General features: G+C 40.1%; 1 long non-coding RNA gene across 3 annotated transcripts; it reads left to right on the top strand.

Annotated features, from left to right (window-relative positions):
* The first annotated feature begins 16,188 nt into the window (after positions 1–16,188).
* LOC102547697 (uncharacterized) lies at positions 16,189–32,700 on the top strand. 3 transcript variants are annotated; one of them, XR_001837746.3, is made up of 5 exons: positions 16,189–16,392; positions 17,855–17,941; positions 24,542–24,657; positions 26,380–26,467; positions 28,200–32,700. It is a non-coding gene; the product is annotated as an uncharacterized LOC102547697 (long non-coding RNA). The 3 variants fall into 3 exon arrangements; XR_592335.4 differs by lacking the exon at positions 24,542–24,657; XR_005504032.2 differs by lacking the exons at positions 17,855–17,941; positions 24,542–24,657 and having other exon boundaries at positions 16,191–16,392.
* Positions 32,701–72,089: the final 39,389 nt, after the last annotated feature.

The following is a 72,089-nucleotide window of genomic DNA, read 5'->3' as shown; positions in this document are numbered from 1 at the left end:
GGACATGCTTCAAAGAGAATGAAGATACCAAGGCATAATTAAAATTCACCTTATGTGTTATTAAAAAGAAAATGTAAAGTCTTGAGATATTAATGGGATAGGTAATATGAAGGATGAACTTGAAATCCCTCCTTGGCTTGCAGATAAAAAATGATCCTAAAAGAGATGTATTGGGAAGAAATGTAAGGCTAAAGGGAATAGCAACATAGTGACTATATTTAACTGATATATCTAAGAGGCCAGAAATAATGACAGGAATATTTGCTAGATGTCTTACTTGTGTTTATTCGTCAAAAAATTTTAAATTAAAATATTTTACTTTTTTTTTAGATTATCTTGTCCTATTTCTAGGTATTATATAGCCTAATTTTTAGAGGCCACGCTACTTTACTTTCTTCAAAGGGTACCTGTAAATTTTTCCGTTTTTGTCTAATTTACTGATTTTTTTTCTGCCGAGAGTTGGTTAATTTTATATCTTTAAGTTTCATAACATATTAATTCAATTTAAAGATATTCTCTGTGGTCTTTATGTTTTTTCTTTTGAAGTGTATAAATTTCTACTAAGAAGTTTATTAGTAGCATTCAGAGGTTTTATTCCATATGCATTCTATATCAATACAGATAAACAGACCTAAAAATAAAAATGAAACAAAATTATGGGAAAGATATGAATGAAAGTGACTAATTTTATATTCTCTTATTCCTACAATTTCACATTTTATCTTTAGTTTTTGATCCTTATCTTTACACTCCAGGCGTTATCTCCCTCCCTTTCTGCCCTTATATGTGTTTAAATCCTTCCTGGGAAAAGGGATTGTGTGCACTTGTCAGTGTGTCCTGCTGGTCTAGTCGTACTGTGTTGGTCGGATATTCTTTTCAGTTATTCAGTTGTCTGTGTGTGCTTTTAAATAAGAACTGGCTAAGTATCCCACACTATGTAATTTACTATATAGCCCAGGCTAGTCTTCACCTCCTGCTGCAGCCTCCCGAATACTGAGATCACCTGTATGCTCTGATATCCAGCTCGATTCAAAATTCTTAGTACCTCATTCTCCCAATCTGCAAGATGGGTACAAGTGTGCTGTGTTTGTAAAGGTGTGCAGAGCTTTTGGGGCCGCCTTGTAGGAACTTGGCAGGAATGCGACATTGGGCTAGGATTCGGATGGGGAATGGGTTCTTTGTATCTTGATGGGTCTCATTAAGACCCTGAAGACAGTAATCGTGGAGCCTTCTGTCAATGCCTAGTTTGTTCCTTACCCACCCTGTCTATGCATTGTTCCTTAGCTACTCCGTTTATGACTTAAGACTGACCATATATTCTTTGCATATACCCAGAATGATATAAAAGCAGACTAGAAAAAAATAAACCCACTCCAGCATCAGTACTGCTGGAGTTATGTTCTAGTATTGTCCAATTGTCTTTTTCATTTCAATCCTCACTCTCTCCCTTGTGACCCAGTTGACAGTCTGAGCTGGCTTGGTCATAAATGTCTAATTTTTTGTCACATTTGAGTGGCCATCTATTTTTTTTTGTTCAAAGGAGAACAATGGGAAAAGTACTAAGGACTAAATGGATATCTTCAATCAAGATTTAATTTAAGAAATTATTCTTCATTTGGTGGTAATGGAATTTTTAATTTCCTACCCGGTAAATTGAGCTTATTAAACTTATTTCAGAAGGTTAACTGGAGGGGGACTCACTGATGTAGTTTTCAGATGGCTATCTTTCTATAAGTCCTATGAGGTGATGTGCCTCCTTAATCAGTGTAGCTCAGGCAGGAGTACAGGGCACCATGACAGTAGCCGATGGGCCATAGAATATATTGAAATACCTGAGAGTAGAAGTGTGAAACTTGATTGTGCGGAGGCTATGGGTGACAGCACATGCATCTAGGCTCAGCCGTGTGCCTTGTGATAACTAGGTCACATAACAGAGCCTTTACGATAGGGAACAAACATTTAGTAGCCTGTTCTATATTTATTTCAGACTTACCTTTATGGGATACAGGAGAGGCTGGGATCGTGGCTCTGGCTCGGTATTTTTTGAGGATAAAAGGGAACAAATGATAGAAACCATGAGATCTTTTCATGCTGTATTTGATCTGCTTAACATTTTTTTTAAAGCAACCATTTTCTCCTGAATCTCAAGACTGGTTGGTAATTAAAAATTGTGTTGGTTCTTAATAGCTCTCCTGAGATTCGGGAACTTGCAGAAAGAGCAGAATGATGAAGAGGGAGTAAATGGTTCAGGAATGTACTGTCCTAAAACATCTACCTCACCAAATGCCTCACATCAGTGTGGGTGACAACCACTCATAATCTGCAGCCAACCTTTCACCTAATTACCCGTACACACCATGAGACCGTATTTTGGGGTTAACAATTTTCCTGTAAATAACTGTCGAGGTAAAAAAAAATAATGATGATCGTTTGCAATCAGTTCTGGTGAGCCAGATCTGTTCACTGTGGCTGCAACTCTGCCATGCCCTCCACAAGCCCCTCTCCCCCAGCTGTCTCCCTTTTGGCCACCCTCTCTGGAGTGGTCCCCACCACCACCACACACACCTCATTCTGAGGGCCCTTGTGCATTCTCAGTCCTCGAAAGCAACAGAATTAGATCTGAACACTCCAACTGCCTCTCAGCCATTTCTTTCACACAATGTCCTCTTTAGCCCAGTAGAATCAAAGTTCCAAACACATGTGATTTCACAACTATATTTACATGTTAAATTCCCAGTCCACAATACATCATAGAATAAATTCGCTGCCAATTAATAAAGATAGAAACCACCCACTGAGACAAGATAAAATTGACCTAGACCAACTGGATCAAAATCTTCCTCCTCCTCTGTCTCTCCGATCTGAGGATCCCACACATGCTCATATCTCCTCTAGGTGATTTCAGCCACAGGGGTTGATTTCCTAACTTTATCCCCACCTCTGCATGCTTTTGGATATTTGAGTAAATTAAATTTGGTATCATTTGCTTCCTGTAGAAACAAATTCCCTCAGTTCCACCCAGAATAATTGACATTAATTCTCTGTAATGGTAGTCCCAACATTTAACTTGCTCTCATGAAAACAGGGAATGGCCATTCAGAGCCTGCCCCACATGTGGCAAAACTAGATAAGATGGATGAAGCTAAAAAAAATGCATGCTAAAAGGGACCGGATATAGATGTCTCCTGAGAGACACATCCAGAGCATGTCCAATACAGAGGTCAATGCTAGCAGCAAACCACTGAACTGAGTACAGGACCCCCTTGGGAGGAATTAGAGAAAGGATTGAAAGAGTTGAAGGAGCTTGCAACTCCGTAAGAACAATGCCAACCAACCAGAGCTTCCAGGGACTAAACCACTACCGAAAGACTATACATGGATTGACCCAGGGCTCCAACTGCATATGTAGCAGAGAACAGCCTTGTTGGGGCACCAGTGGAAGGGGAAGCCCTTGGTCCTGCCAAGGTTGGATGCCCAGTACAGAGGAATATGGAGGGGAGGCAGTAAGGGTGATGGATGGGGGGAATACCTGTATAGGGGAGGGGATCAGGGCTTATGGAAACTTTGAAATATAAGTAAAGAAATATATCTTTAAAAAAATAACTATTACAAAAAAAAAAGAAAGAAAGAAAACAGGATTCCAGTAGGCTCAAAGGGGTCAGAGAGACTGTATGGGTGTGACCTAGGTCCTCTGCCTTGCAGTCTGCAGTCCTACTAATCCATCAATGGGCAGCTGTGAATGTCAGGTTCAAGACTGAGCCTTGCTCAGTCCCACAAGGCTAGTTGTTTTATTATTCTGTGCAAACTGAAATCCTATTCAATTTCCTGACCCTCTGTACATCTCCCCTGTCTCCTTCCACACCTGATCCTGCCCCACCTAATTTTCCTCTCCCCCTTCTCTCTCCCTCCTAAGTCCCTCCCACCCTCTACCTCATCATTGAACAGAGGTGTGTAGCAATGGGGTATGGGAAACTGGGGTTAGCCACCAGAAAGTCTCAGATGCCAGGAAAGCAGGAGGCTCCCAGTATCCACCGGGGCTGACATTAGCTGAAATACCCAACAAAGGGGAGAGAGAACCTGTGGAGACCATATCCAGAGGTTAGGCATGACCCTTGGTTGAGGGATGGGGCCACCTACCCTTCTCAAAATTTTAAACCCAGAATTGCTCCTGTCCAGAGGAAATACAGGAACAAAGATTAGAGCAGACTGAAGGAAAGGCCATCCAGAGACTGCCCCACCTGGGGATCCATCCCATCTGCAGACAGCTAACCCAGTCTCTATTGCTGATGCCAAGAAGTGATTGCTGACAGGAACCTGATATGGATGTCTCCTGAGAGCCTCTGGCAGAGCCTGACCCATACAGATGCAGATGTACATAGGACTGAGTGCAGGGTCCCTAGTGGAGGAGTTGGGGGAAGGACTGAAGGAGCTGAAGAGGTTTGCAACCCCATAGGAAGAACAACAGTATCAACCAACCAGATCCCCAGAGCTCCCAGGGACTAAACCACCAACCCAAGAGTATACATGGAGGGACCCATGGCTCCAGCTGCATATGAAGCAGAGAATGGCCTTATCTGACATCAATGGGAGGGGAGGCCCTTGGTCCTGGGAAGGTTTGATGCCTCAGAGTAGGGGAATGCTAGGGCAGTGAGGCAGGGATGGGTGTGTGGGTGGGAGAGGAAGTTGGGAATAAGGAGTTTGCAGAGGGGAACTGGGAAGGAGGATAACATTTGAAATGAAAATAAATAAAATAACCAAAAAACAAATAAAAGTAAAAAAACAAAAACAACAACAACAACAAAACTGGAATCCTGAAGAAGTAGTTTCCAACAGATGTGCTGGCAAGTAAGTGCAAGCAGGTGAAGAAGAGTGAAGCTTCCTTCTTCCAATGTCCTTATGTAGGATTCCAGCAGAAGGTGTGGCCCAGATTAAAGGTGTGCACCACCACACCTGGATTTGGAACTTGCTCAGTTCCAGGCTGGCCTTGAACTCGGAGATCTCCTTGCCTCAATCTCCTGGGATTAACGGTTTGTACTACCTTGCCTGGGCCTAAGCTTTTTATGGCCCACTATGCCTCAAGATTTGGATCAAAATCCTGTCAAGATCCTGGTCAGAAGCCTGTGTCTTCCAGACTCACTATCTGGATAAGGGTGTGTCCTCCATTTTTGGATTGTAATTCATTCCACATATAGTCAAGTTGACAACCAGGAACAGCCACCACAGTTGCGCAGGTCAGTGTATTTGCTGCATTCTTAACAGGGTGAGCGGGGCTATCTCTGACTCTTTTTACTTTGGGAGCCCTTTCCTCCTACAGGGTTTCCTTGCCCAACCTTAGTGTGAGAACGTGTGCCTGGTTTTATTGTAGCTTGATATGCCACGTTTGGTTGTTGTCTCTGGAAGGCCTGCCCTTTTCTGAGGTGATGTGGAGGATGTGAGGGAAGAGGAGGTACAGGGGAGAGACTAGGGATCTGGGAAAGAGGGGAAACTGCAGTCAGAATGTAACAAATATATGAAAGAAGAATAATTAATGAAGAAAACAATCAAACAAGCAAACAAAAACCCTCCAGTCCTGCAGACTTGTTCCTACATGAAGTAACATTTAAATTTTATTAGTTTCTTCTTTGCACACCGTGGCTTGGTGTTCAATATGGGAAAGCATGAAAGCACTAAACATTTTTTTTTGATCACTTGGACTCTTTCTGCGGCTTTCTTCATATTTGTACAGGCCCCTGAGTACCAGTCTTTCCTCCTGCCTTGTGTAACATACCTGTTAAGTTGCCTCAGGGGCCCTGGGTTCTACATTCTACTGTGTACTCTTTTGCTTTTGTAAACATTATATTTTGGTTTAAAACTCTCTTACATTCTGTTAAACACCAGACTTCTCCAGATAAAATGGTTTTCCTAAGAATTACTTTGGGCATTTTTCTGTCCTATATAAGCAGTTCTCTCTTGTTTGTTTAATTTCTCTCATTTCAAGTAAGTTTGATTTTTTTTCCTTACTTTGAAGATCTTGATGTAAACCATGGGAAAATCAAATATTACTCTATTGCAAGACTAAAAATCCTTCTATAATTTGATGTTAGGATGTCTTGGCTCATTGGTTGCTGTAGTAAATACCAGATGATAGATTTTTAAGCCACTGAAAATGATTATTCATAGCTGTAGATCATCTAACATCCAAGCTCAATCCATTAGCTCTCTGTGGACATCTCAATCAACTTTTTATACACAGATCTTTTTGTCTTAAATTTATTCAGTAGAGGGGCTGGAGAGATGGCTCAGTGGTTAAGAGCACTGACTATTCTTCCATAGGTCCTGAGTTCAATTCCCAGCACCCACATGGTGACTCACAGCCGTCTATAATGGGATCTGATGCCCTATTCTGATGTGTCTGAACAGTGTACTCACACACGTTAAATAAATAAATCTCTTTAAAAAATTTATTTAGTAAAAAGAGTAAGTAAGATCCACAGGCCTCTTTTATGGGCACATCAGTCCGTTTCAGGAAGTTCTACCTCCAGGATCTATTTACTCCCAGCCCCAAGGACTATCCCAGTAGCATCATGTTTCCCCGCAAACTTAGCGAGGGACCACTGTGTGGCACTGTCCCTGTGTAGAAGTGAACAAAAATTACTCATTCCAGAAGGTAAGTGACCACAATCCAAAGAAACAGAGCCACCAAAGTCCAACTTGCGGAGTCCGTGAGCTTTGGGGGTGCAGGAAGAGGGAAGATGCAAAGACAGCCTTAGTACTGAGAGACCATCCATCCTTCCATGGGCGAACACTCACGAAACCGGAACTCAAGAGCTCTGCCCCCGAGTGACCGAGTGACCGCTGGCTGAAGGTACTGGGGAGTCTTATTTAGACAGTTTGCCTCGTCGGAGTCCCCTCAGCGCTCCTTACTGCTTATGTGACACCAGGCACACGGGGTTCATTAGGTGAGTTTCAGAGACTTCTTGGGTTTAAGGAATTGTTACTTCCCTAGATTTGAGAAACTTCCTTTAAAACTTTCTGGACTCTCCTCGAGCCTCTCCTTAGTACTTCCTGACTCCCGGGGAACTTCTGTTCGTGACAGAAAGTTCCAACATAGAACAAACTCTCAGAGAAAAAACCATGGACAAAGACAGTGAGTCCTTGTCAGGGACCATGCTGTGCTCACAAATGCACTTTCAAGGGTTTTTGCATATTAACTACTCGACTGGTTATCAAAATGCGTGCCGGGTTTTTACTGGATTCTTCCAGGATACATTGGCTTTTTAATCACTAAGAAGATGAGACATCTATTGTTTTTCTCTGTACTACCATCTTCACAGCTGAGACCTAAAAGAAAAGTAGCCATTCAATACAACTTGCTCTCCCCAAAGTTTATCTGCTTCTTCTCCGCCATCTTTTTTCCTACAATTTCAGAGAAAATTAAGATGTACAACAAAGAAAGCACTGTGGAATTAGAACTGACATAAGTGATTTTTGCCAGAAAATCATCAGAACAGCAGGCAAGTTTCATCTCCACAAACTCACGGTGCTGCCTGGCTTCCTGCAATGCTGAAATATCTACGCCATTTGAGTAAAGGTCCTGTTCTATATGCATGAAGCTCTTTCTTTTGTGGGACTTTTTTTTTCCGGAGCTGGGGACCGAACCCAGGGCCTTGTGCTTGCTAGGGAAGCGCTCTACCACTGAGCTAAATCCCCAACCCCATAAAGCTCTTTCTTAATTACAACTTCACGGCGAAAATAGAGTGGTGAGTGCAGCCTATGTATGTACACCCGTCCATCTCACTGGACTTGTTTAGAGCTACAAAGCTGTTTTCTAAAGGTTGTGGCATACATGTGACAAACATTTTTTTAATTATTCAGATCATAGGCATTGTCCTTGACAGCCTTCCTTGTTGTATCACAAGGTTCTCCATCTCACTCTTCTGTCTCCTTCTTTATGTTTTACCACATCTGCTTGCCTAATTATAAGGGCATTTCTATTCACTAAACGTTTTTTAGTGTTTTTTAAAGATTTATTTTATTTTATTTTATTTTATTATTTTATTTTACTTCATGAAAGTAAACTGTACTTACATACACCGCCATTGCCTTCAGACACACCAGAAGAGGGCATTGGATCCCAGCATAGATGGCTGTGAGCCACCATGTGGATGCTGGGAATTGAACTCAGGACCTCTGGAAGAGCAGTCAGTGCTCTTAACCACTGAGCTATCTCTCTAGACCTATTTTAGTGTTTGGTTTTTTGTTTGTTTGTTTGTTTGTTTGTTTGATTTTTGGTTTTTGGTTTTTTTTTTAATTCCAACATAGATAAATTCTGGGAAAAATCAGAATAATGTGTGACTCCACTGTCTGTATGGTGAACACTTCATTATTTAATTTATGTGGTTAGCACCTCATTGTTTATCTTATCTTTGAGATATTTTCCTTTAAAAGAAAGACTTAATTTCTCAATTTGCAAGCATGTTTCCAATGTTTCAAATCATTCTTTGGGTGACCTTTAGTCTTTCATGTTTCTTTGTACTGTTCTCATGGGATAAAGGCATAATCTCTTATGTTCTGTTACTTCCAGCATTTGCATTATAAAGTCCATGTAGCAGTTTTTCATTTCATTGTTTCCCTAAATGGATAGGATTTAGATTTAAATATTTGGAGATAAAGTCTCTCTCTCTCTCTCTCTCTCTCTCTCTCTCTCTCTCTCTCTCTCTCTGTGTGTGTGTGTGTGTGTGTGTGTGTGTGTGTGTGTGTGTATGTGTGTCTGTTGGTTTGTATATGCTTGGCCCAGGGAGTAGTACTACTGGGATAGGTGGCCTTGTTGGAATAGATGTGTCACTGTGAGCCTGGGCTTAAGACCTTTACCCTAGCTACCTGGAAGTCAGTCTTCAACCAGCAGTCTTCCAATGAAGATGTAGAACCCTCAGCTCTGCTTGCCCCATGCCTGCCTGGATGCTGCCATGTTCCTGCCTTGATTGATAATGGACTGAACCTCTGAACCTGTAAGCCAGCCCCAATTAAATGTTGCCCTTTATACGACTTGCCTTGGTCATGGTGTCTGTTCACAACAGTAAAAGTGTGTATATGGTGTGCGTGTTAATGTGTGCATGCATGCATTTGCATGTGTGCATGTGTACATACTTGTGTGTGTTAGTATGTATATATTGTGGGTACTCATGCACACCTGGGTATTGTTACCTATGCATGTATGTGCGGAGTCCAGTGTTTGGTGTCTTCCTCTATCGCTTACCACACTCTTGAGCTTTCTGTAAAGCTTCTCTTCGTTGAAGTAGCAGCTTGGCACGTCATCTTGACTAATGCATCCGCAAACCTCCAGCGTCTGTCAGCACCTCCCTAGCCTGAGCCAAGGCTACAGATGCATGGCCACACCATACTTTGCTCTTACATGGCCTCCAGGATTCAAACTCATATCCTCATACTTACTTGGCCACTTTATCATCTGACCCATCTCTCCATTTTTATGCCTTCCCTTTTATATTTACCTAGTTATTTGATGGGATTATTGGGTCGAACTTCAAATAGCAAAAAATAAAGAAACACTGAGGAAATGTTCATTGTTGAGCGATACTGAGCACTATTTTCACCAATACTGAGTAGTTAAAGCGTATTAATTATTCACAGGTGATAAGGCAGTATCTGAGACTATCGTTAACTCATGTCTGCCCATGTGATAGCAAGTTTTAAAGTGAAATGAAGCCCATCATCTGAAGAAACTTTTCACAACAAACTGATAAAGAAGGAGTCAGAGAAAGTAGTGAATGTCCTCATTCTTCTTCCAATTTCATACCTTCATTTTGTCCAGAAGCTGCACACTGCAGATAAAGGAGAGTTGGAAACGTGAGATTAGTAAATCGTTGCATGGGTCTATGTATAGTGAGTGCACAACCCGAGCGTGTCAGATAAACTGAAGGGTCCGCTTTAAGATGTCCACCGTCCACTCCACTAAGAAATGCAGGTTTCACAGGCTTTAAGGAGTTTCTACCGGTCAAGTATTACTGGAAGGGACTAGGATGAGATCATCCAGCACGCAAGGGAGAAAAGGTATAAATCTTTCTCAAACAGGGAGTGGATAAAAATGGGGAGAGATTAATAGTGCTTATTGAAACCGAAGAGAATGGATGGAAGGCATAGTGGAGCAAAAAGACTCAGTGGAAGAAAGTTGTAAACGTAGAATTTTAGGAAGGTTTGCGTTCCACATCAAAGGACTAAATGCTCTGCATTATTGAAAAGCACAGTCAGACTGAAAAGACCACACCCAATTCTGCCTGCAGATTCATATTTAAAACATAGACTCTACGGGGGGAATATGAGACAGGGAGACTCAGCTTCCTCCTGGAGTGCAGTCCTCGATGGAGAACCTGTACATGTACTGTACATGGATCTACACACATGTGCACATCGGCAGCCTCAGGGACTCAGTTGGGTTTTAAATATAACAGTGAAGTTTCGAGAGATGAGTGGGGGAGTCTAGGGGAGTAGTTGGAGGGGAAGGATGAGGATGGGTTATGTCAGAGCTCACTATGCGCGTTGGAATTCTCAGACAAATATTTTAAATGGCTATATATCATGGAACTAGCAAGAATGTCATGAAAATTGTGTTTTAAAATAAATGTGGAAGCTACATCAACACGTCAGATGAAAGCCAAGGCTCACATTTCTGGTGGCCATTTTTTCCCCAGCCACTTTGGGAAATAGGTTGGCATTATTAAGTACAAAGGCAGTTATGAATGGCCCCCTGCCCCAGCAATTACATTGTAAGTATATACAATGCTAAAACTCATCGCATTTAGGTCTGGGGTCATTCTCAAGAGTTCCAGCAGCGCTGTGCTAGAAATCTGAACAGCTCAGATACCCATCAACATTAGAACGGAAAATGAATAATGGAGTCTGAATGAGATAGGATATTAAACAACTAATATGAAAAGCCATAGCTTCAAACACATGTTTTACAAACACAAGGTAAGAGGGGGGAAGGGACATAAAGCACGAGGTGCAGTAAGCTGTGGTTTGGTTTATTTAAATAATCAAAAGAAATTGAAACAGCAAAATGACAGCAAGTACAGCTTGGAGGGTCAAATCTGGCCGGCAGCCTGCTCTGTCAATCATTTTAGTGGGGCACAGACACACTCATTCTTCTATACATTGTCTAATGTTTTCTACCAGTGATCTAGTTCAGTAAGTGCAACAAACCCTACGGGTTGCAGAGATTAAAATATTTGAAAATTGATCTTTGCAGAGAATTTTTGTCAACTCCTGAAGTAAGGTGCTATTGGGGATGAACATATGTTCTAAAACTTCAAGAAAATACCAGTACTAGACTGAAGTTCATTTTTTATTCCTGTTGTTGTGGGGAGTGAATACATAGAGGATAATGTAGATTTTCCCTGTGGCAAGATTCCGTTTTAAGATGTGTGTGTGTGTGTGTGTGTGTGTGTGTGTGTGTGTGTGCGCGCGCGCGCGTTCACAAGTATAAAATAGGAGCAGGTGCCAGGAGAGGCCAGAAGACGGTGTCATAACCCGGGACCTGTAGTTACAAGGGATTGAAAGTCGTCAGATGTGGATGGTGGGGACCTAACACAGGTCAATGGAAAGATCAGTACACGTTCTAACTGCGAGAAAACCTTCCAACCTCACAGTGTTCTTCTTATTTTATGTTGAAGACCGTAATAGACAAACATCATTTCTGCATTGTGATGCTTCCTTGCGTAGCTGCTGTATACATATTTATGCACAGAGAACGGTGTGTCGGAAAGGATGGATGGACAGCTTGAGTCATACACGGAAGGTCGCCCACAGGTCTCAGCAGTTGCATCTCAACAAAAGTTTATAGATATTCAGCACATGACATTGTTTAACCTTTAGAACAGCGTGGCTACCTGCAGCAGCTCTCTGATGTCTTACACAAGCTCATGAGAGAGAGTTCTTCCCATGATCCTTCAGCTCCAGACCACGTGCTTCCCAGAGTTTTCCCGCTGGCCTTGACCACCATTTTGTACTGATTAGGAACAGTTATTTTGCTTTTGTTTTTCGTGTTGTTTCTCATGTTTTCTTTACTTTTTATATGTCAGAAGGAAGAACTTCGTTGACATCCTCACTGCATCCTGGAGGCAAACCTAGATAAAATTTTAAGAAATCGATAATTCTGTGATTCTATTATTTAAATTCCAATTATAAAGGTAGACTCGATTAGGTAGAGAAATGTCATTTCCTGCTCAGGGCTACATAAGGAGTCCATGTGCTGGGTAGTCCCTGTTCTGCCCCAGGTCATACTCCTCTCCACCTCATTCTTTTACTGACCTACCTCAGCTCTTCCACATATTTAAATAATGCATATATTAAAAGGGTAACCACTTCTACTGTAGAATTTCATTTTCCACATCTTATAAATCAGATTACTCCTCCTAGTCTCCTAAGTGATAGGGAATTCTTCAGATCGCAATACAGCAAGTTCAATGTCATTGGAAATGTTCCTTACTATAAAAGCAGGTGCACCAGTGTGAATTCGTAGCTGTTTCACACCGCAGAGCCAAGCATCTCACAGTGAGGCTCTGCACTCAGAAATAAACAGCCATATGGCAGACAAACTTACTTTTTACTGCTTCGCTCTATTTGTTTCAAAATAGTGCAATGCCACAAATCCTGAATATTAACAGTGCCCCATCTGGAGACATACAAGTTTTGGGATCTACACGTGCATGCTAGGTTTCCCAGCAACTTCTGAACTTCAGACTCTGAATAACTTGCAACCAGCTTCAGAGCCAGTGCAGCATGGCTTCACGGTGATGTCTGAGTGGCCCAGTTAACAGTGGTAATAAAAAGAGAACATGTATAATTGCAGAAAAATTTAAAAGCTACTTTTCCTTGCCTACAATCCTTGGTTTCATCACATACGATTTTAACAGACTATTAAGATGTTGACTAACACACAGTTTTATGACTCAGTTGGTTTTGCTTATTTAGTCTGCAAATGTGGGCATTGGCCATGTGGAGGTTTGCTTGGTTGTATCCACTAGGCTTACTCAGAGATCCATCTACCAAGAGACCAATTCTCTGAAAGCCTAACTCACTGAGAGACCTCTGTTTAAAGAGACCAATCACTGACCAAAAGACTGACAGACCCATCTGCATCGAAAGTTGATCAAAGGAAAAGAGGGAAAAAAGTTGATCAAAAATTGATCTACCACCTTATTATCACAAACCACTGGTGGCTGTCTGTGAATAGCCAGACATGGGATTCAGGATTCTAAGAAGTCAAATGGTTGCTATAATTGCTCTAGGCAGAAAGATTGTTAGCATTTCGTTGTTGATAGAACAATGAATTTTTAGTACATTTTTTTTTGCCTCCAGAGTAAGGCAAATAAGTAGATACATTGCAGAGAAGAATTTCTATCTGGGAAGCTATAGAAATAGACAATTTTAATGTTTTCTTTATGGATTGGAGTCAATGAATATTATTTAACTATCAATAATATCATGGTCACTATTGTCAGTAAGGCGCTTTTTGCATCAAAAAGGGAGAATTTGAATTTGATTTCTTATAGTGAAGACACACAAAATTGAGTTTTAACTCAAGCACGCGCACACACACACACACACACACACACACACACACACACAGTGATTGGAACAAATACATGCATTTTATTGGTTTCTTTTATTGTTAGCATCCTTTTCAGCCTCAACTCTGACTTGTATTCCTCATCACTGAATTAATTCTCCTTCATGAAAAGCATTGGCCTGTTGTTATCCAGGACACCTTCTCTAGAAACAGAATATTCTTTAACTTTCTCCCAGAAATATTTGTCAAGGGACATATTTTCAATTCTCAACTTTATTAACTCTCTGTTTTTTCTTCCCTGCACATCTCTAAGGTTCTCCATGCCTCATTAGTGGTTTGAATTTTAAAATTAGATACGAGCAAAACTTGTTTCTATATTTTTGATAATGACAGTCAACATTTCTAAGGAGAGAAAGCTGGCTCCTGGCCTCTGTGCAAGGTTAAGTGATGTCTCTGGATTTCTGCTGATAAAACTTTACAGCATCACTTTGGAAAATAACACTGAGAAAAGCTCTTTCAGGAAGGCTTAAAGTGCAAATGTGTGGGCTTTCTCAGATTTAGCAGGTTAATTCTAGAGTTAGTGCTCCCTTGTGGTATCTTAGCATTTTAGCATGTTAAAGATAAAACACATTTAATGATCACAGGAGAGAACGCAATTACCAAAGCAAGCTCATTTGCTCTCTCCTCGGTCTGTGCTTTAGCTGGAAAACTGGGGTAAACATCTGTGTGCATGGTACAATCAGAAGGGCATAAAAAATGGTTCTTTTAGGTGACATGATTCTGGTTCCAACTAGGTAGTCACAAACAGCATGGAGACATCATTTCCACTCCTGAATACTTCTGTCCTGTGTCTCCTGGATCATCTGAATAAAATCCGAAATGACTAATCCAATTTAATTTTATCATAAAAGATACAAGATTTCAGATGAATCATCTTCGCTACAGAATCCTACATAAACACATTTGAGATACATTGACATAGGCCAATGTCACGGTGGTAGCTACACGATAGCATTGTTCAGTAGAACTTCAAAACTGTACATACGTCAAAAAAGGCATGGAACTGGATGTTCTCAAATTACAACATTCTATCTCTTCACAACATTAAAATAAACTTCTTTTTGTAACCTCGAATGCTGTAGGAGAACTTATCTGGAAAGATGCTCTTACTCAAGAAAAACAAATCAACCGATCATGGCCAGGGAAGAGCAAATAACAAATATCTGAGCTGCCTGTGCTTAGAAGACAGACGGGAATTATTTTAGGAATGGGAGGGGGAGTTATGGCTCAGTGAGGGAAGAGTTGGCCTTGCAATATTAATAGCCTAAGTTTGATCTTCAGAGCCCAAGTAAACTCACTTGTGTAGTATCAAACTCTGGGGTTGTCCCATGACTCCACATATGTGCAATATAGCAAGTGCACACCATGCATAGCAAGGGTATGTCCATACTCACACAAAATACCAAAGAACACACCCATGCAAAACACAAACACAGAGAGAGAGAGAGAGAGAGAGAGAGAGAGAGAGAGAGAGAGAGAGAGAGAGAGGGAGGAGAGAGTTTTAAAAGTATAGTTTACATAAGCCAAATGACAGTCAACCACCACAGTATTGATGGGGGGGTAGTTTCCAGCAGTTAAGTTTCTATGAGAATCAGAATGATTCTTTGTGTTTAATTAATAGACCAGTGTATGGGCATTGTGTGTACAGTGTGTGACTTTAAGCTAGAAAACAGTTCGACAGATCGTTTTCATCCTTGATTTACAGTTGGAAACTCACTCTTGCCTTATAGTCGTGATCTCAGTGATTCCTAAAGACCTGTCTGTGTGGTGGTTTGGAAAGAAGTATTTCATGGTATTTTTAAAATCGAGGAAGTTAAAATTCTGACAGAGCTGGTAGAACCCCCCGTGATTTAATTAATGTTCATTATTTGGAAAATGCTTACTTAATATGAGTTCTGACAGAACAGAGAAACTGGCTTAAAATAATGATCTTATGTTCTTTAAATAAACAACTTCTGGGCAGTGTTTATTAGGTAATACAGTTAGCATGGTTGGAACGTATTTACTGTAAACAATTCCAAGGGGGGGTGACCTAAAACAGTAAGTGGGAGGAAAAAAATGAACATAAGACAAGCAAGATTTGTTCACTGTTCCTTAATCACAAAGGACACTACAAATTTGTCCCTAGCAAATATTCCCATCCAACACACATCCACATTTCCAAGCACTTCTTGATGTATAGCCAAGGACTAAGGCATTCATAAATGTTATATTAGAAGTCTTTTGCTTTATAATGCAAACCATGCCTGTGACCCAAAGGAAGAATATACAACAGTCTTCTGTTGGATAGTCAGTCCCTTTCATTCCTTTGATGCTCTTTCTCACTTTCAGGGAAGGAGCAAAGGGACTTGGGGTTTGTGGCCCACTCCCCCGTTGTCCTTCATTCCACAGTCACTGAAGACTCTGGGAAACCTCCACAGCTCAGTGGAGCAGGCATACACTACCCACTGGCTTTCATCAGCAACTTCTCAGCTCTAGGAAAGTTTCTAACAGAGAACTATGTGCCTTATTATACAGTCCACCCGCTCCATTCACCGTGGCCTGGCATGAAACAAGGACTAGCAGACAGCCCCACAAAGGGTTCTCTGTCTGTGAGACCCTCAAATGAGTTTTTTGTTCTTTGCTGTGTTGAGGGACTGGGGAACTGAGCATGTCTCGGTGGATCAGGAGAACGGGTGGATCAGAGAGTTTCTGTGGCCCTGACAACCTCCTTCATTATTTTCCTCACCCATGTGAACTCCTGTGCAATTGAGTCAGCATCTCCCTCGGTAAGCTACCTGGACCTTTATTCTGGGCATTAGATGATGTATCAAGACTTGTGGGAAATGAATTACATTGGTATTTCTTTTTGCCCACTGTGTTTTATTTTCCTTTTCTGTTTTAAATATATTACATGTATTTATAGTTTATCATATATGTAATTTGTGTGTGTGTGTGTGTGCACGTGTGCGTGTGTATGTGTTTGTATAAAGCTTTTCCTCGTGCTCTTAAAGACACATTTGGGAATATAACAGTATTAGAATTGCAGCAATGTCTCGTGTAAGTATAAGACCTAAGAAAAAGCAAATCAATGAAACAATACGCAAGCAAGACCTGAAGAATTTGCTCAGAGTTTAAGGGCACTTGTTGCTACTGCAGAGGACAAGTGTGCTCTCCCCTCCTTGCGCATGGATGCCCACACCCCCCTGCAACTCAGTTTCAGGGTACTGATGTTTGCTTTTGACCTTTGCAGCACCAGACACATACATAAGAAGATAAACACACATGTAAATCAATGAAACCATCGTTCAACCAATCAACCAACAAGGAAACAAATAGAACTTCAACACAGTTATGACAAAGCATAAACACAATGGTCTTGAGAGAAACATATGATTACCCTGTCATATGAGAAACATATGTCTTACCCTGGGTGGGGATCACTCCTACTAATTGACTGAAAGTGTTAGGTGTCCTAGAAAAGATTCACATTTCATGGAGCAGAAATGAACAGGAATATATGTCAGATGCTTTTGTGTTAAGAATTTGAAGTTCAGAAACACTAATAACCAAAGCATAGGCATCCACAGCTGGGACTTCATTCAGAAATCTTCATCCTGGTAGCTATAGGCTTTTAATGTATAGATATCATATGGTTATTAATATATAATGTTATATATAAAATATATATAATATATATTTATTTAATAATTAATAAATACCATGTGCTCTGTAATGAGGACACAGAATGAAAAGGGAACCCAAACAGGCTCCTTAAACCTAAGACTTAAAACAAAGAAACAAAACAAGCAAAACCAAAACAACAAGAAGAAAACCTTCCATTCTTCAGACCTGAAAATTGCAAGGAGATCGAAAATCAGTGAATGAACTGAGAAATCATTTCATGGAAAGCATGCATTATGAGACGGACAGTAAGGACAGTTGAAAGGTGGGAGACACGGGCTAATTAAATCCCTGTGTAAAGACAGAACCACAAGAGGTTACGATGTAAGGTATAAAGGTGTTCTGGGAAGAGGTCATGGGCAAAGTGAGTGTCAAGGGATAGGTAAGAGGCCATGGATAACAGGAGTGTCAAGAGGCAGGGTCCCAGGCCATACTCCTTCTCGAGATATGGTCAGAAACCTTCTGAAATAGCCAGGCACTTCTAAAGGGTTGCTCAGGGGGGTGTAAAGGGTGCAGTGTGATAATTGACCATAGAGGTCAATGGCTGTCTTCTGTGTTGCCTTCTAGGTGATCAGGAGTCATTGTGTGGCTGCCGGGATGTCCAATCACATATGAACTTCTGCAGGAACTAGGCGGGGCACACACCCTCATTAGGTGAGAGACAGCTGCAGAGCCATCTGGAGGGTGCTAATCACTGAGGGAGATGAGGCTGATGAGATTATTACACTTAAGAAACAATTAGTGGACAGTATTATTGTTTTATTGAAGAGAAGTGAAAAGCAGAACTTAAGTCATGACAAAGGAATAGACCAATTCAGAGTCTCTGAGAAACAACACTTCTGTTTCTACCCTTGATGAGAAACACAGCACTTCCTGCGTGCATGTTCTTAACGTCTTATGTTCTAACAATTAGCAATCTACATTTTTGTCTCTTTGGGTTTATATATTACAATTATTTTACTCTACAATGATATAGGTGACCTATGATCTCTGTTCATACATAATAATGCTGATGATGTTAACCCATGTTACAGGATGTACTATTCTGCCATTCTAAAATTACTTATTTAATGTATGTGAGTGCTTTGTCTATATGTATGTCTGTACACTCTGACTACTCCTGGTGTCCATAAAAACCAGAAGTGGAAGATGGGATCCCATGAAACTGGAATTACAGATAGTCATGAGCCAACATGTGGGTGCTGGGAATCAAACCTATGTCCTCTGGAAGACCATCAATGTTGGTAAACATTCAGTCATCTTTCAAGCCCCCAGTTTGTTATTTTTTAAAGACAATAATATTTGGTTATATGACTGTATTATCATGTGATTTTCATGTTATCAATATCATGTAGCTATTGTGAGATGTGGTACCATAAGTATGTGTTCATTTGTTTTTCTTTTTTTTCAATATTTGTGGAAGTGAAATATCTGGGTTCAATGGATCACTCCATGGGAACCTTTCAAACTGTTTTAATCAACTGTTGAAAATGTAAAATAATTTTACAACTATTTTTTGAAATATTGTTTCTTACTTCAATATATGATGTGCTTATAGGTTTTTGGCCTTTCTGTTAATATCATGAGGATTGTTTTCATTCATAGAGGTATTTCTTTTAGTTCTTTTAGTATTAAAGGACAGTTGACCTAAAATCATTGTCAAATTAATTCTAAAGTATATATTTTCTCCTTGTTGTTAGTTTGATGAATAGGTTATACTTCCTTGTTTCCTCAAAAATTTTGTAGTGTTTATTAAATAATAGATAATATTAATACCATATATAGTAACATGGAAAGTAGATTCTTCCAGTTCTTCATGCTTTCTTTGTGTTTATTGAAAAATCAGTTATTGTACACTCATGTGGGAAGGCTGAATAGCTTGAGGGGTATGTAACACTCATGGTCTAGAGATGGGGACTTAGTGGATTTCATTATCATATACAAAATAAACAAACAGCCAAGTGAGGTCACTCAAAAGAGAATGTACTTAGAATGCGGAACAGGTCTCATGAGAGTTAAGGACCTCCCTGCATTGGGAAGTAGGAGGAAAGCCAACACAGAGTGGAACCAGAAGCCACATTCAGGAAATAAGAAAGAGAGGGGATTTTCCAAGCTAGCGAGGGCTTAAGCATAGCACAGGCATTCAAGATGGGCATGGTGGTGTAACTAATGTGGCACGGTGGTAGGAGAAGAAACTCAGCTTTCTGGGTTCGAGAAAAGCAGACAACGCATAGACAGTAAGGAAAAATATTTATGGGAAATTTAAAAATATGAGAAAACAATGAATTTTTAAGAAATAATACACAAGAATTTTGTCATTGTAATTAATATTACTTTGAGTAGAGAAAGAAAGAAACTATGACTTGGGAAAGCATAAATTATTGCTGTATTTTGAACCAGTTAAATACCAGGGATTAGAAAATATACAAATATCCCAATAATTCTAACAGCTGTTGCTTGTTATAAATAATGTAAAATTATTCCTTTCAAAATATTTTCATATATAGAAATCTTAGGTTATCACAATTCCTTATATAAGATCATTTATATATTTGTAAATCATATATATATATAAAATTTTTGTCTACAAGTTCTTTAATTCTCACAATTAGTTTAATAACTATACAGCACTCATTTATAACAAAAATTTCTTAGTCATCTTTCCACTGAATCTTTGATTTACTTGTATTTTTTAATCTTGTACTTGTTACAATGATTATTCTTGTTTGTGTATGTGAAATATATATATATATACACATATACATACATATATATACATATATTTACTTGGACAAAAGATAGAATTAAAATTCAAGATTCTTAGAAACCATTGGATTTTTGTCATTGTCCAATACTATTGAATTTTGAGCTGAATGTATTTTTTATAAAATTAATTTGTAATAAATAGAATTAAGAATGAATGGGAAAGTTCTGTGTAGAAGGACAGTGAAGACCAATTTATGATCACAGTATGTTTTCCTTTCATGAATGAAAGGACCAGTGGAGCCAAACAGGATGAACAGAAATAGATTCAACTTAAGGGTTAAATAAAAAAAATTGAATCTGTGGGGGAAAGATGTTTAAAGAATCAGTGAAGGATAACGGAAAGGCTAACTCGCATTAAGATCAAATAGAATCTATTAGTCTTGGCGTTTACAATGAATAGTTTATATTTTTTTTCAGAAATCTAAGTTAAAAAGGAAAGAAACATGGTTACACAGAAACAGCTGATCAAAACAGTCCATGATTTGAAAAATCTTGTTCTCTAGGGATGATGTTGACGGAGCCTTGCTAAGAGTTTTCCTTCATAGTATCCGTCCATTAATGTTATCCTGAGCTCACAACGTCACAATTACAACTCAGGCTCTATGGTAGCAGTTGTACTGTATCCAAACTCAACTTGACTTCACTTCTGCATTATTGCTAAGACCTCTTCCAATACCCAGTGTAACTCAGCACAGTTAAACGTACATCAAATATACAACCATATGTTGCAAAATGAAGAAAGTATCTTCACACAATTCAATATGCAATTTTTGTTACTATTATAGATGCCTATTTATATTTTAATGAGATAGAGGGAAAGGTGGTATGGATTTGTGTAGCTGGGAAAGACAATCTAGAAGGAGATGGAGAGAGGGGAACTGTAATTAGAATACAGTGCATGGAAAAACAATCTATTGTAATGCATTTTTTGGCTAAAAAAAATTAAGGATTTGTTAAGACAAGCAATCCAATCCCTTTTAATGCTTCTGATAATTATTTGCAGAATACCTCCTGGGAATACTTTGTTATATATTCTCACTAATGTTCCATTTAAGGTTGAATTACCATCATCTTGAGTTGAACTTGTGGCTTAGTGGTAGAGTTCTGGTTAGTTTTGGTTTTATTCATCTATCTTCCTTCCTCCCTCTTTCCATCCCTCTCTCCCTTGTCTCCATCTCTCCCTTCCTTCCCACACCCCCCCTTTCTGAGTGTGTGTGCACCTCGTTAATAGTGATTTACATTTCTTTGTACAATGACTGTGAAGAACTTAGCTTCAATCTTGAAACTTTCCAGGCACAGAATCTTACTTTGCTTGGCCCTCTCTTCCTTTTGTAATAGTCCTCTTAGTCTAAGTGAAGGCTGCCTTGTCTATGACAACATACCTGAGGTAAACAACTTAAGATGAGAGAGTGTTTATTTTCATTCACGATTTTAGACGTTTCCATCCATGATTCTTTGGGCCCACTCCTTTGCCCCACGACTGCAGTTTTTCCTCACAGCCTGGCAGCATAGCAATTATTTCACAATGTGCAGAAAGATGTCAGGCTCGCAGTGCTCCTATCAAGTCACCTGCTCAGAGACCCTAGTTCTTTTTAATTAATTAACATCCCAAATGCTGCCCCCTTTCTAGTCTCCCCTCCCAAGTTTCTTTCCTTTCATTTCTGAGAGGGTGCCACCCTGGGTCCACCCCGCCAACGCTGGTGCATCAAGTCTCTGCAGGATTAGGTGCCTCCTCTCCCACTGAGGCCAAACAAAACAGCCCTCTGCTACTTATATGCCCTGAGCCTCAGATCAATCCTGTGTATGCTCTTTGGTTAGTAACTCAGTCTCTGGGAGCTCCCAGGATCCAAGTTAGTTGACACTGTTGGTCTTCCTGTGAGGTTGACATCCACTTCAGGTCCTTCAATCCTTCTTGCAACTCTTCCATAAGAGGCCCTGACCTCTTCCAATGTTTTTCTGTGGGTATCTACATCTGTCTCAGTCAGCTGTTGGGTGGAGCCTCTCAGAGGACAGCTGTGCTAGGCTCCCATCTACAAAGTACAACATAGAATCATTAATGGTGCGAGGGATTGGTGCCCACCCATGGGTGGGGTCTCAAGTTGAGTCAGATTCAGGTCAAAGCTCCTTCTCAGTCCCTGCATTTCTTTTAGACAGGTCCAATTTTGGAGACCCAAATCCTTTCCACTAGTGTACAATTCTAAAATGCCACCCTCTCCTAACAGTGCCACAGGCTGGCCTTCGGGTCTGTACCACAAGGTTTGGGAGGATATTTGAGACCTCAGGTATTGTGCAAACACACTCCTTCAACCTGGAACAACCCCATCTTAGTCAGGGTTTCTCTTCCTGAACAAACATCATGACCAAGAAGCAACTTCATTCAGCTTACACTTCCACATTGCTGTTTGTCACCAAAGGACGTCAGGACTGGAACTCAAGCAGGTCCGGAAGCAGGATCTGATGCAGAGGCTATGGAGGGATGTTACTTACTGGTTTGCTCTCCCTGGCTTGCTCAGCTTGCTTTCTTATAGAATCCAAGACCACCAGCCCAGGGACGGCAAAACTCACAGTGGGCCCTCCCACCCTAAACCACTCATTGAGAAAAGGCCTTACCGCTGGATCTCATTGAAGCATTTCTTCAAGGGAGGCTCCTTTCTCTGTGACAACTCCAGCTTATGTCAAGTTGACACACAAAGCCAGCCAGTACAAATTCCCTCTTGTTGGAGTAGTATATCATTTCTTCTTTGTTGTGTCCTTTGTAATGTTTGGTTTTCTTCTAAGCTGGGAGGAAAGAATACAGCCAGTTTTCCTAAGTCTGGCAATACTTCTCTTAGGATACATCTCATTGTAGATAGCCTCTAAAATGGTGGTAACAAAGATAGTTTATGAAGCCTCATTTATATTTTTCTAGTCACTTTAAATATGTTCTTTATGATTATATACATAAACACTCAGATATATGATAGTTTACACATATTTGAAAATTTGGGGTTATCTTGAATTACATAGCTTTATTTTTTTTTACATCAACATAGGTAATTGAGGAAAAATTCATTGTTCTGAACAATTGTAAAAATATGATATTCACCTTACATCAAATTCTCATAAAAGTGTGCTCCATTTCTGCCTGTGCTCATTTAGCGTTCCTGATTTGTTTAATAAATTACCAAATGACAAAGCTTCAGTTGGCGTACCTTTATGGTCCTTATTTTTCTTAAAGTCACTTTGAATTTTAAGGATACATTTATTTGACATATTAAATGATGGATGGGAAGTCAAGGTAAGAAGTTACTCACCGCACACACGGGAAGGAGCAGAAAGTGGTATGAGGGTCGTTGCTGGCTTGCTTACTTCTCGGGTTCAGGTATCTTTGTTCTCTGTACAGCTCCTGACCTCTCCTGGGACATTTTGCCTCTTCTTTTCTGGTTGGATCTTCTATCCTTAATACCAATCATTATAAGCCCCCCGAGACACACCCACAGGCCAACTTGATCAAGAGAGTTTCTAAATTCCCAGCTGACTCTGGGTTGGTTTTAGATTCTCAAGTCGACTGTTTAAGTTTCGATGGCTTTTCCTTGTAAGTTTTTGGATGTAGATTAAACTGCAGAGTTTTGATTTCCTTCCAGTAGCCGCTACATATTACCATTGACATTTTACCAGGTATCTTAGAACTTGAAACAATAATGTTTATCCCAAACATCCTGCCTAAAACGTGCAGTTCTTATGAAGAATTCATTACCTATCCCTGTGCTACTGCATGCGTTTCTCTAATTTATCTTTGCCTACATTTTCTAGTATATTGATTCTCTAGACATGAAAATATTTATGCTACACAATGAAAATTGCTATTGTGAATAAATTACGGTAGATTGATGAACACCAACCTCAACACTAATAACACATCAAAAAATTAAAATCCCTGCTCCTGTCACCAAATGAAATAAATTATGTCTGTCTTGGGGAAAAATAAAGCAATTTCAAAAACACAGCTGGAAACCCAGGATTTTTTTTCTCTAAATATCATGTGTCAGAAGAGAATCATTCAGGCAATGTCAATACTCAGGCCAATTTTCATAGTTATTAAAATGCACTGTATTCCTTGTTAGTCAGAAATGGTCTCCAATCATAAAAGTACTCAAAATTAAAAGCTCCTCCATGGTACTTTGATAAAAAAAAACCACAAAACAAAAAAACCCAAACAAACAAACAAAAAAGAAACCTGATTGACTCCTGAGCTGAAAGAAAACAGTTATCTTTGCCAGTATCCAGTGCAATAACAGATTTCTGAGTTTTATCCCAAAATGACCAGTTTCACTTAAGCTGTTTATCATATAAAGTCACCAATGCGTTAGATTTAAAAGGCAATGACCTACAATGGCATCCAACTGTTATGCTTACAATGGGTGGCAGAGAGCATGACGACCGTGTATTTAAACGCAGATATGAAAGATAAAAATTATAAATTCGTGCTTCCGTCACTCTCTCCCGCAGTACCCCTTCTGATGGAAAACAATAAAATCGGTAGTGGAGATGGACTCAAGGTGGTTGAAGCAGGACCTTAGGCTCTTTTCCCTAAAGAGACACGCAGACACGCTTCCGATTTAAAGGTACAACACTGCTATTGTATAAGTTTTAGGCATAAACATGTTTTTAGTATTGTGCAGATTAAATATACCTTAGCATTCTTTCTTACTCTCACGTATGTAGACACTTATAACCCGACACATACACAGCATGTTTTCTTCTTAGGCTACGTTGAGTATAAACTTAACCAATGTGATTTTAAAAGTCATTCATCATTTCATTGTTTTTTATAATGAAAAAGAAAACAGTGGGGGGAAAACATGCACGTGAATTCCTAGCAACTTAAGACAGGAAATGGTAGGAACTGAGAGGTGGAGACAAAGAAAACCAGGAAATGACACACACAGGGTCTCACTTCAGTACCTTCCGAATCTCAGAAAAGTGAAAGGATAGATTTGTATTTAAGAATTTTTTGGAACAAAGAACTGCATAACCGGATCTTGGTAGTCTTCATAGTCACTCTTTGACTCCTCAAAGATTCCAACTCAAAATGATAAAGTTACTCAGATATGGTTCCTCGCATTGTGCCTCCAAATGTTGACTATGTAAGGCTAGACTTATGGATAAAAACACACAACTTTCATTTTGAACATTTTTTTCTGGTAGGCTGTGAGTCATAACTCAACACTACTACAGAAGATTCTAGAGGCACTGTCAGTGATAGTGACAGTGACCTTGGTCTACATTCTCTCAAATGTTGGAGACTGCTTTCTTAAACGCTTCCACAAACTTCTGGGGACTGAATTGTCGCGTTTCCCATGGTTCTTTGTACCTAACCTCTGTCTTACATATACTGTTCTACATGAAGTTGTCAAAACGCTTGAACATGCGCCATGAAGTGGGCAGGAAGCTGAAGGTACTGTGTCTCTCTGAAGTACCTGTAACAAACGTAGTGTGTCCTAGAACAGACTGTATTGATTTTATTTTCTTTTATTTGACTGATGATCTTCACATGGTCTGAGTGTTGTGCTGCAGTTTTTTCTTCCCATGGAACAATTTCTTTGAGCAATATTTTACAGTGTTGATTCTTTGTTTAAACATGATAATCTCTCTGGGTTCCTCTTCTACAGTTTGCTTTGTTTCCCATCACTCAGTTAGTTAACTGTGGTTCCAAATGGTTTTCTCGCTTCACATTTCAGTCTGACTTTAGCCAGGCAATTACTTTAAAATAATAGTTGAATCTCCCATTTTTATTCTTTAGTGGGATGGGAAACATAACCTCATTATCCCTTTTCCATTCCTCCCTTCAAACCACAGTTAAGCATCTGCTACACCTATTTCTGTATCTTTTCCACCTTTATTTAGTTCTGAGATGCAATTTCATTAAATAACTTCCAGATTGTCATTTTTCTCTTTAGCTCTGCTGGGCCTTTTATTTAATTGCATTTTAATTCAAATTTCTGTTGTGTAATTTAAGTAACCACGTACTTAATGTTTCTTACTCCTCTCAGCTGGCTCCTCTCCATAATAATTTTCTTGACTTTTGTCTTTCCTTATTATTTGTCTTTCCTTATTCTCAATTATACATTTTAAATACCAAGACCATTGTATGACAAGATCAAGCTACAGTTTTACTCCTGTTTTTTCCTGTCCTAGGCAAACTGTAAAAGTCCATGAATCATAGTAAAATATACACACGTGCCTCCGAGCTCAGTGATGCATCCTGAGATCACCTTTATGAGGGTAGACGCTTGCCTTTGGGGAAGGACACAATGCTTATAGTTTATTTTGTTATCATTTTACAGAACGTGCAGAATTTGCTGTTACAACGGATGCTGATCTAAGTCCTTTTACATCGTGAACATCTAGCGTGGGGATTCTAAAGGTATACGGGTAAGAACACCAAGTGTCCTGAGAATAAGGACAGTGGTTTTGTTTGTCGAGGAAAAACTTATTTTCATCATGCACACATTTTAGATTTCCAGCATGAAGTGTTGGCTCGTCCTTTTGCACAGGGTACTGTACTTTAAGACAGAAGATCTGGTGGCTACATCCACTCTAAACCCCTGGCTCATCTGGGCCCAGTCTTACCCAGGATCCCAGTCATACCCAATGACTTAGGTTAATCAACCTTCTTATAGGCACTCAGAGAACATTAGCCTCGGGCGATGCTCTTATTCTCCTCATGGGCTTGCAACAGTTTGGGCTCCTTACGTTTGTTTTTCTCTAGTTTCTGATGCCACATAGAAGTTAAAGTAAGAGAACCCTCTTATAGTGACATCATTATGTATGTAGCCTACTTTTATATTCACATTAGCCGTTGCTTGCTTGATTTACTTATATTTAAGTTACTAAGAGCATATAGAGGGTCCCAGAGCTTTACCGTGCATCCCTTTGACATTCACACACACACACACACACACACACACAGAGAGAGACAGAGAGAGAGAGAGAGACAGAGAGAGACAGAGAGAGAGAATTCTATGTCAAAGGTACTAGAGAACCAGAGAGAGAGAGAGAGAGAGAGAGAGAGAGAGAGACAGAGAGAGAGAATTCTATATCAAAGGTACTAGAGAACAACATTGCTGGTAGAAGGATATTTGATTACTTCAAGACACATAACACCATAGCTATCTTTTAAAAGTATTTCCACTGAATATATCCATGGTATCTTTTAACATTGCAATCGTCAAATGTAATGGCTTTGCCATTAACATATGTAATAATTCCCTTTCTGTTTCCTTCATAACGGATAAGTGTTTTAATTACCGCTCCGTGTTGTGGCTCATGTCTCCCCCCACTTCCGGAAGCTGGACTTTAGCTCTGCTCCATGTCTCGCTCCGTCAGATCTGTCCACTCATCTCAACAGTTCATAGGTGTTACACGCATGTCCTTGACACCGAGCTCTGCTGGGTTACGCTGCCACAGGTGTCTTTGCATGCTCCACGGTTTTACGTTGCTTCTGTCTGACTTGCTTATTGATGCACAATTTCCTACCTAGCAGTTAGGGTTGGTTTATCAGGTATTTTTACAACATAAAGCCGGCATATTCGAAGCCACACGACTCTGCTGAGATGCTTTTGAGAAGGTAAAGTTTCAGATAAACCAGTAATAATTTTTCATGACTTTCTCCATGGTTGGCATAAAAAAAATAAACACACCATACGTATCCTCTTTTAACTGTACTGTTCAAACAGTTCACTTTTTTTTCCCTTCCAAAGTGAGTTAATAACGCAGAGTTTGCCTGTGTGGGCTTGATGAAACAATCTGTCTCCATGGGAAGCTTCCTCAGAACTAGCACGATGTGCGAACCCCTGAAGACACTTCCTTTTCACAAAGCCTATAGTTAGCTTCAATGCTAGACCTACTTTGCTGGATCAATTCCAGCTTGAATAATACACAATGCTGCCTACCATTCTTCCTACAGTTGAAACTCAATGCAGGCTATTTCTTCACTCTTCATGAAAACATCGAATGATCTATTAAATTGTCATTTAGTCGCCAGGGCAGAAGCTTTTCAGTGTTACTTATTACTTTTCAAGGCATAGTCAAAACAGGTTTGTTGTATCAGAAATAAATGTGTGGCTCCAACACATTCTTATCTTTTTTTTCTTAACCCGTACAGATGCACTGTCATAAAGCCTTCAGATAATATTGCAGATATGACAACTGAGGCCGAGGAAAGCAAGATTACAGAGGAGTAAACACATCAATTTCAAAGGATTATGTCTGCAGTGGTGCCATTTATACGTTGAATGACCTGGACCTGAGCTTCCGCTTTATGCAGAGTCTAGAGATTTGAATATTCCAGGACCACACAGGTGGAAATGCATGCATCTGTCTCTAAGCTAGTGAAGTGCATCTCACTAAACCATCTACAGAAGAAAACATTATTGTTAAAATACTCACTAGACAGACTGTAAAGTACAATCCTGGGTTCCTATGTGGATTCTGTTTATATATTCAAAATCATGGGTTGAAAATGTTATTTAAGTCCAGTGTAAGAGTTGAAGTGGACGAACCACGTTCGTTTTCATCTTTCTTTCCCCCTGTTTTCTCCTCCCCTTCTTTCAGTACTTTTGTCCATCCTCCTTCACTTCCTCCGTCCACCCTTCTGCCTGACCTCTCCATCCTTCTCTCCTTCACTTCCTCCATCCATCCATCTTCTGCCTCGTCCCCTCCATCCCTCTCTTCTTCCCTTACATTTTTCTCTCCTTTAATGTGAGCCTAAGCAGTGCGTCTTCTCAGCTTTCTTACTTGGAGACTTTTTAAAGCAATTTAAAACTGAGGTTTAAACATTTTCTTACTTGTTGTGTTGGCTTCTCTTCCCACTCACTCCGTGTGAGCTACTCTGGGGATTGTGAGGGAAAGTGAAACAACAGAAATCAAGCGTGCACACTTAATCTTTACACCATCTACTATGCGAAGTATCGAGACAAAACAAAAGAAAAACAGTAACTCAACGTATTCGGTCAGCTCCTCAGTGAGTGCTTGCCAAGCAGATATGGTAAATTCAGTAAATAGTCTTCAACAAATAGTCTTCCTAGGAGACCACGAAGAAAAATTTCCTTGTAAAGAATACATTTTTTTAAGGATAATCTATAAGAACAATTAAAAATCTCAGGAGTAAATTGAGCTGAATTGGTAATTTAGAGAATTTTCTGACGGGACTGTTCAATGCTCTATTTTTTGAATAGTAATTAATAATGATAACCAGTTGTGGGATACCTACCTTTGGTCAGGTAGGTCAAATCTAGACGATGTAACATAGCTCACCTACTTCTCTACAACGATGTACACTTTCAATATAAGGACACCACTTTTAATCTCAAATATAAGAAGGCCATAAACTCAATCAACTATCCCCACTTTCGGGGAACGTGAAGGAACATCTTCCAACTCCACTTAGTAATCTCACTACAGCTGATGAACATATCAGAATGACAGTTGTGCACCCCATCCCTTAAGAAAGAGCGCATTAAGCAGTGCAGGGAAAGATAAACCTTAAAAAGGATTCACCTGTCCTAACGGCCCATCTGCTCTCCACTCCCCGCAGAGCACATCTCTTTTCAGGGGTCCCTCTCAGGTGTGCTCCTACCTTATGTAACACTCTTTATTATACGTTCATGCTGCGACCCTGTCAGAATTTCTGCAGCAGGGATGACCTCCGCAATGACCATCCACAGCCTGCCAAGCAAACTTGGTCAGTGTTAGCTGATTAAACTTTTAACAACATCCCCTGTGCGATAAAGGGCAAAATGACAACTTTGCCCATCGTCAAGGTGTCTGTATAATAAACTAATTAGTAAACCACACAGTCTGTGGAGCTTTTAATGAGTGCTATCGGCTGGCCTCTGTAATAAAAACCCAGTCTGCCCCCTTTTGGGATTCAATTAAGGCACAGACTGTCATATGCTTGGTCTAGCTGATCAATGAATCCATTCCGACCTTTGTCAGAGCTGTTTGCAAGGTCAGTGGCAGTAGTGGGAAAAGCTAGCTTGGTAAAGGAGATATACCCAGCAGCGATGGACAGGCTGCATGTCCAGTTGTTAATATCCTCGTGGTCATTTGACACCAGCAGAAGTTTCTCTCATTCAAAGGTTATCCGAAAGAGAAGGCAGAACTGGAAAAAAATATGTTGGTATTTTTTCCCAGAAAGGTCCTTCTGTTATTAAAAAAATGATCATTAGTGTGTTAACACCTACTCTTACCTCGTGGTCTCTTCCTCCCTTCGCCCAGTGGAATATGCTGTCCAACTTTTGTTCTTTCAAATATAGCTATTGATTTAGTTCTCCAGATGTGAAGGTAAATGTCACCTTTTTTGAGATGCACTCCTGTTGTTACGGTTCAAGATGTTGAGGTTTTAAAAAAGGAAATGATTGCAAAAGATGATTTTCCTCATTAAAAGTCCAAGATGTTACGAAATTGGTTTTTACAATTAAGTGATTTTTTTAAGAACTCTATGATTCTGACTATTGCAGATAAGGTACTCTGAGTCTACATTTCCAATATAGATGCTAAAGGAAATATTTGATGAATTCTGATACTTTTATAATAAAAACAAAACCACATTTGTCTGATATTTAAATGATGGCTTGAAAATACAATGAATACGGTCTTCTATTTTAACACTAATAAATTTAAAGGGACAAAGTATTTGTGAGAATTTTTGATGGTACATTAAAGACAAAAGGTTCAAAGGTTCTAACATACACATTAGTATAAGATGTAGACTGTAGTCAAAACTAGACAACCTGTTACATTAAGTAAGACTGGTGTAATCTCTAAATATTAAAGATGAAGATATCAGAATTAAAATTAAATAAAAATGAAGGTAACAGTATTAAAATCTAATTGATATTTCTGAATGTTAAGTATTGATTGTGGAACCATAGAATATGCATTAGTAAATAATAAATAAAGACAGATGCAATACCTAAATGACATAAAAGACTCAACAACATCATGAAGTTCAACACATAGAGGCTGCAGAGATGGCTTGGCCAGGGAGTGAATAAACTGATCTTTCAGTGGCTGGACTTTGGATCCCAGCGCTTACAAAGCTCCAGCTTCAAGTCCCAGCATCATTCTGTCCTTTGTGGGCATGGACACGTACATTCTCACACACCTTTTTTACACAAATGTACACACAAAAATGTAAATTTAATAGATGAAAAACCACGCAATTAAAAATAAATATTGAATGAAAGAAAATATAACTACAGTTTTGTATGCAGAAAAAAAAAGGTCTGCAACTTTCATGAGGGCATAAATACCTCCTTCCGAAACAAATCACAGTAAAACAAGAAATTAAAGTAGATTTCATCTGAAAAAAATACTGAAGGTTTCCTTTGGAGAATATATAATAAGGATCAGTTACTTGAATCTGCAAAGAGATGTGATGTGAGGGAGTTGGAGAAAGATTAAATTAATGTTAACTCACAATCAGTATGTAAAAAATGCATGCATATATATCTATTATTAATTTACTTCTGTTAATTTAAATGCAGCAGCTTGACATCATGATAGCAAAACATACTCCGGGACTAAAGTCGATTTAAGTAAAATAGATGGCAGCAGGGTCACAAAGCTAATAGGGACAGAGTAAGAAAGTTCCCCGACATGATTTCTCTACAATTCAAGAAATTGCGTCATTATTTAAGTAGCTTTTAAAAATATATTAAAGTACCACGTAACAAGTGAAATATTTTATGAAGCTTGAATTATCAGATAAGAAACAGTGACAAGAATTCATATAGAATAATCATTAAACAACAATGGGTAGAAAATCACTTGTGAAAGACAAAGGAAGAAGAATAGGAAAGAATATTAAAAGACATTGGATATAAATGCAAATATGATTGACCGTTATTAATATGACGAATCTGTTAATGTCAACACAAGGTAGCGCATTGTCCGGTGGAATGAAACATTCTATCTGTGAAAACATGTTTCAGGGCCTGGAGCTGAAACTCATTGGTTGACTGTGTAAATGGTACACATGCCTTGTGTTAAATCCTCAACATCCCAATAAAGAAACAAATAAATCCCCAACAAAATCAACACAGCGCAGGAAGCTGCTTTCAATGTGAAAACCCAGGCAGGATAAAACTAAAGAGAAGAAAACTGTAAGTCAACGCTAATTAAAGGAAATGTGATGATTGATTGCTAAGGATATGTCACAGCCTGAAGATCTGAGGCCTGTGGCCATCTCTTAATCACGAGGAATTTTCTTCTCTAGGATGTAAAGATGTAGGCTTTTGAAACTTGTCCGCAATGAGGAGGAGCAGACAAGAGGGTTTAATTTTTTTTTTTTTTGGTTCTTTTTTTCAGAGCTGGGGACCGAACCCAGGGCCTTGGGCTTCCTAGGCAAGCGCTCTACCACTGAGCTAAATCCCCAACCCCAGAGGGTTTAATTTCTAGATCATTCTTGGCCACAAAGTGAGTGAAAGCCAGCCTGGGGTACTAGGGACTCTGTACGAAGGGGAAGACAAAAAAAGGAGAAAGAAAGAGAAAGAACAAAGGAAGAGGAGGAGGAAGAACAGAGAAGGAACAAAATTAGTCGTTGCTGTGGCAGTGAAGGTTGAAGAGGAGGAAGGTGCAGAAGAGGAGAAGAAGAGGAGGAAAAGGAGGAAGAGAAGAAAGATGAGGAAATGGGGGAGGAAGAGGGGAAAGAGGAGGAAATGGGGGAGGAAAAGGGGAAGAGGAAGAGGAGGAGGAAGAGGTTGCATCAGGACCAGAATCTGAAAATTGAGTCTTATTCTTTTTCCTAAAATATATAAAACAAAAAGGCGCTAACTTTTCCTTCACCAAAGGAAGTTGGAGATTTCCTATCATCTCATAATAAAGAACCTAAGGGCCAGGGTTGTAAGGGCTCAGGATTGAGACCACACTGTAAAGTTTGTCACTGCTAGTCCCCTGTTCTCTTGGACACTCCGAAGTTACATTTGCAGCACAGTTGGTACCACACTGTGCTTGTAGCACTTCTCTTGTGTTGTAGCTGCTAAAAGGCCAATGCTTACCTCTGAATGGAGAATGATCACAGAGGGGCGGGGGACATGGAAGTATTCACATGATGGCAGTGGGGAGGACAGTGTTCATGGGGCGCGCAGGGAGTGGGGATGGGGACGATGAATGATCGAAGATACCTTACTCCAAACCACAGGTTATAGAATTTTAATCCAGTATTATTTCAACTTATAAGCACTGTAAAAATCAGCCCGTTGGTGTACTCCCCAACATGTCCCTATGTGGATGCTCCCACTCCTTCTTAAAAGGGGGAAAATATTCATAGGAGGGGATATGCAAGTCAAGTTTAGAGCAGTGACTCAAGGAATGGCCATTCAGAGCCTGACCCACATGTGGCCCATATATATACAGCCACCAAAACTAAATAAGATTGATGAAGCTAGAAAATGCATGCAGAAAGGGACTGGATATAGATCTCTCCTGAGAGACACATCCAGAGCATGTCCAATACAGAGGTCAGTGCTAACAGCAAACCATCGAACTGAGAATAGGACCCCCTTGGGGGAATTAGAGGAAGGAGTGAAAGAGTTGAAGGAGCTTGCAACCCCATAAGGACAACAATGCCAACCAACCAGACTTCCACTACCCAACTAGACTAAGCCACTACCCAAAGACTATACAATGGACTGACCCAGGGCTCCAAATGTATATGTAGCAGAGAATAGCCTTGTTGGGGTACCAGGGGAAGGGGAAGGAAGCCCTTGGTCCTTCTAAGGTTGGATCCTCAGTGCAGGGGAATATGGGAGTGGGCAATAAGGGGGATGATGTATAGGGGTACTCCTCCGTATGGGGGAGTGGGGGGAGGGAATGGGGGCTTATGGTCAGGAAACTGGGAAGGGGAATAACCTTTGAAATGTAAGTAAAGAAATATATCTAATAAAAAAATTTTAAAAACCCAAACATTTAGCAACGTGTATTTACGAGATTCATGTTTCTTTTAGTTACTACTAATTATTTCTTGGATTAAGCTAGAAAATTTCATGGTGTCAATTGGTTTTGGGCTGTTCAAATTCGTGTTGAAACACTGATACTCCTTGATAGATTATTAATAATTATTTCCTTATTATCTTTTCTCTTTCCTTATCTCAGTATTTGAATGATGCCCTCGTAAAAAATTCACTGTGTGCTTAGGTGAGTTTTTTCTTTCTTAGCAATTTTTTCTGATGCTTTCTCAATTTTTATCTGACATGGAATATCTAGAGCATATTTCCTGCGCTTTTAGGTCTGCCATGAACTAAAATAAGTTTGACTGTCTCAAGCATTTGGTCTTTGCCCTAAATATTCTAAAGAAAAGGAATTATTCTTTATTAATAATTCCAACTTTTTAAGCAAATCATCACACAAGAAGGCCAGCACATTAATTAATTAATGTGTGCACCTGAGGAAAATTAAACAGCTGGGATAATAAATGTGTGCATGCCTCTGAATATTTGAATTAAATTTTACTATTTAAGTCACTACCAAATTTAATCTTTAGTCTGTGGCATGATAACAGTGTAGAAGGATTTATTCTTAGAACATGGAACACTGGATAGCTAAAAATGTATACTTTTCCTTTTTTTAAAATATATTTCAGATTCTCAGGGTGTGAACAGTACTAAAGAATTTCATTTTGCTCAATTTTAAAGCAGAACAGAGTAAGCTCATGGCACCCTACTATTTTGCACACACATGTTGATATTTGTGTGCATTCTGAGAGCCTTTAAAAAAGGTTTGCTTTATCATTTTTAAAAAAGTTTTCAGAATCTTACTTCCTTGAATGTGTTATGAGATTTGCTATTAATAACACCAGGAAAGTGAAAAGAAGGTGGTTTGTGTCAGAAAATGTTATGCTTAGCTTTGTGCAAGCTATTTCTGGCTTTTAGAAAAATTAGAAGACTCATTTGAGCTAAAAGGAAATAGGTAAGGTGACATTAAAATCTGTCACCTTGCCATCCATATTAAACCAGACACCTCACAAAGCCAATATGATTTCTCAGTGGGTAAAGTGCTTGCCACCAAGCCTGATGAGTTGATTTTAACTCCGGGGACCCTCTAGTGGATGGAAAGAATCTGCACCAAAAAGGATATCACATATGTCCTATGTCATGTGTACCCTCCCTACTCCCACAATACATAAATAAGATCTAATATGTTTGTGATTACAACTGTCTTACAGATAAGGATCGATATGAGTATTGTAGCAAAATCCAGAAAAATATTTTCTGGCAAGAAAAGATTTGACAAATATCATGGAGATGTTTAATAGGAACAAGGTTGAGGATGATAGACACCGACAGCAAATTATTAATGAACAAGGAACAGAAGAGTTAGCATTTATGTAAGTAAGAATGAGCTATCTAAATTGAGAGGAAATTTGCAACTTAAATAGGCTATTTAGTATTTAACATAAATAATGGTTTTATTAAGGTAATTGAATGTGTTGTAGAAACTTAGACTTCATTTTTTGCTTTCCCTTAAATCCAGGTATTTATTAGTTTTATGCCCAAGTTCAGTGAACATCTCCCACCAATGCTACTATGTTGTACATAAGGCAAAATCTCTGTCAGTCTCCACCCAGGTTCCCAGTGTTGGCACTGAACCCAGAACCTTGGGCATGCTAGGCAAGCAATCCACTTGTGGTATCTACGCATTTGAAAGCACAGAGCAAAGTCAAGCTTTGGTTCCTGACGTTTTTAGTATACATTAACTACATTTAACCCCTCCCCCATCATGTGTGCACTCGTGCTCTGTGCTTTATCTTTTTGAGTGTGGGCATATCCCACATGTCATGGTTCAGGCGTGGAGGTCAGGGGACCTCTGGAGTCTTGAGGCAGGGTTTCTTGATCATTCTGGCTAACAAGCTAGGTACCCACAAACTTCTGTGGATTCTCTTAATTGGATTACACTTGGATTACAGACACTCTGAACTGATCCAGGTTTTCATGGTTCCTGGGGATTCTTCCTCATATTTCTGTAGGATATTTCTTACACACTGGGTTGTCACCCTCTCCCCGTCCTAGCCCATAGTTTTAACTATGATCCCCCAGAAGCTCTCCTTTTTCAGGCTACTACTCTCTCTTTATTTGTTATTTCAATTTTTAGATGGTTTGCAATAAACTCGCTCAGCCGGACCTTCTTCCTTGAACTAAGGATCCCTATATGTATATGAAAACATAACATTTCCATTTCAATGCTATAGAAGTCCCCAATAATCATATGAGATTGATGGCTTTATCTCCCACAAACTACTCCTTCTGTGGTATTCCTTGTCTCAACATAAGTTTTACTTTCAATAAATACCTCATAAGAATCAAGATTTTTCTTTCCCCTGTGTCAGATCCAGGTCTCCAGATCATTATAGATTTAAAACATGTCAGCATAAGACCATTACCAAATATTTTTGACTATAACTACCTAGCTACCCTCACAGGTATTACTGACATTTCTGCGTCTTGTTTCCTTATTCTGCTGCCGTCTGCCATCTGTCTTCTACAGAACTATCCAATGGTGCAAGATCAGGACATTCTTTCCTTTGGGGTGACTAGAGAGGACATTAGTACAAGTCTAGGGACATGTTAACGTGAAGGCTCTAATGAGTTTAAAGTAGAGACAACAGGATTAAAGGATTGGTAAAGTGTTGCTGGCTTTTATTTTTTAAAAAAAGGATAATAAAAAGGATTGAGTGTACACCACCAAAATCAGCCCAGTCAAGGATAAAAGTCTGAGTAGTTGACAGGAGGATGTGGTTGAATGTATAACTCTGGGCTTTGTAGTCAGTTCTCCCAAAATCAGGCCATTTCTCTCCTGAAGGTTGAGTAGCTCTGCCACTCTTGCCAGGTGTTTGATGCAGTGGCAATGCTGGCCCCCACACAGCTGTATTACTCATCCTTTTAAAGTTCACTCTTAAAACTTCTCTGGATAATTAAATAACAAACCAAAACAACAAAAATTACTCCCCGGTTACCTCACTCTGTCAGTCCTACTCAACACAGCACATAGTACCTTCTTGTGTAGTTTATTTATTAGTTCTATTTATTGCAGTACCAACTCTCTCCATGAGAGAACTCTTTTTTTTCTATGTATTTGTTTCAGCACTGTACTGACTATATATACTTACAAGTAAAATTTCTAAATAGACATGGCTTGAGTTTATTGAGTGACTTAGAAATATAATTGAATAGTTATTGCAGTCAACAATGATAAAATACTAATTATGCTGATATTATAGGATCATCCTCTATTATTAGAATAGAAAGGAGAGCAGGAGAAGGAGAGAGGGTGCGTAGTTTTCTGTGTAGCTATATCTGGCTTAAAACTCACTAAGCTTGCAACTGTCCTCCTACCTCAGAGACTGAACTCTAGAATTGCAGCTAGAAGGTACAATGTGCTGATGAGGATAAAGTTTTGGTTGAGATCTACAGTTAGAATTATAGCCATGATAATAAAATGCATTGGCCAGATTCATAAGTAATCAAGAAGTGCTTCTCAACGTTAGCAAGGGTTTGATTGTTTGTTCCTTTCTTCCTCCTGGCCCTGTCCCTCTGCCTTCTCTTCCACTCCATCTGAACTTACTTCTCCTCCATTTCTCTTCAGAAAAGGGTAGGCTTCCTATTGATAGCAACCAGCCATAGAACATCAAGACACCTCCTCTTCTGTTAAGGCTAGATAGGGGAACCGAGTAGGAAGAAAGGCTCCTAAACGTAGGCAAAAGAGTCTTGCTCCCACTGTTAGGAATCCCACAAGAAGACCAAGTCACACCCTGTAACATATGTATGGAGGGTCTATGTGAGTCCTACGTAGGTTCACGGCTTGGTGGTTCAGTCTCTGTAAGCCCCCATGATCCCAGATTAGTAGATCTTGTGGATCTTCTTAGTTGTCCTTGACCCCTCTTGCTCCTACCATTCTTACTCCCCATCTTCAGCAGGACTCCCCAGTCTCTGCCTAATGTTTGGATGCAGGTCTATGTATCTGTTTCCATCAGTTGCTAAGTGAAATATCTCTAGTGTGCGAGAGGCATCAGTCTCTGAGTATGCAAGAATATCATTAGACATTGTTTAATTGATGTTTGTTTGTTTGTTTGCTATTCCTGTTTGATTCTATCCTAGGGCATACACCTGCTCAACCATGTTCATAGCCACTATATTCATAACAGTGAGAAACTGGAAACAACCTAGATGTCTCTCAACCAAAGAAAGGATAATGAAAATGTGGTCCTTTTATCCAATTGCATATTGCTCAGCTGTTAAAAACGTTAGTAACTCTTAAAGTTTTTGACTGCCGGATTGAGTTTTTTTCTTTTCTTTATTTCTCCCCTCCCCCACTTGGTCAGCTTAATTTAACCTGGGGTCATCCTGAAAAGGAGAACCTCAGCTGAGAAAACAACTCTATCTGATTGGTCATAAGCATCACTGTGGGGGATTCTTATTGATTATTGATTGAGATATGAAAGTATGAGCAGTGATACCCTTGGATATAAGAACTTGGATATAAGTACCTTGTTGTATGAGAACTCAATCTAAGAAAGCCAAGAGTAGCCAGCCAGTAAGCAGCTTCTCTTCATGTCTTCCACATCCGTTTCTGCCTCACCCTTCCTGCTGACCTTGAGTTCCTGTCACGACATTCCTAAACAATGGATTGTTACTATGTACACCAGATAAACCCCTTCCTCTACTTTACTAGTCTGTCTGTCTTTCTTTCTTTCTTTCTTTCTTTCTTTCTTTCTTTCTTTCTTTCTTCCTCCCTTCCTTCCTTCCTTCCTTCCTTCCTTCCTTCCTTCCTTCCTTCCTTCCTTTCTACACAGCAATAGAAAGCAAACTAGGACAAATGTTTATCAAAAGACTTCATATTGAAAATCAAATTAGATGGCAGATCTTCTGTTATTTTCCGTAGATAGTAATCTTCACATTTTTACATTACTGAAGACACAGTATTATTCTGGAGTGAATTGTGAGAACGTGTCTTAGATGAAGGCTAGGAAAAAACTTTGAGCGCCTGATAGCAATGAGCTCACACTTTCCCTCAGACCTAGTATAAAACTATATAATTAAATAACAGATTTTAAAATTAGATTAAGAATTAAGAAGCCTTTTTCTTCTCAGTCAAGGCTGATAAACTGAGGAAGATGGGCTGATTTTTTTTTTTTTTTGTCCCGAAAGCACTTTAAAATAGATTCTCATCTTTCTACAGTGATCTTCATGATGGTCTATTTTAAGATATCAGATTAGTTACAATGAACTCTTATTTTCAAGTGCTGGGATCATGACAGTCAATCTTGCCAGCAGTGATGAAGACTGTGGTGTGTGCCCTACACACATCATGAAGGGGATATCATTCACATTGAGGTATTTTGTCTCTAACTGTCAAGAGACTCAAATGCAGTCCTCCCAGAAGTTAACTTTTACTGCCTACATTTAAATGATCCTATCTGTTTCTGTCTCTTTGAGGTTGTGATGTAGAAGCCTAGTCCCAAGCAAAGTCATTAACAAATATGTAAATGTTTCCCCAGTGTTTGATAAATTATCCTTCGACACTTAGAGAAGGCCACAACCTTATTTTTTAGACTCAGTGGTCTGACCATTTATACTTCTTATCTGAGAATTAAATAGAACATGTGTACCTAGAATACTGATAATAAGAGAAAGAAGGGAGAGATCGAAAAATATCCATTTATTTTTGTAGATATTCTTAACTATCTTCACACCTCACAGTTGGATATCCAAATAAGATCTTATTTCAAAGCATCAATGATCAAAACATTAACTTTTCCTTTGCAAGTTTTAAAATATCCAAATAGATAAATAGGACAGCAAGTTAAGAGTCAGATGGTAATAAAATGATTATTTTCCTATCAGGGATATGTGCACAAATTTATTTAGCATTTCCGAGGTTGCATAAACACTCATATACACTCCCTTCACCTGCTTGCATCCTGAGCTATTTCACAGGTGACGGCTGGATGTCGAATGGTAAATAACTGGACGGTAGGAGCCTCTGGGACAATAAGTACCATTTTAAGACAATGGCTACAAAATCAAAATTAGGAGTAAATTTTCATTTCAGTTACCCAGTGCAACCCTATGAATTTGCGACTCACAATCTGAAAGTAACACAAACACCATCATAATAGAATGCACACTTTCAAACTTTCAGAAATTCCTGGCAGCATGTAATCTGATTTAGACAAGAATTTGGGGGGGGACATCAGACTTTCATCAAACTGGGCTTTATTTATAGTGTCTTCTACTCACTAAAGGAAACGCACTAAGCCTGAGACAAAGGCCTCTGCGATATGTACGTGGAGTCCTTGAAATGCTGAAAGCAGAGAGGACACTGTTTTCTCTTTTACCTGTGATGACACCAGTGAGGCTCTAAGTACTCTCACCTTATTCATGTCTCTGCAGGAAATTCTGAGTTCTGCAGACTGAAGTACACACAGGCTTGTCCTCAGAAGCCTTGAAATAAAACAGCAAACTCGAGAAGCAGTTACACAGCAAGTGGCTTTTTACCCAGAACGTAAGAAAGCTATCATAGCCTTATCTTGTACGAGATATAAAGAAAACCCTTTGTTAATGGAGAAAAATGAGAAAAATGACTGCTGATATGTCAGAGAGATACATGTTTCTATCTGTGGTCATTAAACAAGACAACGGATACAATGAAATAAAACACACATGCTAGATCGCCCTTATCCACAGACATGAAATGTCCGACATTATTAAAACTTTGTTTCCTTTTAATGAAATGTTAATTAAACACAGAGCAAAACAGTAAGAGCCAACTCGAGTAGCTGTCAGATCTGCACAGCGAATGAGCCCACACTTTTATGTACTCACTTGTAAGCCAAAAAGGGTGGGAAAGACAACAGGCCTCTACCAAAAGCTCTCACTTTCAACATTTATCTCACATTTTTTATGCCTCACACCGATTACTTGTACTATTATTACATTTGTGGGGAAAATATGCAAGTCAAACAGGTATGAACAGTATAAATTAGTAAGTCACACATTTGAGCAGCAGTAGAGAATTCCCACAATCCCTCAACAGTAGAGCCTACTCTTTGGCGCCCAAATAACATGGACACCGTAAGTTCTTGGCCAGAGTTTGTCACATTTCTCCTTGCTAAGGTGTTTTAATTTAAATGCAAAGCCTCAGACAACTACCAAGATGCTGAAGAGTTACCCAGCTGTAATAGATTCGAGGGTGAGCATGCCCAGATCTCCCATCAGGGAGTTTGTCCTGCGGCTTGAGACTGTCCCCAAGCTTGAGACTGTGTCCCCAAGACCACATCTTTGTCTTCCATACAGTTTCATACCCAGGAATGAGCTAAAGCCAGGCTGGAAACACGGCTTTCTTTCATCCCAGCACACAGATTGCTAATGATGGTTATCATTACCCTTGGGACCTCCTTTCTTTTCCAGTTAGTTATTGCCCAGAAAACTTCTTGCCTCCCAACTGACTACACTTCTGCTTCTACAGCACATGGCAAGCTCAGTCATTTTTTACTGTCCGTGTAAGAAGAAATCTCAAAGGTTATTTTTTTTATTATTTGAAAAGCCTGACTTGGCTTAAATAAAAAAAAATCTTTGAGACACAGTCTTAAATAACCCAGGCTAGTCTCAAACTCAGTTTGTATCCAAGGATGATGAACTTCTAGGCCTTCTGTCCTGGATATAGGAATATGGGCCTGGACTACCATGTCTAATTAATGCCATGATAGGGGGATCAAACCAAGGTCCCTGTGCATGCTAGGGACATACTTTACAAAATTAGCTCCACCCCCAGCCTGAGTAGCATTTTTAATCAGTAAAGGATTGCAAGCTCCCACGGTGAGACGCACTGATGCAAAAGTCCTCATTGCCTCATTTTCCCAATGAGTAGTACAAGTCTCAAGTTTGCAGATGTAATTCAATGAGAAAGGACGCACGCAGAAATCCCTTTGGTCAACCTCTAAAACCAGCACCCCTTTCTCACCCCAAACAAGTGAGAGAAAATAACATATGAAGCCAACAACAGAGTGCTAAGTGACAGTAGATCCATGGCCACTCCGCACAGGGAACTTCCAGTTGTGCAGTTACAGGCATCACACGAATGGAGTCAGCTGTTGGCAAACATCTTCAACTACCAATCACAACAGCTTTGTCTCCAGACTCTTCCCCAGTCACAGACCAGCCCTCCTTCACAGGCCCGACCATGCTTAGAATTCCTTCTCCGTTTTCCACACTCCCGAGGATCTCCTCTGTGTCTTTTCTCTTCTTCACTACCTACTCTCTTGAGGATCACCTCCATTGACGACCCTCGTGAAGATCACCTCCATTGCCAAGGATGACCTCTGGGTCCCCCACTTAATTTTATGAGGCCTCAGCACTTCTCTTCTATTTGCTACCTCTAGGAACTAAAATATTTAAAAATGATTACTGACTTACGTGTTATTACTGTCCTTGGTAAGTAAAAAGCTTGTGGCATTTGGCATTCTATGTGCTTCTGACTGAAGGAGACCTAACCCGCCTCGGTATCCGGATCAGCCAGTCTAAACTTCCCGTTCCCACTGCTGCCCTCCTGTGTACACAATGTCCGCACGTGTGATTTCCCCCAAGGTCTCAGACTTTCCGCAAAACTAGCCGTAATTAAACCACAGTTCCCCGTTAAGAAAGGTTGGATGCTCTGTACCTGGTCATGCTTACTTTCTCTGTTTTAATTCATAACCATTATTCTCAAGTAACCATTAATTTTCTCCTCTACTGGGTCATCAACCCAGCCTATCCTGGGTGTACGTATTGCATTTCCTTCCTTCTTAAAACAAAAACAAAGCCAGCAAGCCTATATTTCCTTCAGATTTAAACCTTTAAAGCAAACTTCAGAGTTGTTTCTGTTTTATTTCCATTTTCCTTTAATACACTTTACCCAGGCACTTGGCCCACTATAAATGACATTATTGAATTTATGAATGGGATGTCATTTGTTAAGACAAAACTCTCCGCCCCTTATGCTGCCTTTATTCCATCAACCATATCTTGTCAGTTATCAAATGACCTCTGTTTTCAAAGTAATAGCACCTGACTTTCCATATCCAGAGATATCCCCTGAGCCAATATGTTGTCATCATTTGGTTGGAAAAATCTTAAACCTCCCTAACCGGTCTTTGATTTATCTACAGAATAACCCAATTAACATATTTCTTATTCAATCCAGAAGTCAAAGCTATCATGTTTAAGCCAAAATTAACATGCCACTTCATATGCAATAAGCCCAGATGTCCCCCATCTCACACGGGAAAAGCATCAAACCTTCTCCAGGTTCTGGAGAACACACACCTCCTGAACCCCAACACTTCTTTGAGCAGAAACCCCGATGTGCTTCGATCCTCCCGATCACTCTTTTCTGGCCACTTTTATTTCTACAGCTCTACAGTCAAACGTTTCTTGCCCCTGCCTCAGAGCATTTGCATTTGCCAGTTGCTCCTTTGCCTTCCAGTGCCACTAAATTGAAAGTAGCAATGGGCTTTCCGATTCCTCCTCATAACTTCACAATCAGTAGGCCCTTCTGAAGACATGTTTGCCTTCTTCCGTTAGAGAAAAGATAAATGAGTGAATAGAGGACAGACGGGACTCGTGTAGGTGGACAGACAGATATAGGAAGATGGATAGAAAGAAGGACGGACAGATTAAAAATCTGAGTAATAATATATTGCGTAATGGCAGGCGACATCATACATGTAGAACACAGGACATTTTGAATAATAAATATAAATAATTGAAGTACATCTGCTCATAAAGCTCATACAGAGTACTTCAATTTTTAAAATTTCTAAGACACATTTGGCATCACATGAATGGCTTGTTAAAAACCAAGGGAATATTTTCTAGGACAGATGAAAATATTGAAGTATGTATGAGGGAAGCTAAAGAGGGGGGGAAGGAAGCAAATTTCCCCCAAACACATGGAAACTATATGCTAATGAAATAAATAATTCAAAGTAGATTTTTTTTCCTTAAAGGAGATGATACATTATGATTTTTAAAACCAATACAAACAATTAAACAAAAAAAGTGAGAAGATGGTCTGAATCTGGCTTTTAAAAGGTACTTGTTAAAGCATTGATGGATGTCAGAGGTTCGCCAATCGTGCCCTTAGCGTATCCTGCTTCTGGATGCGCAGGGAAGGGGCAGCAATGGTTCTCCGAGGGCTACTGCAGCTGGCAGTGATGTGTGCGTGTGTATGAATTTCCATTCATGAATGGTTGGGAATACATGTCTCTGTATGCGTGTAAGTTTGTGATTGTGTGTCTGAGTGTTTATGTCTATGGATGTGCACATCCCCTTGCGGATAGGGGACATGTTCATGAAATGTATGCATCTGTGCAGTTAAACATGGTTCACAAAATATTATCAAGTGAATTGTAAATCCATGTTGTAAAACACACCTGCCGCTGGCCCATGTTTAGGAACAACCTCTCTCTTGTGTGTTACACTGAAAGCTTCTTCCCTCATGTTTTGGTTAGCATGTGCAAAGTCTGTTGTCACGTTTGTCGTAGTGTGATATTAGAATATGGGTACTTCGCTCTCATGGTGTTCTTTATGCTGAACATACTCAAAAAAGGGGAAAAAAAGGTGTTGTTCTTTTGTGAGTAACTTCAAGGCAAGGTACCTCACAGCATTCAAATGCAAGCTTTTATCCGGTTAATCATCAAGTATTACCTACCTTCATCAATGTTCAGGAGCTTAATTCCTGGATTACACATCCCCCAAAAAGCTAAATATGAAAATCAGAATCGTAGACCCAAACAATAGAACTCTTATACCATGATAATTAGAAAAAGGAACCTATTACCCAGGATGATAATTAGTGACTAACATATTAAATGACCTTTAACATTTACCTTAAGCCCTGGATTTCTGGAAAACCAGCAAGGTTATGAATGCCATATTAGTAATCTTTAATCTTTATGACTGCTGCGGACAGAATCTTAATGATTTTTAAACAGGCAGTGGTCACTAACATATCCCTATTAAAATAAAAAAAATCTCATAAAAAATTAAATGGATTAAGACTTCAAATGTACCATCATCAAAAGTATTATCTAATTATGGAGTTCAGCGAGCAGGCCAAGCGAGACGCCTGGTAATATCAGTTACTCGCCACATGGGAATGCCCAGGATTTATGCACAAATAGATTCTGCTTCTGTTGCAACATAGTAATTAAGAATTTGTCAGGGAAATTTGACCCTCTAGGGTAGAAATTACTTTGTAAAATAAGAATGGCAGTGCACTAGTCTCCTTACTGCCCATAATTTAACTTGATTATTTATACATCAAAGAGTGTGCAGTAACTGCAAGTGTAATCTTTAAGTGGAGGGATATTAAAGAAAGAAGCATCCAGAGAAATCGTCTCCCAAATCTCCGTGAGAGAAATAGAAGAAATTTTCATAAAGCATTTCATTTTGCATATAAATTGGAGCCTAGATTGTGCCTGTGAATTTACTGCTGTCAAATTTAATTTTTCTTTAATTCTTCAGGCCCAGATGTGAAAGGCTCAGTGTGCAGGCTGCAATTTTCAATGCTTACAGGTAGCTCCCGGATCGATAATGTGTCTTTATGAGAAATTACCGTTAATGTTATCGAGTATGCATTTTGTTTTATAGGATAATAAGGTAATATGAAATGCCAATTCATTCATTAGGAGAGAGCTAAGTGCTTAAATGAAATGGGTGACAGGTCTGAAAAAAGACGTAGCAATGGCCAGGAAGGAAGGGATGGGTTTTTAATGACCTAATACTTAAAGGTTTAAATGGGATATTGCATATTCTTTTTAAAAACAGTTTCATCTATAAAATAAAGGTATTAATTTAAATTATAGAATGAGTTTTGGGATGAAAATACTCTAAAAATAAGTAATAAAATAAATAACAAACTGGTCAGAGCAGTTTAAATTTTTTTTTCTGATCCACAGCCCCTAAATTAACTAAAAATAAACATTCAACATGAACTAAAATGTGAAATTCCCTAGAATGTAATAAAAAGCTACAAAGGAGACCCCTTTCGCCTGGTAATAACATGCAAGCGTGCTTTTGTACCTTTTATTGAAGTATGCTTCTTCAGAAGCTGATTTTAAAAGTTAATAAATTTGTTAGAAGTTCAGAAGTACAGATTTGGAAAAATTATGATCCAGTTTCAAAACCAGGTCAAAGAATGATGTGACCAATTATTTTAGTGGACTAAAATATCATCTCAGGAATGATATTAAGACCTTCACACATATGTTTTATTACAAGGAAAGTAAGTTTCTTCTATGCTTTCATGACTAAAACTTGTGCTCAGCTTTCTACCCCACTCAGGACTCCTTTCTCTTTGTCTCTAAAGTTGGGCAGACTCGACCCTCTCATGCCAGTGATTTTGTCGCGAACCCCTATATATTCTGGAAGAAAGGTAAGCCACTTGTTCAGATAAGCAGCATTTTTCCAAAATTAAAACACATTTCTTACGGAATAATTTGTATTAAAATGACCTACTTTTGACAACTCGCTTACTTAATTACTGGCAAGCCTGAAACATGAAACAAATGTCATTAAGTTGTACATTGCCCAGACGAAAAACAACACTAACATAATTTGGAGAATTTCTAAATCAGACTCAGAAAAAGCAGGTACAACCGTTTGTAGTTACAAACTATAAAGAAAATAATTAGGATAAACGATTCCAGAGCCCCACTGAGCCTCTGAAAACGAGAGGAATCCAGGTCTGTGTACGGGTACAACCTGCATCCCTAAAGTACTTTGAAAATGACAGACTGTAAGAGACAATAGCATGAAATGAAAATACTGAGGCTTTGGTGTCGCTAAGATCAGGGGTTATTTAAACACAGTTAAAGAAATATTTACCCTCTGTAATCGGCTTCCCTAACTTTAAAGGAGAAGCCCTGGGAGTCTTTGAAGGTGAGTGAAAGTAAGTCCGCACTTGAACTGATGCTTTGGGCCTTAACTTGTGCTCTCTTTGGGTACCCATGCTAGCCACAGTTCCTGGACCCCACCTCTTCTCTCTAGAACCTTGCTGCCCGCTGCTCAGCTTGGGACTCATGAGCCAGCACCAGAACTACATTATCAACACCCCAGTTCCGTGAAGTTATCTTTATAGATATCCACCAAAAGCTTCGTGGAGTTAATTTTTATTTTCTCACGACACTGCGGAAAAGCAAGTCCGCTACAGAAGCCACCCCTTCAGGTAGTCACAGATGGGTGGCACTGAGTTACTGCTGATTCCTCAAACAGACCTGTCAATCTTTGGCCTCCCGTATCAATATACTCCTCGCTCCTTCTTTCCACGATCACTAGTCCTGATTATCAGCCATTCTGAACGATTAGAAACTTGAACTTACGAAGCACGAAGTATTTGCTCTTCTTCCCTGACCTTCAGATTTTTTTCCACAAAAGCCTTTAGCTGAGGAGAGTTATATTTTTCCCACTTTATAACCAGTGATGCAAGACGTCCCCTTCCCAATAGGGTCAGATCTCTCTGGGCTGGTGTCAGCTGTGCGTTGTTTGAAAGGAGACAGTGTCTCCCCTTTCCAGTTCCTCAGAAGCTTGTACCTTACAACTTACACAGCGTTTCATTAAATTTACGGAAGCCATCTTACCAGTGTAACCACTAGCTTCCTGATTCGTGGCCCATTGGGCCCTTTTCGTCTTTGATTGGTTCCTAGAACAATGGGGAGATGAACAATTCTTTCCTTTGGACTGATAGGTAGCAATCCTTCTGATAGTTATTATTTTGTTTTCTCTTTGATGTACATTCTAGCTTCCTGCACTCAGGCTTTCCTATCTGGATCCATCTTTAAATGTCTGTCAGCATTGAGCTCTGGCTGCGCTCACACCGCTCTCCCTCCCTGGAGGATTTTAGTTTTCTAGTTCTGCCTACAAACCAATGTTTCTTACTTTGGTCTGTCCCTTTCTGGAGCACCTATGTTACCGAAGCCGAGACTTGTACATGCGGTCCTCTGTTAAAAATTTCCGAAACTGGGGTTGGGGATTTAGCTCAGTGGTAGAGCACTTGCCTAGCAAGCGCAAGGCCCTGAGTTCGGTGCCCAGCTCCGAAAAAAAGAATAAAAAAAAAAAAATTTCCGAAACTACCTTATACCTCTCGCGAGCTCCTTCCTCCACATCCAACATTCCGGGTCTGTCACAAAATACTTCCATAAAACAATCGCCCATTTAAATTCCTTCCTTGTCTTACAGCAGCTCCTAGCCCACGGGCTACTAAATCCACCTGCTGGGCTGCTTGTGCACCCAACACCTCCCCACGTCTCCCCATTCTTCTCTGTGACCAGACCCTCTTCGTTGCTGCCTATTAATGATGGGTGCTTAATCAATTTCTTCACCTGGTGTATTGCTCCAATCCATAATCCAGAAAATTACTAAGCACATTTCATCTAAACTTGGACCTAAACGTGCCACTTGCCTGCTTCAGAACTCTTCTGTGAAATCCCCTGCGATTCTAAAATCCTCACAATTTGCTATTATATATTGTCTGGCCCTCTGTGACCTACCTAACTCTCCCACCTTATCTACAGACATGTCCTGCCTCTTGCTGTTTGCACTTGAAATCAAATGGCTTGCTGCTTTTCCCGTGCACCATGCTGAGTCACAGCTCTGCGAGCCTGCTCATGCTGTTTAACTGCCCTGAATGTACTTTACCACATTCTTTGCCTGGCTAACTCTTACTCATCCTTAAAACTTTACCTCCCACCATGTGGCCTTCTCAGGAAATGTTCCTGAGTCCCCTCCCAGCCTGAGCGTAAATGCTCTCAGCTCTCCAGCAGCTACTGAATCCCTATGCCTTATGTATCACGCTGAAAACTTTGTCTTTTTCCTCCTGCTGGAGGGAGCGTGTCTCAAAGTAATAGTTGAGTGTTTTTCTTTGAGACGGATTCACTTCAGATTACTGAGGTGCCAACGTGAGAAATGCAACTGCTCTATTTTTCCAATTATTGTCATAAACTATGTCAACACGTCCCTTCTTCTGCAGTGTTGGGCTTTCCTTTATAAATGCCGTGCCCCCTTCTGCAGCACCCCAAAGGACTTTACCATTAGAAAAGTAAACTTCTTGTTTCTAAGACCTGCACCTAGCTCTTTAAACATTTAGTTTTTGATAAAATATTCCATATCTTCCCATTCTGCTGCCGTGGCTCTTGGTAACAGTGATAAGTCCGTGGGATGAGAAGCACACAGGGTACATTTTGATGATCATGAAGCAAGACGTGAGTGGACTCTAATGTACCCACTTAAATGCTCCTCGAGGAACGGATATACATGTTGCTATTGATGACATTTTTTTTCAAATTTTGTAAATTCTAGGGTTTTTTTGGGGGGATGGGTGGGAAGGATATAACAGACACAATGGGGCAGTATCCTTCCATAAGAGCTTAGAGTAGACACAGCCCTAGAGACCTCTCTGTAATCTAGTGCCACTTTCTCCCACCCCCGGGCCCATTTACAGGGAGAAGTGGTTGCTGAGGTAATGTCAAACACTGTAGTCCAGATTGGATTGGAACTAACACCCCTCCAGCTGCAGTCTCCTAAGTACCGGCATCATAATCAATGAACCACTTGCTATTCTTTTTCCAGGCCTAGCGCAAGGGTCTGAAAGTTGCTGAGGGAAGAGCCCGGACTCAGATAGTGCGCACAGACAAAAATCATTTACTCTGCAGAAATGTCCAGCACGCTGAGGTCAACCATTCTTTGAAATGCCCACCCCAGACAAAGGTATGCAGGCTTCCTTCCTAAAGGAAATCAGGGGAATTTTCTCTAGAAGGATTAGATAATCTAAACTTTCATTGGTGGATGCTAGGGAGTCTCAGGTGGTCAGCGGTCAGCATTTCTGTCATGAATGTTTAACCACACTATGAGATAGGACTGCCCAGCGCAGTTGGCCATCCTGGGAGAAGATATTTCCCCATTCTTGTGGTTAACCCCAGGCTGTTCTTTGAGAGGCAGTTTTTATGACTTGTGTCTGGATTCAATGGTCTGTTCCTAGAGCTAGTGCCTATGGCCTAGTTCCTGGGACTTGTGGTCTGTTCCTGGAGCTGATGCCTGTGGCCTTCTTTTCAAAATTAGGCCTGGTCTTTAAACGGAGACCAGTGGGGTTCCTGCTGTCCTTTCTCTAGAAGTATTATTATCTCATCGTCCATGTGAGACAGTGAGCACAATCAACTCACCTCTGTCTATCGTGTTTTGTTTTGTTTTGTTGTTTTGTTTTGTTTAGGTAGAATCTCTGTTTTTTACCACTGCTCTGCCCTGAAACTATGCATTCTATTCTCGAAGCCTCAGTGGCCATTTTAATTAGACTGACGTGATCCTTGGCACTTAAGAAACATAACATCTAGGTAGCTAAAAGCATTGTGTTTGAATTTATCTTGAAAATATTCCTAGGAAGGCAAAGTTGGATTTAATGAGAAAGAGACAGGGTGTCTTATCTGGTGGATCCTAGGCTTCCATTCCATTTGTGGCTGCTGACAGCATCTGCAACCCGGAGTCCAGGCTGCACCAGCACAGGCCAGTTTGGGTGCAGAGACGATTATCAGTAACTTTCTGTTGCATGAGTGCAGACAAATTACCCGACACACAGTAGGGCTTAATTAATCACAGATTTTCTTATCCCTGCTTATGGAAGATTTTAATTTAAATTACCTCTAACCCCAATTGAACTGAACTGCAGTCCAATGCAAAGGACTTTTAATGAATGTATTTGTCATGAAAAAAGAAACAAAAACAAACAAACAAAACCCCACAGGTTCTTCCTGCAAATAAAACAGACCCCAGTCTTGGCAACTTCAAAGAAGAATGTCTCCCACTACAGCCAAGTTGGCTATGGGGATAAACGGTAGCCTGTTAAGAACTGACGGAACAAAAAGACTTGAGATTATTCTGAACGTCAATTAGAGGCTATGGTTGATCAGTTGACAGCCAATGGAGCAGAGGAAATCATGTGATCCATCAATTAAAAATATACATATATGAACTAAGTGTCCAAGAGACTAATCACCTTCCCAGGTTTCTTAGTATTGTTACTTTGTTTTCTTGTCTTATTTACTTTTATTGCTGTGATAAGATATCATGTCCTAGGAATCATAAAGAAGAAAGACTTTATTAGGTGTATACGTCTTTACAGGGTTAGAGTCCTTGACTGCCGTGTTAAGAACAGGGCAGCAGACAGGCAGACATCCTTGGAGCAGCAGGTGAGAGCTTACATCCTGACCCAAGGGGTGAGATCAGAGAGCTAACTAGTAGTGGTGGAAAACTCAGGGCTTACCGCAATGATACTTGTTCTCCCACAAGGCCACGCTTCCCAGCCCTTCCCAAAGAGCTCCAGCATCTTATGACTGAGATTCAAAGATACGGGCTTCTGGAGGCCAAGCTCATTCAGGCTACCATACAAAGTGTTCTTAAACTGCTGGTGACCTTGTCACATGCTTCTGGCAGTGTTAAGATCTACTCTACACTGTAAGAGAAGACAGGCAGTAAAGATTGAGCAAAGGTCTTAGTGATGGGTTTATAAAAAGATAAAGAGAGGGGGGATACATTTGGGTCGGGGAAGGGGGTGTCTTGGCGGGCCCATGGAGAGGCATCCCTTCCCCATGATGGACCAGCCACAAGGTGGTACAGTATAGAATAGAGCTTATTCAGGGCTTGGGGAGAGGAGTCAAGGTGGGTAGCAGAGGCTGAGAAAGGCAGAGAGAGAGAGAGGGGCGGGGAAGGGAAGGAGGGAGGGAGAGAGAGAGACTGGCCGTGAGCACATGTTGAGGTGGAGAGAAATGGACAGAGAGTGGGAACAAGAAGGGAAGAGCAAGAGAGAGGAGGGGGCAAGAGAGAGGAGGGGCAAGCAGCCCCTTTTATAGTGAGTCAGGCACACCTGGCTGTTGCCAGGTAACTGTGGGGCGGAGCTTAGACAAAATGCTAGCATTTAGCGTATCCTGTAAAAACAAATCTAATCTTTTACTTAAACAATTTTATTATGTCTGTCAGAACGAAGAGCTTATTAAATAGAATAAAACTGATATTTGAAAAGCTGCTAAATTAACAGGAATACTAAAAATCCCCGTAGGAAGCAGGTAAGTTAAAACATGGGTTCTCGGGATGAGAAGTCCTCACATTGTTGCCTGTATCATCTTCCCTTGTGAAAATGTTTAGCACAGTCCTTGCCTATACCCGCTAGATGCCACTAACACTTCCCACATTTTGTGTCAACTAAAATTGTATCCAAATATTGTCATTTGTCCTTTGCCAGGACAAATTTCCAGGGGACAAATTATGGTTGGCAGAAAAGAGCTGACCTAGAGGACTTATTAAAATGCTGAAGTATTTGCTGCTTTTCACACTGCTGTGGCAAATGCCTAACAAGATGTAACTTAAAGGGGGATGCATTTTGACTTGCAATCAGGAAGGGCTACTTATGGTGAGGAAGGAAAAGGAACCCAAGCTCAGGCAGCTGCTTATTGTAATGGAGATCAGGAAACAGCCCGCAGGAGGGAGGGGCTCGCTAGTAATTCTAAGGAGAGAATCAACCTCCAAAACGTTACCCCAACTATGGATCAAGTGTTCCAATACCCACTTATGGGAAATATTGTACACTAAGATCACGATAGCTGGTATTAAAATACTGTGACCCTCATATTAGTTTTTAAGTAATGCTTTTGCATGAATTCCACAGTCTTAGAAGAACCCCATGCCTCTGGGATTTGGTGGGAGGGCGGCTACTGCCTCTTGATCAGTGTCCCCTCCAACCTAGCATAGGATATTAAGGGCCAAGACATCATCAGGACACTTTTAATTTCGGGGACTGATATTCTAACCACTGCTGCTTGTTTTCCTCAGGAGCCAGGAGGAGTTTATAAATTCTTTGCGGGGACCTCACTGTGTCCCCACTGGAGCGAAACAGTAAAGAATACGTTTAAGAACTGTCCTATTAAAGCTGAAGAGAAACCTACTCAAACTGTCTTAAATCTTAGAGAACTGTGCAATCTCGGAAAGCCGGACTTCCAGACCAGGGTAAGCTCCATTATTACAACATCGTTTCAACAATGTCAGCCCTTTGCTCTTTTCGCTTTTACAGTCTAATATCATGGGATGTCACTGGGAGTGAGTGGCTCCATTCATTTTAAGTGTTATAGCAGGGCATACCAGACCCAAAGCAAGAATAGAGACCGTCTCTGTGGCTCTCGAGTAGAAGCAAGAAAACCTTTACATGATAGCCGGTGCTGGGCTGGGAATTAGAAAGCCAAGGTTACTCAGGTTTGCTCTGAGTCTTGCAGGAGACAAATTACTGACTGTGGGATTCAGTCTCCGCGTCTGTTAAGTAAAGATTGGATCAAATTGTCTTCAAAACAACAGCAACACCTGTCTCAATTGCTGTACAGCTTTCAAACACACACGTGTGGGTGCTTGCTTTCCTAAGCTTAAATGTATAATGAAGGTTTATAATTAAATAAACAGGAGGCAGGCGCTCTTTCCCCTTCTTGGTGGTATTTGTTTCTCTTCAGGTGGCTTCTTTGTTAACTTTCCCTTTGTAAAGTAAATGGCTCTCAGCTCCTGAAGGTGTTCCGGAGTGGAGGAAGGGAATCTCCTCCGAGTATCTCTAAGGTCCCAGAGGCTCTACCCGTCTCCAGCTCATCCAATCAATAGCCAGTTAGAGCTGGGGAGAAACAGTGTGGAAAAATTACAGAATCGATCTGGCCCGCCCCACGTGGACCATCATTCACTCTCTGCACTTCCGAGGTTGTGAAGGGACCACTCAGGTTAATGGGAACACAGTGGCAGACCTGATCTTGTGTTTTCTCATTTCTCCTCTCTTGCCCTGAAGTAGATGCTCAGGACCAAGAGAGTCAGACAGGCCAGGCAAAACCTGATGGAAATTCCTATCAAGAATCTTTCCAAACTACCCCAAGGCTAATAATGGCCTCTGCTCAGTCTACTATGGAAAAAGAAGCTTAATGGAGAACCGAGAGGAAATTTTATTCTACTAATCCGTAGTACTAATAATATATAGTGTAATTAATATATAAAATAATGGGAGGGGGCTTGGGAAACGGAAAATCTACCCTACTGGGCAGCTCTCGAAGGTCACCCGCATAAAGTTACTGATCATTTTGGTGGCACCCATAGAAAGTCTATCATCATTTTCAGAACATGTAATAACTTAATGACGCTTGAGGTACCCTTTCATTTTGCAAAACCAATGAAGATCATCCCATAATAATGAAAGTTGTTAACTCAACACAAAGCTTCGTGATGTCCAACAAGTGATTTAACGGCTGTCCTTATTCTCATGCTCACAGAACCTTTAGGTATTCATTTGTGCGTGGGGGCAATGTACACATGTGTGTATGCTCTCCTGCGCAGGGAGCTCACATGTGGATTTTTGGGATTTCTTCTCCAACAATGTTTCTGTGTGCTGATCTGCTTATGTAGATAAAGGGTCTCTTACTGAATGTGAGGTTCACATTTTTGCTACTACAGCTTGGTAGGGACCTCCCTGCCCAGGACCCGTCTCAGCGCCGCCCACTGTGCTGTACTTTGGGCTCCAGATGTTGTATTGAGCATTTAATGGGTGCTAAGGATTCGAACTCAGGTCCTCCTGTTTGTGCAGCAATCCTTTTACCCCATGAGCCATCTCCTCAGCCTGTATCTCTCCCTCCTTTAAGAAATTAATATAGAGCTTTTCTATAATCTTTTCAGGCTGGACATTTCTTAACCTGTAATTATTTGAGTTGAAGTGAGAAGGAATGGTTAAGGTGCCACTTGTCTGAAGGATTAGATAATATGTTCCTTTCTGCTTGCTGGACACTGACAGCTGCTGACTCTCAGATAAGAAAGTTGCATCAGAAGTGGACAGCGTCCAGTCGCTCTGGAGGCACCGGTGTAGAAGGAAGTTTTATCCAATATTAAGGAAGGCTGTGGGATATCTCTGGAGGACCAGAGGCAGATAAGAAGAGATCAGTGTCGAGCTTGCAGCTGTCCTGATGCTGTTTTCTTCTTCCAACACACAACTCCTGGAGGTAGAGGGATGGCTGCTCTCACAGAGGACTTGGAATAGATTCCCAGTGTCCACATGGAGGCTACCAACCACCCATAACTTTAGTTCCAGGGCATCTGATGGCCTCTTAATGGTCTCCTGGGGTAGCAGGCATGCTTGTGGTTCACAGGCGAGAACATGCAGCAAAGCAGATATAAACATAAACATAATCCAGTATTAAAAAATAAATAAATAATGAGATGTCCACTTCTGGGAGAGAAGAAAAACTTTTATTTCTGCAGTACTAAGAAAGAGATTATAAACTACAAACTCACCTCTTAAGACGTTACCAGAAGTTATTCTTAACTATGGGTATATCGCCCATGAACTTGTGTATGACAGGACAGACCATTTAGAGATTCAACAAAACCAATGGGCAACCGCAAGTCTAAACCTTAGGCTTGAAGCTTTAAACCTCTCACGGAAGTGCCTTTCTCCCCATCCCAAAGTCTATGGGAGAAAGTGGGAAATCACAGCCAGAAAAGAATAGTGAAGAGAAGAGGGACAGAGAATGCAGGAAGTAGGGGGCGAGGAAGCCTTATCATTAGCTGTCGCCTCCAATGGATGAAGCCGGGGAACAGAAAACATTTTGCATTAAACAAAGTACAAAATTCAGAAAATTGGAAAGTAAGGGCTGCATTAGTGTTAGAACGTGGGACCATTAGTATAAGCCAGGGTAAGTGGAAAATCAAGTTTAGTATGAAATTGGTTCTGGGAGAGTGGAAGTGCTGGCCCCACAGTAACTTTAACGGTGGCACAGTGCACTCGAGATTAGGTACAAAAGGCACCCATATATCCATCCTCACACTAGAAGCAGCAATGAATCGCTCCTTATGATATACAGTCAAGAGCTTCTCTGGAGCCTCCTCTGTTTTCAGTCTCTAGGGATGCCATATGTTCATTCCCCTTTATCACAGCAATGTGGGCTTTTAGGGAAAAGTACGTGGTGATGCTTGGAGAGTCTTTTCAAAGTGACAAAAGTAACTCCCACTGATATTCATGGGGCAAAGCGGGAATCTTGGCTCCTGACATTTGAGCGGAGGATAGAGGAGATTTCCTTTTGTCTCCAAATGAAACTAAAATGTAAATTATCTCTGACCATTACGAACAGATCTCAGCGCAAAGGAAGACTAAAATGGATCTTCAAAAGATTTTGATAAATGCATGTTGCATATATTTTGTAAAAATCCTTCATTGTTCTTGGATACAGTCGGTTCTACAACTCTATAATTTTCCAATCTTCAGATTTGGCCATTCTCAGATTGAAAAACAAACAAACAAACAAACAAACAAAAAACCCCAACAAAACAACAAAACAAACAGAAGAAAGCAAAAAAAAAAAAGATAAACAAACAAAAACCTAGAAAACTCCCAAAGATAAAATTGAAATTAGCTGCTTAGCAAGAAGTACCCTGGGTCTGTGGGAGGTGTTGGCAGTTGTCCCGGGGCTGTTTCACAGATCGTCTGTCTCTTTATCACTGGTCCATTGGTTTATCTCACAAGTGTGGGCCCTAAGATGTTAGTGTAGACATTAACTCATGCACACTATTTTCTTGCCATTGCTTCCCAAACAATAAGCTGTGAAAACCATTTGTAGGACATTTACATTTTAGTAGACATTGTTAGTGACAGAGTTTATTTAGATTATATAGGGGAATAAGCAAAGAGTTTGGCAGTTTATATAAACGACAGAAGGACTATATACTAATAACCTACAAGGAACATCCTGGAGCTAGTTTTCCATAGATACCAAGGGACTGCCAAGCAGCCACAAGAGGAGGTTGTGAGTATTTGTGCCTACAATTATTGTATTGTGGTGTATCTGGCAAAGGTTTTGGGTTTTGTTGTTGTTTTGGGGTGTGTGTGTGTGTGTGTGTGTGTGTGTGTGTGTTTGGCATTTTTTTTTTACTCCAGGTCCTGGAAGAATGAGCCTAAGTCTTCAAAATGCGATCAAGTTTTTTCTATCAAGATTTCCAAGGACTATGTGAAAGCCTAGTGTGTTTGTTTTTGTTGAGAGGATTTTAGTTGTTAATACTTTGGGAAGTCTGTCACCTAATTAATTCATCTCCTATGAGAGGAGACACTAAGTACACACATCTACTAAACAGTGACAAGTGACACTACAAGAGAGTTCACCTGCAACACGCTGGCCATCTTTTTAGAGTGAGATGAAAACTGGGCCTTCGGTGGTTTATCGCGCATGGTCCGACGTTCCTCTCCTCATCAACATCTTACTCAGCAAGTAGCATAATGAGCTGCATCATGAAGTTTTCATACATATTTATCATTCTACCGTGTCTCCAGCCTTACCTCTCCCCCTTTCCTGACTCCTCTTGTGGTTCATTTCCCTTCCCAGCATGCCCTGCTGTATTCTCTTAACCCATAAATTCTGCATATGAGAGAAAACACTTGACATTTTCTCTCTCTTCAGCTCCCCAGTCTCGTTCTCCTCCCTCTAGACCTCCTCTCCCTCTCCATACCAGGCTTTACTATTCTTTCCCTTATGTGTATATACAGGTGCACACATATTTAAAGCTGGATTCAGAATGAGAGAAAACATGGTATTTGCCTTTCTGAGTCTGGCTTACTTTGTTTAACAAATTCTTTAAAATGACATTATTTCATTATTTATGGGCAAATAAAATTCCGCTGTGTGTGCCTTACATTTTCTCTATCGACTCACTGTTGGGCATTTAGACAGTTCTATGGCTCTGCTATTATGAAGAGAGCTGCAGTGTGCACAGATGTTTAAGGGTCTCCATAGTGTATTGACTCAAAGTCCTCCAGGTGTGTACCCCAGAGTAATGTACTCAGATGATAACATATGTTTTAAGAGAGAACATAGCACTGAAATGATTTTTGTAACATCAAGGATTATTGACTGTCTGAATGTTGTTAATAGTCTGTTAAAATTTTGGGCAAAGTTAAGTAAGGTTTGAAATAGTTAGCATTTTACTGACTGTTGGTAATCTATATGAATATTGGTTGTTGATTTCCCTTAGATTTAAATACACTCCCTGTGAACTTTAGTGTGGGTACAAAGTTGCTTAAAAAATCTGAGAGTCCAGATATTTTTTGTACTCCCATACTTGTGTACTTGTAATTCTTCTTCTTCTTCCTCTTCCTCTTCCTATTCCTCTTCCTCTTCCTCTTCCTCTTCCTCTTCTTCTTCTCCTCCTCCTCCTCCATCATCATCATCAACAACAACAACAACAACAGCATCATAGAAACATATAAATAAGTATTTAAATATAAATGTATTGTTTTGTGTTTATTACTTGACTTTTTCACACATGTATATACTGAGCCTCAGTCATTTTCACTGTACCTACCATTTAACTCACAGATCTGGAGCCTGAAGGCCCATGAAGCGTGTGTGAGCTCTGGAGATGGCACTGAATGACAAGAACCCAAGAAAGAGTGATAACACAGCTAATACCTTCTTAACATGACACATCGCTTTCCTACTTTCAAGCCCTCTCTCTCTCTCTCTCTCTCTCTCTCTCTCTCTCTCTGTGTGTGTGTGTGTGTGTGTGTGTGTGTGTGTGTGTGTGTGTGGTGCAAGAGAGAGGAGTTGTGGGAGAGGGGAGGGAAGTTTATATGGTGGGCAGATTTTAATTACTGTTGCTTGCGTGAGCCTGGATGGGAAATATTTGCTGGGACATTGGTAATTTATCTTATTTGTGGTTATACCAGATACTTCTTATCCAATTTATCCTGGATCTTTCTGTAGGTAAAGAGTATTATTAGTATATCTTTAGCAAAGCAATGCATACATACGTGCATATATAAGTATATATGCACATATATATTCTTTATTACCATACAAGTCATACATTTTTCTAAGCTTTCATTATGTTGAACATCATCATATTTTAATTCCACTTTATAAAACTTCACTTAAGTAGTCATTGCTTCTAAAAACCCAGGCTCTTTCTGAAAGAAGATGGTAATTTCTTTGGATTGTTTTGTTTTTCTATTACAACCTCAACACAAATTAGATTCAAGAGCACAGTTTGTTGTAAAACGTTTGCTGAAGTGACTCAAACAAAGGCAAATGAGCTCCCTTTGCTTTGTCACTGTGAGCCTGTGACAGAGCCACTCTGCAATCAATTCTCTTCAGAGATAAGTTTGGTATCTGTGTGGTCCCCATGTAGCTTCACTGAAGGTCTGAGCACTGGGATTTCAGCACTGAGAGGAAGCCGGACCTTTAACAAGTGGCCCTAGTTGGGCATCTTTTGGCCACTTTGGTGCATGCATTCTGAATCATGTGACTTCATACTCTCGATGGCTTCCGTCCTCGCCATGCAATCTTTCTTTGATTCTGTCGATTGTCAGGAGGCACAAGAGGCTCATGTTAGAACAAGGACCGTGTTTCATGACATCCAGTCTCCAGAAATGTGAGCTAAATAAGTCAGGAACTTAAAAGGTAGTTAACCTGCCTCTCTTTTTAATTAGGCATTTTGTCATAGCTATGAAAATCTGAGTAATATGTCATCTACAGTAGTTTCTCCACATTTTAGTTTAAAAATTATGAATCTTTTTACTATTCATCACACGAAGATAGCGCAGTTTTATTTTCTTTATTTGGGGATTTAGCAGTGTATTCAACACATCTTGAGAAATATCCACAAGTGATGTGTTCTGTTATCTATAAACTAGAGAGAGATAAGAACGATGGTGAATTACCAGAACTGTGGCTGTTCAACCATGTGTGTCCAATACTTTGCAGACCTTCAAACATACGCTAACATGGCTACCATTTCAAATAATGTACCCCTCCCAAAGTCTGGAAAAAAATCATCTTTAGCGGGACAATGTTACTCAAGCAACTTTAGTCCAGCTTCCACACAAATGTTGTCTTCAAGATGTCTCCATGCGAGCCACCCACCTTTACCCCATCATGTTCAGCTTTTCCTTTCAACATTTGACACAAGCCTGGAATGGTCCTACTTGATTCCTTTCTTTCACCGTGGACACTTTGATGGAGATCTCTCATGGACTCTAATTCATCTAGCTGTCAATCTGTGTGCCAGGAAACCTACAGTTTGATCTCTGCCCTGTTCTCTTCTCTCTTCATGCTTCTGTCAAAGACCATGCCACTGTGGTTTTGGTGACTTCTACACGCTGTGATTTTCAAAGCTGTGCACTTAGATGTGATCACACCTCAGATGCACAGACCAGGCTGTCCGCAGTGACAATGTTCTTCTGAACTAAAATGCGTTACACATTTCCTTGCCCCTAGTGACTTTTACTCCTTGGCTTGCACGTAAACTACTTATTTTTTTCCTGTTTCGTAGTGACACTATTGAGCTTATTTTGGGCTCCTATTTTTTCTCTATTTCCCTTTCCTAAATTTCCAACCTATTTTTGTGTTCTACAAAATACCTTCTCTACGTGCTCATATTTTCTTCCTTTCCAAAACGAGTACAACTTCCTGAGCAGGTGTACTCCATGGTGGGCTCCATGGAGACTCTTTGCTCATCTTTCATGGGCCAGTTTTGTTTGCACCCCAAAGATATACTGATCACCCTCATGCCACCATGAATAAAAAGTTAACTTTTTATTTTTCATTTAAAATCTTATGCTTCCCCCGCTATCTCCCCATTTGGCAACTCAATTATTCAATATGGCGGTTGGTAATGTTGTTAGATGAAATAAAACTTCTCACTACTTTGCTTAAAAGTATTCATTGTGTTACATTCTGTATGAGAAGCAAAACTTCACATTTCCTTGCACCCCAACATCCTATCAAGGACAGGAGTGCTGGGGTCACGTCTACAGTGTCAACTGTCAGAAGACTGAAATGGATCGAAAGATGAGAGACTCCACATTACACAGGAAGCCTCTATTGGGGAAACAGACCGATGAAGGACCAAACCTTGTGTTTGTAATATCATCTCCTATTCTTCATCATGAAATTCCATTCCGGTCAGACTGCCATTTGTGCCCTCTTCCTCTGGTACATCAGGCTTGTCGTGGCCCCACACCCTCCGTGTTGGGTCCATCTGGAAAGATCTTCAACGCGAAGGTCACACAGCTGGATCTTAGACTAAATTTCATCTCCTCAGAGAGGATTTTAACAACTTCATTTAAAGTAGATCAACCTCGTGCCACCATGAATAAATTATCCACCTATCTCTAAATAATGTTCTCAAATATCTGTTTTGCACCCTAAGAATGCAAAATGAGGGTAAGAACACAACGAAATTGTATGTCTGGGTTACACCAATGCCATGTGCCCACATTATCAGTACATGAGGTAAATTTCTGATATCTCCATGTTCATCACAGTCATTTGCAAAATGTACAACTTCCTGATCAGGTGTACTCCATGGTGGGCTCTATAGAGACTCTTTGCTCATCTTTCATGTGCCAGTTTTGTTTGGACCCCAAAGATATACGGATCATAGCAAAAACCCAACAAAAGATTTGAGACATTATATCCATGTGCTAAAATGAACGGGATGCATAGAATCATTGCTTTGGTAGTTTTTCTTTTTTTTTTTTTTTTTTTTGGTTCTTTTTTTCGGAGCTGGGGACCGAACCCAGGGCCTTGCGCCTCCTAGGTAAGCGCTCTACCACTGAGCTAAATCCCCAGCCCCGCTTTGGTAGTTTTTAATATTGTAAATTTACATAAAATATTTTATTATACACTTGAGTAGAGCATAACAACAAATTCTATAACCCACTTTTTGAGTTTTTAATTATGCAGAGTTTAAATATATTGTGTACCAGTGGAAGAAATCACTAATTATTCACATTTTCCATTGTGTGTTAAAGGACCTGCTACTTGCAGACAAGTTTCAGTCTCCCCAGTGTTTATCCATGTGGATGATGGTGGCTTGCCAGGTCGTTTACTGTACAGCAGCTTGCAGTATGACTTGCTTACCTTTTCCTATTTGAGGAGCAAATGATGACACATCGCTATGCCTTTGATCTCAGAGGCAGAGTACATGAATCCCAGACAGCAAATCTTACCCTATTACAGAACACCTTCCCATTCCACTGGAAAAATAAAATATCCCGATTGATTAGGGGATTTCAATTAGGTTGTCCCATTATCACTTGCCCTAAATATACCCAAACCGTAGGGCTCCATGTAGCATGTGGCTTGTTTCTTCATGTCAAAATTCAAATATCTGTATTTTAGATCAATACAGTAGTCAGAGATGTCTTAAACTACTGGGCTGTTTTAGGATCAAAATAGTGTCAGTTATTGAGTCAAGTTCAATTTTTTTTTTAACTTTATGTTACCACATACAAGAATATCAATAGTATTTAGAGGCCTTTTCCTAGAGTTAATCTATTTAAGAGTGGAAAAAGACTGCAATTAAAATTCGTGGGTACATTTATACCAGAGAACAAAATTCATTCATCATTCAGACAATTCATTTTCCACAGTGAAAGCCGCATTCTTACCGTTCTGAACGTATCTCTGCCATATACCTGCATTTACTTACCCTGTGACCGTCTACAGCGATTTGAGTTAAACCAGGGAGCGCTAATTTCTATACAATTCAATTAGACAGGTTTAAATTGGTGGGATGACAGCGGAACACCATGTGCAAAAGTGATGCAGAAGATGAACAGGAATACCAGGCTGCGTCCTGCCTCACCTCTGGGGTGTCCACAGCGCCACTGGCACGCCACTTTGGGAGGCAGAACGAAGTCCTTAATAGGGGTGGGGGGTCCTCGGTCTGTTTTCACGCGGAGTGGAAAGCAACGGAGCTGGGAAGTGAAGTCTGGGATGTGGTTCCTGTGTACCTTGAAGACCATGGGAAGAGGGTCCCAGGCAAGCCAAGCAGGAAGGGCAGGCGGAGCCCAGGACTGGCCAAGCTGGTTTGATTCTGAGTATGGAGGGCCTGGGAGAGACAAGCCCTTCTCCAGATTTAGGGGAGACTCTTTACTAAGAAGGCCTTTCCCCAGCTTCCCATCCCCACCCCCATGGTAATCCTCGATGAAGAAAAGGTTTATTTGTTTAAACTGCTTTACTTCATGGTGGATGTGAATGCACTCAGGGTGAACCAGGGATTAAATGCCTTTTGCAAGAAGGAATGCCCAGGAAGTGAAGCTCATTGGCTGACCACTGAAGGCCTATCTCAATACCTCATTAGCATGGAGAACTTAAGTTTTTTCCTCTCAGTTGGGTGTCGCGCTTGTGTGTTCCAGAACAGATCATGTTGGGGTTGGGGGGACGGTGGGGGTTGGCCCTGCTCCTACTGTTCTCAATTCTGAGATTCACAGGGTTAAGGCTCATTCAACCTACCTGGTTCTTTTGTCTGGTGACACCATCTACTTGACCCCACGCAAGGATATCAGAAGAGGTGGTGTGAGCGAGTGTTTTGATGTTACATTCTAGTCTATCTTCAGAATAAGTGTATATTCGAAGTCACTTTGACACTCACGAAGAGAAGCTCGACTTCTTAAAACGGCAACCTCGGGTTGTCCGTTAAAAAAGAAAAGACAGTTTAAACGTATTTCATTTTGCTTTCACGCCTAAGAGCAAAAATAGTGTTGCCACTGGTCCAGGACACACGGAGCATCTTCTAACAAATACCACCAAGTGTGCTCCATCCCTTCGCACTCCATTCACGTGCTCACGTGAAAGTTGGTAATTATAAGACTTACTCTTTCATAGTCTGTAATAATCATTTGCTAACCCACACACTTCCCTCGTTATGTAAGGTCCCAAGAGAGGAGAAACCGAGGGCAAGTGATAATTTACCAGGTTGGACTTCATGCTGCACAAGCATGAAGATGTGAGTTCAAATGACCAGCACTCGTGTAGAGTCAGATGAGGCTGGTGATTCTGTAAAATTAGTCCTCTTAGGGTCAGAGGGCGACAGAACTATTGGGATTTCCTGTCTGCCAGACTAATTCAGAATTCAGTGAACAAGTAACTCTACCGTAAGTGCATAACTTATGAAATGATCAAATAGGACCCCCAATGTCCTCCTCCTGCCTCCACACTTGCATGGGTATGCATTTGCAAATAGATGTGTGTATACACCAAATTCATAATACAAACAAAATGGTACAGGAAAATAGTAAATGTTGGCATCAGGCACATCGATGGACAGCTAAAAGTGACTTCATGACAACCTGACATCTTTATAGCCGGCTCTCAAGGGACCCGGCGCGGAAACATGAGATACATCATTTCTTATGGCCCAAGGGGCTACAGCATTGCTCCTGTGTCTGTTCCTTTGCACATGCGCCATGACTCCTGTCACGTGTGCCTTTGTGCATGCATTAGGGTGGATAAAAGCCTTTCCTCTCTGCTTTCTCTCCCAGAGACGGCCTCTGTTTCTCCCTCCCAATAAACCTCTCACGTGAGACCTGCTGCCTGATGTGATGGGACTCACAGCTTACTTCTAACGGTATATGTATATATGAATATGTATATGCATGTGTACATGTACATGCACATGTATGTGTACATACATGCTGAAGAATGAAAGGTTGTTTATTTTGTCTAGTTTTGACTTTGATCTTTGAGGCTCTCTATACTCTATAGTACGTGAAAAACTGTTCGCTCATGTAAATCATGACCACTGTTGCAAAAGTTTTCGAGACTACAAGCAAAAGACAAAAGCTGCCTGTGACATCGTTCCGCTCCAATATGCAAAATCTACACGACAAACTGAGATCTTCAGTAGTAAAAAGGAATTAATAACACTGACGAAGGTTACCTGAATGGACACCTAGTTTCTTTAAGCAATGAATTAAAACAGAGGCTCTCGTTTAATTAAAATCGTTAATTAAAATTAGTTTTAATTTTGCTTTTGCAGAATTAGCACAATCAAGAAAACACTGATTTGGACTTGTTCAACACTCTGTAGAAACAATGATAAGCTGTGTTTACAAATAGATACGAATGGTTTTTAAATTTCACCATAATCAAACAATAATGTTTCTACTTATAAGCAGCAGTATTTTGCTTTCATGTTCATTTAAGGAAAAACCAGTACATTTCCCTCATATGGAGAACTTGAATTCTGTTAATTGTTGTTTGAAAGATATGCATTTCATTGTGTGTGTGTGTGTGCGCGCGCGTGTGTGTATGTGTGTGTGTGTGTGTGTGTGTGTGTGTGCATGTGCGTGCATGCGTGGTGCATACTTTCTTGCTTATAGAAGCAGATTTGGTTATAGCAAGCAGGAAAAGGATGACAATGACTCTTCCAGCAACATGAGAGAAGTGCATGCTGGCAAAGGGTCATTTCTGGTGTCATTTATTGCAGTGAAGAATATAATTTTTATCAATGTTCCTTGTCCCAGAGTGGCAATTCAATTGTAAATCATACCGCTGATTAGAGTCTATAAAAAGATTTTGGAGTCTTCTAATGGGAGTAATTATTTTTCCTTGTTCTTCTGTGTAACAGAATTCAGACGTACTGATTTTCAGTCAAACTAACTTAGAAATAATATATGTTCAGCTAAGTTATAGCACTTGATCATGTCCCTTGAAATATGTGCCCTTGATGACAACGTATTGGAAGGATTTGCCTGCTGTTATAAAATTCAATACTAAATTATAGGAAATGCATTTTGCTTTCATTGAAAATAAGTTATACATTTTAACAAATAATACATTTTAACTCCCACATAATGTCACCAGGGACCACAAGAAAAAATTAGTCATAAGCCATCAGATTTTACAGAACTTACTAATTATAAATCCTTTTCTGTTTTTTTAATGTACGTGTATATATATACATATGTATGCATATATGTGTATACGTATGTGTACATGTGTGTGTGTGTATATGTTCTTGTGTGTGTAGGCCAGTGAACAACTTCAGGTATTATCCATCAAATACTGTTCACCTTTTGTTGAATTAGGATTTCCCAATGGCTTGGAACTTCCTAATGTAGGAAGTTCCTGGGCTACGCTAACTAACCAGAAAGCCTGGGAAACCCAACAGTCTGTTTTGCCAAACCTGAGATTATTCTACTTTCCTACTTTTTTTTTGGAGTTCTGAGGTTCAATATCAGATCCTCACCATTGCAGGTAAACACTTTAGTGAGTGGCCGTCTTACCAGCCACTCAGCAACCAAGTCTATGGAGATTCTTCTTAGTTTGGGTCTTAATAAAGTATTAAGTTTATTCAACGAACGTAGTCTCCCAAACATCCATATCTGACACCAAGCAACCCAGACACCCAGGACACTGAGTTTCAAAAGAAGTTAGCATCAGATTCAGGGACATATATAACTGGGATAAAATACAGTTACTAAAACTAGGCAGATAATAGTGAGCCAAGGACCATGCCTCACTGTAAGGTCTGTGTGTACCAACGAGTTGAAAGATCTCCAGCCTTATCTATTGGCCTCTGGATCACTGAAGATGCAGCCCGGGACTGGAAAAGAGCAATAAAAGCTCCAAAAAAATACTTTTGGAGCATCAAATACCGTTGAGCACTTGGTGCCAAAGCTGAATGTTGTGAAACATGGATTGTCCAATCATGATGAAATGAAACCATCCCAGTTTCTGTCCTGGCTAAAGAAATGTACCTAATCTGAATTGGTCAGAAAGTAGGGGGGGAGGGACATCTAAAGCAAAAAAGGAAGAGAATGAAAAAATATCTCTTTTGATCTGAGAAAGAGATATAGATGGATAGATAGATAGATGATATATATATATATATATATGGATAGATAGATGATAGATGATAGATAGATAAATAGGTGATAGATAGATAATATATATATAGATGGATAGATAGATGATAGATAGATGATATATGTAGAGAGATGATAGATAGATAGATAGATAGATAGATAGATAGATGATTAATAAAGCAGTATCATTTGCTCACAATATTATAAAAACTTCCCAGTCTTCAAAAGTAAAACTGAAAGGACACATGCTTATTTATAGCACTTCAGTATTTACTGGAATCATTCTATTTGTTTTAAATTTGAGGAATTGCTTTCAGATTGAAGGAAAAAAAAACATTTTCCTCCTTTCTATTTTTTCCCCAGTTTGACTGAAATATCAAATGTCTTGATGTTATTTTCCCTTATGGGAATTAGAGGGATCTTGCAAAGTTTTGTTGCCATGTTGAAATTTTAGATTTGAAAATTCAACACCACAGATGTAATCACAGCCAGACACTAATTAAGAATCCCAGCCAAATTTGGTCCAAGAATGCATATGCATATTTCCTGACTTTGGTGGGTGCAAGCTGTGTGTTTTCAAGGGCAGACTTTGGTCAGACATTTATTGAAGAATTCATAAAGAAAATCCTTCTAAAGAAACATGACACTTTTATTTAATAATCCCCATTAAGTGCAAATTGCCTTTAATTTTTGACTAAAATATATCATGGGTAAAAGTGCATCAATTTTCTTATATTTTCTCTATCCTGATAAGGCAAAAGCTGTCATCGCATGATTCCTCCTCTTCCCATCTTCTTCCTTCTTCTCTTTCTTCTTCCTCTTTCTCTTTCTCTGCCTCTTTACCTCTATCTGTGTCTCTCTCTTTGTTTTGCTCTCTGCCTCTGTCTGTCTCTGTCTCTTCCTCTCATTCTCTCTTTGCTTCTCTGTCTCTCCCTCTCTCCTCTCTCTTCCCTTTTCCTCTCCCATTGTTTTAGGGCAAGAGAGACTAGGCACAGGATGGACACAGAGTCTTCTCCACAAAATTTTAGTTTTTAATATTTTTTTTATTGTTTCTAGGGCTCTCTCATGGTGTGTTTGGGGTGAGGAAGGAATATGTGTGACAGAAAAAATGATAGTGGTTCCTATTCAGAAAGTTTTGCTGGGGTCCCGCCTAGCAGAATTGTTCCATACACTCAAGAAATAGTTTGGCTTTCTTTTCATGCTTTTGATTTCCTTTAATATCAAGAGGCATATGAGCCAATCCTCAGCTTTTTAAAAATTCTATGGAAATGATTTGAGAAGTTTTATTTCATTTTATTTATAGAAAATTTGCAGCTCCATGTAAGACTCTTTCTGAATCTGGGCCAGGCGGCACATCTGAGAGAGTAACTCTGTACTATGGATGTGAATGGTTAGACTCAACTAGAAAGCCAAATCCCAATTTTCCTCATGTATCTAAGCCTAGCTTTCTTTATTTATCAGAACAATTAGTGGCTTACTGTTAGACCCAGAATAGCAACAAGAACAAAACAAACAATAAATGCCTAGAGTCATCTTCAACATACAGGGTTTTCAACTATTTTAAGATTTTCTTATTTATCATTTGTACCCTGACTGCTGCCATGATATTTTTCTTTGTCTCTCTCATTACATAAACTATAAACAACAGAATGTGTTATATGTATAGGGTTTTATGGACATGAATGCATACATCAAAAATTAAACCTTCACTCTCATTACCTATCACTTTAATGTCCCAGCAATAATAAACTCAAATAACTAAGTTGTTCCATTAAATCACATATAAAAATTAAAATTTCCACATTAAAGATCTCTCATGTCAACAGTTTTACAGCCTGTGATCAGGGAACACATGGTTAATGCTTTGCTGCACATTTTCTCATTGTGACATTAACAATGTTTTGGGATTCACTGAGTCTCGCCATGAGTTTTGTCAAAGAACTATGGAAGAATCCCTCTCAGGGCTGGAGATGGCTGAGTGTTTCAGAGTACTTGTTACCTTGCAGAGGACTACACTTTTCTTCAAAACAGTCACATCAGTTACCTCACAACTGCCTTAACTGCAGGTCCAAGGGATCTGACATCTTAGGCCTTGGGGACGGGACTTGGGGGATATTTACACTCATGTAAACACACCCACATGCACTCACAGGCCTACAGGTGATTGAAAACAAGGAAAGTGATATTTTAAGGGAAAGAAAAGCATCCATTCATAAATAGCACTCTTCTAAGAAAGACTGAGGTTGCATAGGAAATGCAAGTGGGATGTCCTAGCCACGAGGAGGAAGATGGTAGCCATACTTGCTATCCGAAAAGTTGGTTTTAGGAAGTTTGAAACTAGGGAAAACTCATCTTTCTTCTTTGGTACTGAGTGTTAGCATTCTCTCTAAGCTCCACCAACAGCCAGGTGTGCCTGACACTATGAACAGGGCTATTTGCTCCTTCTCACTCTCTTGCTCTTGCCCTCTTCTCCCTTTGTCCCTTCTCTCCCCATTCTCCTCCCCCCTTCTCTCCAGGTGCTCATGGCCGGCCTCTACTCCTCTGGCTTCTACTTCTCTCCTCCTCTTCTCTTCCACTCTTCTACTTCTCTACTTCTCTCTCTCTGCCCTACTACCCTCCTTACTCCCTCCCCATGCCCTGAATAAACTCTATTCTATACTATACCATCATGTGGCTGTTCCCTCAGGGGGAAGGGATGCCTTAGCATGGACCCACTGAAGCACCCCTTTCCCCAGACCTCCACAGACCATATCACCCCTCTCTTTATCTTTCAAAAACACAACACTGAGTATAGTCCTGACCCTCTTGCTTCAATCTTTTGGACATTTTTCCTTCTTCGGAACCCAAGAAAACTAATGGAAATGCATCTTAAAAACTTAAAGTTAATAATTACCGTGCGTTTTGCTGTCATGTGACTCACCATAAAATGACCATTTTGATCAATCCTGTGATAACTGACTACGGTGTCCAAACATACTTATCACCAATTAGTCATGTCTCAGGAGAGTGCATTTGTAAATACAGGTTCCCAGAGGCCGTATACCAGGGAAACACAGAAAAATAAATTGAGTGAATTACATATTCCATATTCTAGACAGCTCTGCTTACTCCAAACAGCAAGGACATTTTGAAATTAACTTTGTTTATACCTAATATGACCGTTCTTATGGGTTATTTTTCCTCTAATTTATTTATTTATTTGTGTTTTATAATTTAGAGAAAAAAAACAAAGGCTGTGGTAGCACGCTAAGGAAATTGATAGTCCTTTGCCCAGGTGGAACTGAAAGTGCGTTAATTACTAGCACGAATTAATTAAATTATCACTCTCTGGGTCTTATCTGCAGCTTTTACACTATGTCTAGATTATCATTCACTTTTCTGTTAATGTTATAATACTGGTGATTTGAAGACAGGAAAAGTAAGTGCTTGGCTGTATCCCTAAATGTCAACTGCTTAAGTGGTTTGACTTTTATTTTCTATTTACTTTGGTCAGTGTAAATTTCCGTGGGTTTTGCTGGTTGGGGAAAAGGGGATTTAAGGATCTGTACTTCTTGGTTATTAATATTTGACTTTGTTAGTTCTATCTATTTACTATATGACTTGTGAAAAAAAAAAACCACACACACACACACACACACAACAAAATCAGATATCTATTCACAGTCCTCAGATGCGTGGGAAAGGGGCCGCACATCCAAGAGACAGCTTTTATATCTGCTGTGCCTTCAGATATGTATTTGAATAACAATAGCCTGAGCTCTTACGCGTTTCATTACTCCCTAATACCATACATGTGTGTTGATTTTTTTCCTATCTTATACTCAGAGTATTTACATGCTTGTTTATGCAATGTCAAAATCTACAAAAAAATAACATGACCCCAACCCCTTGCAACCATTACCACTGAGCAGTGCTAATCGCTAACCTTCATCCTGAGCTAAAGCCAGAGCCCCAGTCCCCCTGCATTGAATCAAATTCTTCTAGCAAGCCTGCCCGAAAGCAACCCAAAACAGAGCAAGCAGAGTAATCAGACATCTATCATTCATAAGTTTAATCAGTTTCCTATCACAACCTCCTGCCAATTGTCATTAAATAGCCACCACAGGTAGTAGGCGTGTCCCCTGAAGGACCACAGGTAAGGAGAACCCATGAGCATAGCTAAGGCTTTTCCACTGTGCACCAGCTCAGTTCGATCGGCTACATTTGCTTGATGCTGAGGCCTATGCATGGACGATAGGGAACGAAGAGAAATTACATTCCCCTCAGTTTTGTGAATTAATTTCACAAGGATCATCACTTCTCAGTATCTCCCTATGTACCAAGCAAGCAATCGACCCTCTGTTCAACTGAAAACCGTCTGTGGCACAGCCATGCAGACAGTTGCTCCAGGTTTTCTCGCTGTAACACAGATTTTGAGACCTCTGAGCTACACGCTTCACCTAGCTCATTGTCAGCCATCTTCCTAGGTGGTGATCCCTAAAAAGAGAACTCATAAGACTCACTGTGTTTTCTCTACAGCTACGTCCTTACCTTGGCATCCAAGAAAGATATGAACAGGTACTCACCATGAGTTTAAGTTCTTGAGTGAAGAAAGTTATAATTGATAACTGACACATTCAATTCAATTCAATTCAATTCAATTCAATTCAATTCAATTCAATTCAATTCAATTCTTCTGTGTACTTAACAGCCGTGATACAACCCCTGGGTGTGGCTCATTCTCTCTAATCTCATTATCAAATATGTATCAGAATGACCATAGTCTCTGCCTTCCACCAGAACATCATTGCGTCCTTTAAATTCACTGTTGACTTTTTAGAGTCTTTGCTTCCTGTACTCATGACTTTTCTGTGACTCTGGTAAAATACCATGACCAAAGGCAACTTGTAGAAGAGGGTTTGTAGTTTGGCTTTTGTTCTAGAGGAATAGACCTCAAAGGCCAGGAATGCATGGCGTGGGGTAATTACATCTTAACCACAGAGAGAGCCAAGAGGACAACCACACTTCTTACCTCGCCTTCCTCTTTCTTCTCTGCCCTTTCCTACCTCCCTTTCTTCCCCTACAAATTCAAATTCGATTCCTCCCTTCCTCTCTTCCTCCATTTTTCTCTTCTCCACTCCTTCTCTTACCTCCTTCCATGACTTTCCTCCTCCAACCCCCATTTCCTTCTCTTAAGCACAGTCATTATCTCTGTGAAGAGCACTGGGTGGGCTGTGTTTCTCTGTTATCACTTGGGACTGTTTTTTGAATATGTTATTCCACAGAGCCCGTACATGTTGTTGGTGTAAGCCTTCAGAAGATTTACCTTTATCTACAACCATAG

The sequence above is a fragment of the Rattus norvegicus genome, chromosome 4 (genome assembly GCF_036323735.1).
Source record: "Rattus norvegicus strain BN/NHsdMcwi chromosome 4, GRCr8, whole genome shotgun sequence".
Classification (NCBI taxonomy): domain Eukaryota; kingdom Metazoa; phylum Chordata; class Mammalia; order Rodentia; family Muridae; genus Rattus; species Rattus norvegicus.
This window is presented reverse-complemented; position numbering and strand designations above follow the sequence as displayed.